At 36.7% G+C, this 63,841-nt stretch overlaps 1 protein-coding gene across 3 annotated transcripts; it reads left to right on the top strand.

The window, feature by feature from the left end:
* The first annotated feature begins 3,735 nt into the window (after nucleotides 1-3,735).
* SLC17A6 (solute carrier family 17 member 6) lies at nucleotides 3,736-42,812 on the top strand. 3 transcript variants are annotated; one of them, XM_012735529.3, is made up of 12 exons: nucleotides 3,736-4,203; nucleotides 6,942-7,194; nucleotides 8,719-8,837; nucleotides 23,511-23,625; nucleotides 24,724-24,811; nucleotides 26,369-26,455; nucleotides 29,659-29,801; nucleotides 34,316-34,465; nucleotides 39,116-39,248; nucleotides 40,050-40,160; nucleotides 40,601-40,728; nucleotides 41,470-42,812. In XM_012735529.3, the coding sequence occupies exons 1-12, from the start codon at nucleotides 4,118-4,120 to the stop codon at nucleotides 41,803-41,805; spliced, it is 1,749 nt and encodes a 582-aa protein (XP_012590983.1). In that variant the 5' UTR covers nucleotides 3,736-4,117; the 3' UTR covers nucleotides 41,806-42,812. The 3 variants fall into 3 exon arrangements, with proteins under 3 accessions (XP_012590983.1, XP_075857390.1, XP_075857391.1); XM_076001275.1 differs by having other exon boundaries at nucleotides 26,369-26,459; nucleotides 29,663-29,801; XM_076001276.1 differs by lacking the exon at nucleotides 34,316-34,465 and having other exon boundaries at nucleotides 26,369-26,459; nucleotides 29,663-29,801.
* The last annotated feature ends 21,029 nt before the right edge of the window (nucleotides 42,813-63,841 follow it).

Here is a 63,841-nt window from a genome sequence, read left to right as displayed (position 1 = left end):
TCCTATGTGATTATCATACCATTTCTAAATCTTAATACAGTGAGGTTTCCTTCCAGTAGTAACTTTTTGGTTAACTGAGGGATTCTCAGACTACCAACTTATTTCTAAACATATTTAGTAGTTGGTCAGGTCAGGAAATTGCAAATATGTTGCTCACAAAAGTGACATCATATTTTATACATATATTTAATTTAACAAATACCCAAAAGGAAGGGAAAAAAAGAAACAAAACAGCAGGTGTAATTACATAATTAAGGACAATTGTTTCTAAAATGTTACCATATCCTTCCACCAGGGGGCAACGTTTGCAAGACATTTAAATGATTTCTTCACAGAAATATAAATAAATACAAGCCTATTATTACATTACTGTTGGGTAATATCTTATGTACCCCTCAAAAAAGACTATGAATACAGTTATTTAAACAATTTCATATAAAACTAAATATCTACTCAGAGTAAAACAGTGAGTTTACTCTTTAAGTCCATAAAATGAAATTTTCAGAAAAGAGCATATTTCTATGTTAGTGGCTTTTTTTCAGTTTATTATTAGCCATTTAGCTAAAATATAGTGAGAAGATCTCCAGGTCGGAGAAACAAAAAAAAAAGATGCTTATGTCATGAATAAAATAATGAAATGTCTAGAATTTTACAAGTAGAAAGAATGATAGAAATCACCCATGATAAGCCTTCAATTGTGCCAATAAGGAAACTGAAGTTTGTTAGTGTTAAATGATTGATTCAAAATTGCAGGGATGATAATCATCAGAATCAGGACCCAAACTCTGGTCAGCTAATCTCACATTCCAGCCTCTAGGCTGCTGATATTCAAAGTGTGATCCTTGGACAAGCAGTTCTGGAAACTTGTTAGAATTGCTGAAATCTTGGGCTCCATTCTAGACCTATTGAATCAGAATCTGTATTTTAACATAATCTTAATCTGTGAGAAACTAACCTTGCTGTTTTCTCATCACAGACTGGATGAATTCAGGACATTCTTAAATCTCATTTTCCTCCTCAATAACATGGAAACAAAACTATTTTAGTTTAAAGAATAATTTTGAGGAATAAATGGGATCATCATGTAAGTGAAAAGCATTCATAAATTGTAATATACTTCATACATTAGTTATATTCAGTGAAAGCTTCTTCTTTTATTGTTCATAGTCCCCTCTAGCTGGGATACTTTCCAAGTACCATTGCTCCTCCCTGCCAAACTCCACTGGGCTGCTATCGTCTTTAAAGGACTAAGTTTCTTTTAAAGTATTAAGACATACAAGGAAACATTGCCTTTCAAAATCTTTTCTATACACTTTCATTTCCAGGCTGGATTATTTAACTTGTTTAAGTTCAGCCATAATTATTTGTAATTGTATTTATATGTCTATCTCCCATGTAGCTTGTGAGATCTTTCAGGGACATTTCTAGACCTAGTGTAATTCTTGGCACTCAATGAACATTTTTAGAATGAATGAATCAATATTAGAAGTTATTCTGATTCAGGCACTCATCCTGTTGACAAGAGAATGGAGGAGAGAGCTGGATGACATTCATTTCCATAAAGGTAAATATAATTATTTTTGTTGAATTTGTGTTGAATTTTGTTGAATTTGCTTTTATGTTGAATTTGTATTGCTTAGTGTTCCCTTATATATGTAAAGTGAAGATTTAGCTATCATATTTACTGGTGATTTAGATCTCTAGGCATTTGTGGTGAAACTTAAGCAGGAGTGCTTAGGAAAACCATTTTTATATCACTACCTTAGCTTCACAGATATGTGTTATAAGTTCAATTTTCATATAACTTTTCAGAATATCAAAATCATGGATATCTCTAAATAAATAAAATTTAATGAATTTACTCATTGAAGTTTGAAAATCATAGATATTTTGAAAAGCAACTAGATGAGTCAAAGTCTTGTATGTATAAAGTAACTTGAATCTTTTGTTTGCAAGGAGGTAGTTTAATGAGTTTTTTATTCCCCTGTTCATACTTGATCTTCTTTGGAAATATATATTATTTTGAGGCATTCCAGAATTTTAGAAAAATCAAATTCACTATTTTATTGAAGATATATGTTTTAATATGTATTTATCAAAATAAGAGAAGGACTCCTCCATTATTCTTTCTTTATTGTAGTTCATAACAGAATATAATTTAACAACTATCAAATTTAATAATGTTAGATAGCTACTTTTGACATTTTTTTCTGCTACTCATTCAGTGAATACATATCTGTTATATCATTTGAACTATTCACAAAATATTCTTACGTGATTCTCTATTTAGATCCACACCTCTGAGATTGGGCACCAGGAACCCTAAGTAAAATATACTTCCCTTGTAGACTAAATGACATTGAATGTTTTGACCTTGAGAATGTGGTTCAAGGCCAACTGTTTTGTAAGAAGTTGCCTGAATTGCATCTAAGAGGTTTGTGATTCATGTGAAATGCATTAATAATTCACATTAATATAGCATGGTTTTCTTGCTTTGCTTAATGAAATAAATTCACAGATGCTATACCTATACATGGAAAACTGAAAGTCTCTCATGCATGCATGTCTCTCAGAATTTCCACTTTAGGAGAAGGTGTTACAAAGTAAAAATAAATATACATAAATATATTTGAATAAAATATATGCAAATTAAAATAAATCTTAAAGAACATCAATTATAATTTGTTGATAAGCACAAGGTATAGTCACAAATTTTATTAGTGTATTGGCATTTCAGTAGTGTGCTGTAAATTAGTTAAGTGAAGAAGCTTACAATTCCAATGAATTTATATTAAACAACTCATCTTTTATTTAATCAAGTGCATTGAGGTTACAGCTATTCTTTTCTTGCATCTCCCTCTCTCTCATCTCTATCTGTCTCTATCTCTATCTCTCTCTCCCTCCCTCCCATCCATCCTTTTCCTATCAGGGGTTAAAACAAACACATGAACAATACAATTATGCATTTTGTGTACATATATTTTATGTTCAAGGGAGCCCAGGTGTCCCGGAATACCACAAACATAAGTGAAATGTGTTGTAATCTTGTTTCCCTGCAATACTGTCATAGCTGGCATTAGCATGCTGGGCAAAATGTAGCAAACTGGAAGTAACTTGTCAATTTTTAATAAAGTCTTCTTCCCTTGCAGAGGTAACTGCACCATTCTCCCTGCAAACTCTGGAGATGATGACATCTTCCCACATGGTTTCCATAGCATCCGTTCCTGAAGAGCCCCAGTATGGTCCTTGGTCAGGGCGATCCGCCCAGCTCCCTTAGAAAGTTGGCAACCTTGCTAGCCAAAAGCAGCTTCCCCTTTTCCTGAAACTTACTCTGTCCGTGGTGCTGAACCATTCTGCCGAGAGACCCGCCCAGACCGGCGCTGTCAGCCCTAGTGAAAAAAAATCTTCCCTGGCGCTGCCCAAATCAGAACTGTGTGTCTGTTATTTACTCACGTCCTCAAAAAGCAGCAAGCCTTCTCCATCTTAATTCGATTCTACCGCAGAGCAGAGTACGCCGGCGTGATGGGAGGAGGTTATGGGCAGGGAGGAAAAACTAATAGCAGCATTGCTCACCTGACACCTGAGATGCTCTCATGAGTTTTGAATGTGTTCTGCTCCTTACAGCAAAGACACCATTTTAAAAAGTACTATTCTTTTGACTTTGCCCTTACACAAGGATTCTGTGATATTCTGTCCCCTTCGTCTAAAAGCCAGCAGATTTGAAAGCAATAAGCCTTCTAAACCGGGAATTTACACTGTTTTTCCGTGGACCGACTTCCAGGACAAGGACTCACTCATCTGCATCCGCCCAAATACCATGGCACTGCGTGCACCCTTTGCCGCCGGATCCTCCCCTTCCAATGAGACTTTCTGATTGTGTCTACCAACTCTCCTATTAGGAAACCCGTGGGTTGCATGCAGCTATTCTGTTGTATTCTCATTCTCACTCTCCCTCCCCTTTCTCACTCGCACTCTTGCTGGAGGCACACCAATACCATTCTGCTCTGAAGAAAAAGCCCACAACTACCTTGAGCGATTAAGACAATATGCGCAACCCTTGCCTTTCATAGCGATCACTATTTAAATCTGGCAAGAGCGGACAACACTCTTTGCAAGAATGGAGTCAGTAAAACAAAGGATTTTGGCCCCAGGAAAAGAGGGGATAAAGAATTTAGCTGGAAAATCCCTCGGCCAGATCTACAGGTAAGAGAAAGCAAGCCTATGCTTACCTGGGGCTCAGCATGAAAAAATCTGCAGGGCCATTCCCGCAAACCCTGCTTGCTCAGAGAGATTGTAATATGATCGGAAAGTCTTTTTGTTGTCCTTTGCTAAAGTAGGGGCTGCTCTGGAAACCTGTTTACTAATGCAGGAATGTTGCACTAAATGAACCTGTCTGCTGTGTGTGTGTGTGTGTGTGTGTGTGTGTGTGTATGCGTGTAAGATAGATTTTTGTTTTGGTACCTGCAGATAGATTTTCATTCTTTTCTACCCAGGATTTATCCTCTTTACAATTGAGAAATGACCACCAGCACCTGTTCAAAGAATTTCCCTTTCTTTCTTTTTTTTTTTTTCCCTCAAATTCAATCCTTTTGGTGCAGACAAATGAATAAAAAAAATGCAACCCTCTAAAAAAATCAACCAAGAAATTCCAAAGAGTAATAACAACAACAACAAAATTAGATCTCTGTTTCAAAACCATAGTAGAGAATCCTCTAGAGGAATATTTCTTCTGTACTGAATGAAAAGGAATCAAAATATAATCAATAATTGAGAGCTGAAGTTGAAGTAATTCTGCTCTCTGAAACTGAAAATATATATGTGTGTGTGTTTTTAATTATTTGCTCTCTCCTGGAAGTCTATTTCTTGAATGGGAAATATCATAATGCTTGTAAGAACCACCATAATAATAACCAACAAAATTATTTTGAAAGGTCCAGAAATGATTTTTTAAAAATATTTTATCCTCCTGTAGTCACTATGCCAATTATGCTATACATTGTACAACTTTTAATAATTTAAAATGTGTTCCATGAATACATTTTTTCTTAATATAAGGAAAATTAAAAAGAGGACAGACACAAACGGATAAACGATTCCAAGAGAGGACTAATTTTTACGTTTGGGAAATTGGAGTCTTTGTAAATATATAAGAAATGTAAAGAAAAGGACCAATGCGCCTCCTAATTTTTCAAATCTCTTCAGTTCTGGTGGGCTTCCTGTAGGCAAGGTTCTGTACCTATGCCGCAGTAGATACCGCAAGGGCCCTGCAGTCCCGCAGCTACCTTGGGAAGGGCTATTCTTTCTCAGCTCAACTGCCATCAGGTGGGGAGTTCAGATGCAGAGTTCAACTTTGCATATTTGAGCATATGAAACCAATGCAGAATAAATAAATCACATTGGCTGATTTTTTTCTCCCAGTATAAATTGCAATGTTTTCAAAAATTGTGACTGAATTTTAAGAATAAACATTAACCTCACCTTTATGACCTATTCCCCAGTTGAATTATAGAATTTGGCTACTGTCATTCTTTTTCAGTAGCCTTAAATTGCTTGACAGCAACATTCCAAGCTATGCATTTTTTTTTGAAATTGATCTAAAAAATTCGCTTGCTTCACCCGTGTGTGTGAAAACAATTGTGTATGCATATATCATTTAAAAGAGCAAAGATAAAAATAATTATAAAGTGGATTGGAAAAATATCTGCAAATTGTAGAGGAGAGGTTCTATGTTTAAATATCAAAAGTGTTAATCCCAAAGGGCTACAGAGATGTTACCTTGCACATTCTTTTTTGTCAATAGAAATTTCGCGGATATGTGGTGGACTATAACAATACTACCACCTTTTAATAAAACCATTCCATAATTCCACTCCGCGTCCCCCTCCTCCGCTCCCCTTTCTCCCAGGGACCAAAGCCCGAAAAGAATTGAACCAGACGGTTGAAATCTTGTGAAATACTATGAAAAAAAAATTAAGTGAGATCTTCCACGTTGGGGTGGAACGTCTTACGAAAGTTTATTGGGGGCGCGTTTGTATATCTGGGGGTCGGATTTTACGTCTTTGGAAATGGGCCGTGACATTTTCCAGTGTTTGTAACCGAGATAGTAATGATGGAAGATTGTGAATAATTAATTATTCATGTTCTGGCAGTAGGAAGCTTAGGTGTCGGCCATATGCTGCGGAGGTCTTTGTCTGCAACTCGAGTAAAATGCAAAAAAAAAAAAAAAAAAAGTGAAATGTGTAAGAGGGGAGTAGGCATTGAATTGGCACCCTAGGGCTCAAGGAAAGGGAAGTAGAGTGCTTGACACTCAGAGCGTTCTCAGCCCTTCTCCGCGTGGGCACCGGCCTGGAGAGGCCTTAGTCCTTGGGTAGGGGGGCTGGGCTCGGCCGAGGGGCGGGATTCTGGCGTCCTTAACGCCGAAAGCTTCAACTTGGTTGAAAGAAGGTAGCTCGGGCGCAGGGCTGTGGCTGGGCCCGCCCGCCCGCAGTGGAGCAGCCCTAGAAGGCGGGGTGGCAGGATTACACCTGCAGTCGCGGGTGTAAGGCACTGCGGGGGTGGGAAGGTGTTTACACAGGTGCCGGGAAGGCTCGGGTTACCCCATCCCTAACAAACTGCAGAGCCCGCAACAAAGTTAGGCCCAAGCAGCCTGTGTTTGTGAATCAAGGCGCTGAGGGGTGGATCTCGAGAGCACGGGGACTTACTGTTTTAGGCCTAAAGGTATTGAAGGGATGCCACCGCGGGGAGAGGGAAGGGCAGGATGCTGGAAAGCACAGAGGTTTTCTAGCTTGGTGTCGCCCACCCCCCTAACCCCTGAGGGAGGGGTGAGGTCAGTGGCCTCCCCTTAGCTCTGACAAGTCCAGGTACAGGAGAGTGGGCCTGCATCGGGGGTGCCGAGCCCTCCTCGTCCTTGACTCTCCCCCCACCCCTGCTCTGCCGCGCAGGGTGCTGGAGAAGAAGCAGGAGACCGGGGAGACCATCGAGCTGACGGAAGATGGGAAGCCCCTGCAGGTGCCTGAGAAGAAGGCGCCGCTGTGCGACTGCACGTGCTTCGGCCTGCCGCGCCGCTACATCATCGCGGTCATGAGCGGCCTGGGCTTCTGCATCTCCTTCGGCATCCGCTGCAACCTGGGCGTGGCCATCGTGGACATGGTCAACAACAGCACCATCCACCGCGGGGGCAAGGTCATCAAGGAGGTGGGCAACGGCTGGGCCGCCCTGGCTCCCGCTTGCCGGCCGGGTGGCCTCGCAAAGCCACAGCACCGGTTTGAGCCCCGATTTCCCCCCCACTGAAAGAGGAAGGCCTGGATCCCCCAAAGCCCCTGTCTAGTTCTGCTGTTCTATAATGGACGGCAGTAATAGTATCGTATCGGCTCTCTTTTCGCTCTGCTGCCTGGGCCTTCCCTTCTTCATCTGCAAAGAGGAAAATAGCCTCCTCCCTAGGTTTTTGTGAAGAGTGACTTTAATACAATAAGCTGGCGACTAATAATGCCCTCTAAATGAGAATCGAAATATTTTTCTTTTACTCGAAGGAATAGAGTAGCTTTTTAGGTATTGCTTTCCCCTGACTTCTTCCAATTCCCGCCAAAACAGTCCTAATAATAAAATGAAACAAAACCGAACACAGAAATCAAATCCGCAGTGCTCCCCTCAGCAGGTTTGGCGGAGGGGAGTCTGGATGTCCACCTCACAAGCTCAGAAAGGAGCCGCAGTCGCAGGAGAGTCTCGGGTCACCAGGAGACGGGAGGGTCACGTCAAGGTCACAGAAACCCGTGGGCCCGGACTTCCTGTTTTAGGGACCTGATGGGCCATAAACCAAACTACGCAGGGGTTAGGGGAGCAATTAGGGAATGCTCTGTGGGTGGCCAGCGGTGAGCGCCGCTGGCCCCTGGGGAGTCCGGGGGACCCTGCAAAATGCGTTTGGTTTCAAAATGTCATTCCATTCGAAGGGAGTAAAAGAGTCTCCAGCTCTCCGAGCGGCGATAAATTCTCTCACTATTCCGATGCAGGTATTTGACCGGTTTACTTTGAGATTCATTCACCTTGTGGAGTCACCCAGCATGGCCTGGGCGGAGTTAGACCTTGACCTTCAGACGTCCCGGTGGCCCGTACTAATTACAACCCCGGAGCAACTCGTCCCTCTCCACTAACTCCCCCAATGTCGCCGGGAGACTCCAAACCTTCCAGGCCCACCCCCATCCCATTTTCGGGGAACAGCTTTTCTCCCAGGCGCTCCGAGCCCTGCACTGGGAACTTTCATTCCGAGCTCTCCACCTTCCTTTCCCAGAATTTTCCTAAGTTAGGTCTCCAGGGCTGGATTCCATTCTCTAAGTCACTCCACTACTGCGTCCACTAAATGGACCCCGGCCAGGAGCCTCCATCTGCTCAACCCATTTCGTCACGGGGAGTCCAATTTTCCAAGACTGGGGCCCTGAGCATTCCTCGTTCATTGGGGTGATCCGACCTGCCCGCCAGTAGTCGGGAGCAAAGCCTGGGCGCCCAGCCTCGCTATTAATCACAATAAATGTTGTTAACGAGCACGGGTTTTTCAATAAGAAGAGGCAATTTTGTTAGGAAACGAAAATTAAACCACCCCAACCACCCGCGAAATGCCCGAAGCGCCCCTGCGAGTAGAGGCCCTTTGACCTGACCACTGAAAGTGAATCTTCAGCACTGACTCGACTCTCTCTCTCTCCACTTTTCTTTTTCCGACTTGCATAGAAAGCCAAATTCAACTGGGACCCGGAAACCGTGGGCATGATCCACGGTTCCTTCTTTTGGGGCTACATCATCACCCAGATTCCGGGCGGCTACATCGCGTCTAGGCTGGCAGCCAACAGGTAACGCGCCAGGCGGGCGGGGGTCGGAGGCGCGGTGTTTGCACTCTCCGACCCGGCAGCCGAAGCTGGGGCAGGGTCGACAGCCCCGCGGGGCCTGAGAAATCCCTCCTGGGCGAGGTCTGCTCCCTGGCCACACTTTCTCCGGGAGGCTGGGACTGCTGGTGCCTCCTTCCAGAATAAAGGAGCCCCCCCCCCAAATTAAGCTCTCTGGAACGGGCGCACGCGGCCTCCCCGTCTGTGCTTTGGTTGAACTAGCTTTTGGCGAAAGGGTCCAAGTGTCTTACGGCAGGATAGAAGCTGAAACCAGGCCAGGAGCAGGCCGAACAGGGACAGAGCGGCCCGGTGCACAGAAGGGTGGGGGTGGGGAGGGGGCGTCACATGCTGTGCTCTCTCCCGCGTGTCCCTTGGGTGCCCCGATTCCCAGGGTGCTGACCTCACAGCAGGGCACGTCGAACGCGGGGACCCCAGAGCCCGCCCAGATGGTGCTCTGGGTCTGAAGGATTTGTTTCTATGGAGGCAGGAGGGATTTCAGGCGCTGGGGTGCGATTCCACCTGTTAATGAGCTCCGCTGCGTAGGGGAGGGAGTGGGGGGAAGAGCTCAGCTGCATCCAGATGCCTCTCACCCAGCAGCGGTGGCCGCAGCCCAGGTCCTAGCGCCAGCTTTCTGGAGCGCCCCCAGCGCCACCTGCAGAGGCCCCCTCCCAAGCATGAGCTTTAAGGACTGGTGGGGTGGGGGTGTCAAGGAGCAAAGCTTGGCCACAGGAGTGCCTTGAGCAAACAATGTTTGCTTCATTGTGTATCTTGATAAACAAAATTAAATGTTTTTCAAGTCTGAAACATAGAACACATGCACCTGCCCTTCCAGGTCTTGCAGTTTAGAGACCCCAAATGAAGACTTTGGGTTTTTCTTCAGTCCTTGAACCTATGACTTCACCCCTCTCCGTCCCTCCAAAAGTCACATTTTAGAGGAAGAAGACTGGAACTGGACACCTCCTTAGTCATGGTCCTGTCTCCCTTTGTAACCTGGGCCATCCTCGCCTTTCACTGAAATCAGGCAGACCTCATCCCTGGGATGAGGGTGCAACTTACCACCCTTTTCACTAAAACTGTCTTCCAGCCAAAAGCTTCTCCAAGTCCCCAGGACCTAGGGAGGAATTCTTGGAAATTAATTTTAGGCTTAATGATCCTAGGGTGAGGATTCTTGGACAGTTCTTCAAAATGTCAAGAAGCGAGTGCAATAGATTAGGAATAATGCCTTTTGGGTATGGTCTTTACAAGTCAACAGGGATGGCTGGCACTCAAACCAAGTATGAGACAAATATTCTTTTTTTTAAAAAAATCAATTTAAGATGAAATCACTAACTATATAAAGAACCCAATTTTATGGATGTGATAAGTCAAAGAAAAATTGATATAAGGCAGACAAATTTAAAGTAAATAATCTGTTAAATATTACTGATTATGAACAGGTTACATTTTTGGTTTTCAAATCCCTGATATACAGTGTCTTCAACCTTTGTTTTCCTAAAAATTATTTTCTAAAGCAAAATAAAGTTTCCAGAAAGATAGTTCAAAAGGACATATATGAAATATTTTTATTCCAGGAGAAAAAAAAATCCAACAATTCACCAAATAACAATAATGATACAGGAAACTCAATATGATATCATATGGAAATATGATAGTGGTGTCTTTAAGGATTTTTTCAGAGTCAAAATATTCAGCTTGCCAAATATTAAAATGCTAACATTTTCCTGCCAGTAAAAAAACACCAGGGATTCTCCTTTTTGTAACGCTGGGAGATCAGCAATCAGTTTTCCTGATTTTTTTAAAAAATGCAGGCTCATTGCTGCCATTGTGTCATGTTCAGTAGTAAAATGACTGATACTCAAATTATAATTTAGCAGATTTTCTTCAAAGGAAAAATTCTGAATTTTAGAATTTTTTTGGATTTAACTTTATCTTACCTTTAAATGAATATTCAAGGGAGAGAGATTTAATATTTTCATATATAATATTTTTTGTTCTATGAGACTCAGAAAATTAAGTTAAAATTTATTGTAAAATATTATGAACATATAGAAAATTATAGAGACTAACTTATCGCATCTGAAGATTTTGACGTATTTGCTTCATTTTTTAAATAAAACATTGCAAATACACTTGAAGCCCTGTGTGAAAGAGATTTTAAACATAAATTTGCTTTTCTACTTATAAAGGTATTTTATGTTAATTAAGATAAAAATATAAGAAAGGATCATAAAACTCATAAATAATATAATCAACCATATAAACCTATTAACATGTCAGTGAATGTCCAACTATTCATACAAATGCTGCATAAAATTTTATCTAAGAAGGCTCTTTGTAAATACAAAACCTGAGAGACTTTTAGAATATTTGAAAGATGTGTATTTCCTATTGTGATCTTTTTTTCAGAAACAATAAAAACAACATAGCAAGAGCAGTCTTCCACCTACAAGCATTGTATGACCATTCAAATAAGCTTCTCCATATAGATCATTTAATAGCAGAATGAGATTTCCCTTGGGAGGGACACTGGGGACAGATTCCTTTCCCTATGGATGTAAAAGAATGTCACTTTGGAAAGTATTTTCCATCCACTGTTGTGGGCAGGACTAGAGAAGAGGAACTGAGATGTGTGAAGACAGCACATCAAAACAGAAGGGCTCATGGTTACACCTCCTGGCAGATTTCTCAATGAAAAACATTCTCTATTTCATTGATTAAGCAAGGCAACCCACTTTGGGTCAGGATACAGACTGTTGGCCCTTTTACTGGTCAAATTCTAAGTATTATTACTTTCCTGAGAAGAGGAGGGAGAATCAGAAGGGGAGTAAACTAAGTCCCAAAGGAGGGCTCTTGCAACATTTTTTTCCCTTTGTCTTTCCTTAAAGAGTTATTGCACATCATGGGAGGAAGAATTTAATCACCTCCATGGAGAGCCTTAGGGTGAGATATCAAAGGAAGATTCCTGACAAAGTCTGTCCTGTTTTAAGATGAGAACATATTTAATATAGTGATAAAATGATGTTGGAGGCAAGTTAATTTGTCTTTAAATAATATAGGACATGGAATTTATAGTAATCCAGATATTTACAAATGTAAAATTCCTAAAGATTGTTTTTACCTTGCATTAAACACCAGGGAAAGTGTTTAGTGGGGGAAAACAGACTTTTTGCAAAGAGCATAACCATAGAAGGTCAAATACACCAAAGGGAGTTTGGTCAAAATTGTGATGCTTTTAATGTACAACACTGTGCCACAAATACTATTCTTGCCTTTATTAGGTGGCAATATTATTAAAACCCTATTTAATATTTTTATACCCTGCTCCTTTCCTCCTAATTTCTCAACCCTGCTTTAATTTTTTTTTTACATAACACCACCTTTTTTAAAAAAAATTATATATTTAACATATTCTTTGCTCTAATAAAATCTAAGCTGCATGAGTGCAGGTAGTTTTGTCCATGTTTTTATCACTGATATTTTGGTAGCATCTCAGAGAGTGCTTGGCCCATGGTAGATATTTGTTGAATACATAAAATGAACATCACAACAAGGTGTTTTGAGCTTTAAAAAAAAAGCAATAAGATTTATATCTAAAGGCAAACCATATAGGTTCAGACTCCTGAATGTGTTATTCAACAACTGAATGACATAAAATATTATCTAGCCCCTTTGAGCCTCAGTTTATATTTCTGTAAAAGAGGATTAATCAAAGTACCTACCTCATATGGCTCATGACAGCTAAATAAGAGAATAGAAACTAAGTAATTATTGCTGTTGTCATTTACTATTAAGAAAACAATAAATTCAGAAAAAAATGGAAGAAAAAACCCCCCTGTTCTCATTCAGCTTATTTGTGTTGAAATTTGCCTAATTTGCCTTAAGTGTTTGTAATGCAAATGGGTTATTTCCATTGCAATAAAAAAAATCTCTTTTTCATGGATTATATTTCTGCTTTTTAAATCATTTTTTCAAACACATTGTTCACAATTGAAATTATTGTTCACTGAAAATTTCATAAATTTCATTTGAAGGCTTTAAAGTGCTGTCCTAAAATAATATTTTTGGCCAGGAGTATAGAAAGTGCTAGTAATTCAGTGCATGCAATCTTTGGATTCTAGCTAGGCTTAGAGAAATCCATTTACACTTGAGGTTAGACTTCTCTGCTGAAAGTTACAGTTTATTTCCCCCTACCAACCACTACTCCTTATTTAAAGAGAGTTCAATTCTTACTGTGACATTTTGTCAGATATTTCTTGGGTTTCTAACTTGACTTTTGCTAAAGAACAAAAATAGTTCTTTATTGAATAAGACACTGAGGATAGTATGTAGCTATAGCATATAGCTATATATATGCTACATATAACCCCTATAACGGTAAGAACCCATATTGGAGATGAACAGGGCTCATCAACTCCAGAGCTCTCATTTTGGAGTAGTGGGGGCAGTGTTTTATCCAAGGTTACAAAGGAGTTGTGGTTAGAACTCAGGTATCTGCTAAAGCATGACCATATGCTACCTTTACATTGAAATTTAACAACTCTGCCTGATGCTATGTGCTTCACTGCAAAGTTCGCTTTCAGGAGTAGACTGAACCACCTGCTCTCTGAATGAATGATTACAAACTGTCATGCCCCAAATCCAAGGAAGAAATCCACGAATTAGGGAGAGAAGACTTTAGTAGTCCCAAGGGATCCTTGTAGTTATTTATTCATTTTTTGGCAAGAAAAACATACTGTATTTTTGTGTGTGTATTGGTTCTCAAAATATTTGTCCACAATATGAGTGATTTTGTTCTTTTCTCTGAGAAAGGCAAACTCCACACTTGATAATGACTTAGACAAATAGTATTATATTCTACAGAAGAAAACATGGTATTTAGAACTTTTTCTGCCCACTTAGCCCCTTCAACAGTTTGGCCACTTAGAAGATTGCAGAGATTTGAGCATGACTAGTGTGTGGGGGAGAGTAGTCTAGACCTTTTATCTGCAAAAAACAAGGGATTTGTTTGTTATGGGGATTTTGACTGACACAATTTATACACCTGATATAAAAGAGAGAATAATTTATACTTAAAAATGTACAAATCCAAAAGCACTTTAAAATTGTTTACTAATGTTCACTTGCATTTATAAAAATGAAATTTAATATCCTTTAGGTAAATATTCTGGCTTATCTGTGAAAAATCTCTTGTTAGAATGATTTTCAGAAAGAGAAGAAGACAGACATTTTAACCATAACATCTTCATGTTTTGAGCCCAGAAAGGAGCAATTTTACTGGTGCTAGTCTACCTTTTTTCTTCACAGAAATAAAACAATAAAGTTGTGCTTTATTTATTTATTGGGACAAGCATTGAAAAATAAATTCCTAAGCCTGATCATTAAACACACGCACAAATACACTGTCTCTCCATTTATAAATACTTTTTCCTTTCTTACTTACCTATCCATTGCAACATCCATTGCAAGGAGCGGTTCTTTAAGCCTTCCGGTGAGAAATACTTGCAAATTTCTTTTGTGTGAGAAAATAATTCAGGCTATGAACAGAAACCCTGCTACAAGGGACCACCATCCTACTCTAGCAGAAATGTTTTATAGGCACCCAGTCTTTTAGGGTTAGAGGTGACTTTATCCCACTCATCTAGCTGCTGATCCAACATCTAGTCGCCTCCCTATTGTGGGCCCAATAGGTTAGGTATCTGGGGTCTTGCCAAAGGGCCTTTCTTTTTTCTGACAAAGGAAAATGCCTTTTACCACAAGATGAATAGATGGATTGAGGGGGGAGGGGTCTCCAAGGGTTTGCACGTGCTTTGCTGACATGAGCTGCTTCTCTCTTTTCATTCTCCAATCCCCTCACCCCTTACTAGCTCTAGCTTCTCCTGCTGCTGCAGCATTTTGCTACCGCAGTGCAGAGGCAGCTTCTGGAGGGGAGGGACATGATTTTTAAGGGAGGAAGGAGTCAGGTGGGCAGCTGGTAGAGCGATTCTCCCGCTGCCATATGCCACCGTTGGGGCTGTCTAATTTCTCTGTCGTGAGTGATGAAGTCATTTTTACAACTTAATGATGTACCAAGGGACCCAGAGGGCTGGCTTGTGCCTGTGTTTTCCTTTTTTAATATGGGAGTAGGGGCATCAGATGTGACAAAGGGAGGTGCCCAGGCCCTGATTTGATTAGATTAAATAGATTAAACAGCCTGAATCAGTCTACTCCTGCAGACCCTCCAGGAGAGAATTAGTCCCACACCTGGAGTGAACAACACTAGTCCCCTGTTAAGTGACAAGTCACTGCCCAAATGGAAATGAATTGATTGATTTAGGGAAAATGAATATCATCTGCAGAAGTGACAAGTGACCAGTGTTCCTATCACTTCTTCCGGGCAAATCGCTTTGGGGCGGGCTTGATACTCAAGTGTGTTTGTGGCTATGGGTCATAGAAAAGAATATGACTGAGAATGTCAAAGCTAACGCTTTATGGGCCGTATTGCATGTTAATCATAAGGCAGTTTGTGATGCAGGTTTTCAGCAGCTGCATTTGCTTTTCCAAACATTTCTATATTATGATTACTATTATATCTCTAGATTTTGCCAACATTTTTAGTGATATAAAGCCTCCCATCATTTAAAAAAAGACCAGTGTTCTGAGAAAGAGGAAGCAAAGTGTGTGTGTGTGTGTGTGTGTGTGTGCCCGTGCGTGTCTGTGTGAGAGAGAAAGTAGAGGAAAAAACAAATAGAAAGGCTTTAACTTGAAAATAATCAAAGTAAATTTATTTTCGTATGTTATTTGCTGAAGAGGAAAACAACAATTTTAAGTGGATTTCAAAAAGTTTATCATTTTGAAAATCAGTTTTAATAAGTAAATGGTCCTATTTCATTTCATAGAGATTATAATGCTGTTCTTTGAAAAACTAAGAGTGTCTATTAGTTTCTAATTATTTTCTTAAGGAATAGTTAAGATTTTACACATTAGTTTGTACATATTTTTCCTTTCTGCTGCCCCCCCAGCCCAATTACTGATGCCCTATCTCTAACATATAGTCACACCAGAGGTGGGTTTTTAAGCTAGTACTTTAACTGCCAGTTAGTTATGAGGAAAAGAACTTGAAATAAAATGAAATATCAGTCTGGTTGAGTTTCAACTTACCACTTGGAATTTCAAGTTCAGGTATACATATTTTGTTCCCAACTATGTGGTTTGATCAATTTGTTCAGTGAAAACATTTTAGTTTAGCTCATTGCTGAAAAAATCGTGTAATTTGCTAAAATTTTTCATTAATAGTTTAATATATATTAATGATGTGAATCTACTGTCTGATATTATAGAGAATCTACTTTTACAGTTGAAAAAATCAAGAGATCCAAAAAATGGACAAGTATTCATTTGGAAAAATGTATTTATTTTTAGAAAATGATTTTTAATGTAAAGCCTAGTATTTCCTTATTTTCCTGTTTATTATTAACTCTTATGTGGAAGTGGTGATCCGATCTTAAGTGAATTTATTTATTGAAATGGATTATAAAGCAAACACCAAAACAAACAATAAAAATTATAATATAAATCAGAAATCAAAGATTAACTTTACAAATATGTAATTGGTTAATCACATTGGATAGAATCTTAAATTTATCTTCTATAATCACAAATTCATTAAAACATTCTCAGATAAACTACATTATTATTTGATATTTTATCAAATTTAATAATTAATCTATGGAGAGGCATTGAAAATGTACCTGAAAAATCCAAAATGAAATATCAAAACACAACATTGTGAAAAGAAACCTAAAAACAGTACAGATGTTTTCTTTAGGTCTACTGAAGTCAAGCATTAACATGATCACTAAATTTACGTGATGAAGTAGGGAACAGATTTCTTCTTTCCCACAGGTAAAGAAAAGTAGAGGAATCTAGCTTTTAGGTTAAAGTGGGGAAAAATAGAAAGCCAGCTCAACTAAGTCAAAGCACAGCAGAGAAACTCTATCCCTGTAAGTTGGAGGGGAGTGAGTGAATATCAGAAGATCTTTTCAATCAATCAACGTGGGGCAGATCACTCAGCAATAAAATTTCTACCTTTCTATAAATAGTAGAGAGATGTGTATTGAGGATGGGAAGAGAGAAAAAATGAATTATAAATCATCTTCATAATTATTTTAGTTCTCTACTTCAGGAGGCAGATGAAATGGGAATTGAATAGAATAATAAATATATAACTAAACTTTTGATGTGCATCATCTTTTTCCTCATCATAACTCTATAAGGCAGACATTCTGATACTGCTTTTACTCATGAGAGAACTGAATACAGAAAAGCAGAGTTATTTTCCCAAATACCACTAGATGGTAAGAGGCAGAACTGGGTTATGAACCACAGGATGTCTGATTTTAAGTTATATTCTTTACTAAAAACATTTTTTCTATGAAATATCTTTACAGTGTATTTTATTTAAAAAAATCTTACAGTCACTTAAAAAAATCACTATGTTATATAATGCTAGACTAAGTCCATAGGAAAGAGCATGGCTGTGGAATAATTTTAAGAATTTATTTATTGATTTATTTTGGTTGCTAGACAAGTCATTTGATCAGAGGATAAACTTAAAAAACCTGTAATGATAGATACTATCTTCAGGGCAGTAGTGCTGTGAAACCTAATTATATAATTCAAAGTTAATGCTAGTGCTAGGGATAGTAAAACACATATGGATATTAAATATTTCCTGGCATATAATCTATTTCCCTCTGTTGAAATATCAAAAATATATTCAATGCTTTTGTTTTTGCTTTCTGGTATCAGGGCAAACAAAAATGATGACTGTCAAGCAAGCATAATGCAATATTTATAACTACATTAAATATTAATAAATGGTGAGGTTCTTTAAGAGGACATTATGTCACTTCTGAGGCATTACCACCTAATTTAATTTTGAAAGCAGTGCTTCAGAGACAATGATTTCAGAGGCTGATGAGTACCCAGTGATGAACAGGCAGCATGATGGCTGTTGATTTCAGGAGATTCCAGTGTTGTTTGGAAGACTTAAGGATGAGGCCAGACTGGGCCATGTACTTGAACTCAGCAACTACCTCAAGTGAGAATTTATCCACAGGAGTACTCTACATTCTAGCCCATAGCTGCCACCCTACAGTTATGTGAAAGAAACTCAGCTTCCTAGAATTGAAAGAATACCCATAATAGCAGTTTGTCCCCAGTAAAAGCTTGAAACCAACTGTTGTTAATAAATGGTCAATTGATTGCAAAAGAATTTGGGATAAAGGAAGTTCAAAGAAGAAAGTCTGTTATCGCCTATGTATACTTCAGGAAGGGAAGTTTTAATTGCCCTCTATTTACAATCTTTACACAAAAGTAATTGGATACTCATTCATAAGAATATGCCATCTGCCGATCATTCCGCTAGCACCTTGGGGTTGGAAAAAGTGAAGACCTGTACCCTATTCTCTAAGAGACACAAATAATGGCAGGGGTGGAAGAACATATGATCTCATGGATTAAATCTTATAAAAGTGATCTACAGTGCTTAAGGAAAGTCTGAGAGGGATTACTTGAAAAAGATTGTGGGTGTGTGTGTGTGTGTGTGTGTGTGTGTGTGTGAGAGAGAGAGAGAGAGAGAGAGAGAGAGAGAGAGAGAGAGAGACAGACAGACAGACAGATAGACAGAGAAAGAGAGAGAGAAAGGGGTGGGTAAGGATTGAGGGATAAGGGTAGAGGATACTCAGAGAGCTATATTGATTTAGAGAAGGCTGTGAATTTCTTATGTTGATTATTTGTTTCCCATTGGATATTTTATTGAGGCACAGACTAAAAGGTTGATGCATTTCAATAAATTCTGTATGACTTCAGAATGAGAGATAGAATTCCCCTTACATGTCATGAATTTTAAGCTGTTTGAATTTCAGTCTGGCATTGAACAACCCTGCATCCATGGTCACAGAATTAGCATTATTTAATCGGGGCAAAATCATTCTGGAAGAAAGGATTAGTGATAATCATTCCCTGGATGATTTCTTAAGGTTTTTTAAATTTCTTAATGTTTAAGAAATTTCTATATAATGATAGCTAATATTTATAAACCATTTATTATGAACCAGACACTGTCCTCCTTCATAATAGATTCATTTAAATTCATGATACTCCTTTGAAATATGGAAACTTATCTCCATTATACAGATGGAGAAAGTGAGACTTAGAATTTAAGGAATGAGAACTTGGCCAAAGTCATACCTCGTAAGAAATTAGAACTGGAATTTGAATTCTCACAGTATAACCACAAAACTTGTATTTTTTTTTCTTTTTCTTTTTTTATTTCAGCATATTATGGAGGTACAAATGTTTAGGTTATGTGTGTTGCCTTTCCCCCACTTCTCCCCCTGGAGTCAGAGCTTCAAGCATGTCCATCACCCAGAGGGTGCGCATGGCGCTCACCATCTATGCATATACCCGTCTCCTCCTCCCCCTTCCCATCTGCCCAATGCCCGATAAATGTTATTCCTGTATGTCCACTTAGGTGTTGATCAGTTAATACCAATTTTCTGGTGAGTACATGTGGTGGTTATTTTTCCATTCTTGGGGTACTTCACTTAGTAGAATGGGTTCTAGCTCTATCCAGAATAATACAAAAGGGGCTATATCCCCATTGTTTCTTGTGGCTGAGTAATACTCCATGGTATACATATACCACATTTTATTAATCTATTCTTGGATTGATGGGCACTTGGGTTGTTTCTACATCTTTGCAATTGTGAATTGTGCTGCTATAAACATTCGAGTGCAGATGTCTTTTTTATAGAGTGTCTTTTGTTCTTTTGGGAAGATGTCCAGTAATGGGATTGCTGGATCAAATGGTAGATCTACTTGTATCACTTTAAGGTATCTCCATATTGTTTTCCACAGAGGTTGCACTAGTTTGCAGTCCCACCATCAGTGTAGGAGTGTTCCTATCTCTCCACATCCATGCCAGCATTTATTGTTTGGGGACTTTTGATAAAGGCCATTCTTACTAGAGATAAGTGATGTCTCGTTGAGGTTTTGATTTGCATTACCAGTCACATAATTTTTAAGTGACAAAGCTAGAGCCCTGCAAAACTTTCTGTACCATGTTATATCAGCCTCTTTCCCCTTCCACTATCATCAGTGACGTTAGTTCCTGCTCCCCTGAAAGCCATCGTCTTGCCTGTAATTATATGGATATTAATCACTTTCTGCCTTCTCGGCCTCAGAGATCCCTCTCCTCTCAATTCCAGTAAGCTTCATATTTACTTCACTTTAGGGGCATAAGGTGGTGTAAATATTTTAGATTCCATGGATCACTTTTGTAATGCTTGAGTCCCAGCTACAGGTGGGCCTATCACCCAAACAGTGTTCATTGTACCCATTAGGTAGGTTTTGCTCCTCTCTTTTCCTCTCCCCACCCCTGGTTGTTTTCCACTGAGTTTTACTTCCTTCTGTGCACTTGTGTGCTCATAGGTTAGCTCCAGTTTAATAGTGAGAACATGTGGTGCTTTCTTTTTATTCTTGAGCTACTTCACTTTTCAATACTGCCCTAGTTTATGGTCCATAATATAACCTCTTCCATTTTTGAACTTTTGCTGATCCATACTTTATTTTTGGAATTTTTTCCCTTCTTTTTCTTATATTCATCTTCCAAGATCCAGCTAGAAAGTTTCCCTATGAACAGTTTACATGCTGGACAACCCAACTGTAATGAGTTTTTCCCCATTTTGTTTTCTATTTGTACTTCTGTTACAGCCTTTGGCATATGTTTTCTTGGCTACATGTCTCTCTTTCCCTTTCCTACCACACTGAGGACCATCCTTGTCTTTTCCTGAGTGCATAGTGGCATCAGAAAAGAGCAAAGATTTTCATCTCAGAGAGCCCTGGATTCAAATCTTAGCTCTACTACTTGCTTTTTTCTTGGCCAATGTTTTTGCTTTGGTTTCCTTACTTGTAAAATGAGAGAAAAGCTTAACTCAGAGAGTTACTGTAAAGATTAAGTAAGTTAATATAGGTATAGAAAGTATGGTAATTTCTCTGTAAATCTTAGCCCCCTTCTCCTCAGCATACTGCTCTAAATGGATTCCCACAGAGGTTTGAAATGTGAATGCATGGATGAATGTTGAATGGGGAGGCTGCCTCAGCTTTTGCTGTGTGTCAAGTAAAATTGTAAAGGCTTCCCAAGTAGGGTAAGAATTTTGATAATTAGAATTTTAATTACTTGGATATTAATTTGGATAACAATTGTATAAAACTAAATAAGCAGATAAAGTCATGTAGTTTGATGAATTTTATTTTTAACTAGTTAGAATAAAGTCAATGTATTTTCAGATCCTATGGCCACTAATATAAAAAGGTTGGTTAAAGGAATTAAGGAACTTAAAAGCATTTAAACATTATGAGATGATGTAATCAGAAACACTATTCAGGGCAAGAATGGAAAGTAAACATTGAAGTTGATATATTGGTATTTTATTTCAGGAATAAAAGTCTGATTGCAAGTGGCTTCATGAAGATCATTATTTAAATTTACAGTTATAGTCCTGAAAATACATTACTAATTACATAGTATGTGCAAAATCAGATGTAAATCCAGGTGGCAAAACCCACTGGATTTTAAATAAGACAAAACCAGGTATGAAACAAATATCTTCTACTTAGGACTGGTTAGCAACTTGAGTGAATGATTTCACTTCTCTTAGGCTTAGTTTCTTCATCTACAATATGGGCATATTAATAATGCCCATGTCTTTGGGTTGTTAGGTTGTGTGCAGGTTACAGCATGTGAAGAGTTAGAATGATACCTAGCAAGTCGAATAAGCACTTATTAAATTTAGTTCTGACTATAGTGTACACTTTACAAATGGTTTGCAATTGATTTGGCTCTATTGGAGGTGATTTTGTCTCACAGGGAACATTTGGCAATTGCTGGAGACATTTCTGGTTGTCATACTTGGGGAGAGGGGGCTGCTACTGTCATCTAGTGAGTAATGGTCAGAGATGCTGGTAAACCTCATATACGATACACAGAACAGCACCTCACAACAAAGAGTTATCTAGCCCCAAATGTCAATAGTGCAGAAGTTGGGAACCCCTAAGCTAAAGAATGGATAAAATTCATTTCTCACCAGCTTATCTATAGACAGCAGTATTTAAAAACCTTTCAAAGAAGGAGAGACAAAGTGATGATAGAAAGTTATATTCATAGAAAATAAAATTCATACATCATACTTCTGAAATATTTATAGGAAAAGAAGACACACATATTAGGTAAACCTAGATAAAATATATTTTCCTTAAGCATGCAAAATTATTTTCAACTTAAAACGAAAGATATCTATTTTGAGCAAACAGCACAGAGGAAGAATGGAACAGAATATTTACCGGATGAGCGACTATTTACCTCAGTGAAGAGATGCCAATGAGGGAAAGCGGATATAGGCTGCATATGTTTTTATATAAAAATATTTGATCAGTACATAATTGATAGAAAAAGAGATGTTCTACTTCAGCCCTTCTGAAAGTCATTTCTCAAATTTCAGTAGCATATTAATAATGATCAATACCTCTTTCAGAAATCCAGGTCTTTAACAGTTACATTTAAATATGTCCCCTGGAAAAATCAGAGCTCCTATGAGGTGACCAGCCTTGACTGAAATCCGATCTCAATGTTTGACTTGATAAAACTTGCCCCAAACACACAGATTAGCTTACTAGAGACAGTATGTCACAAAACATCTTTGCAAGAGAACTGTTCTAAAGGTATCCAATTAAGGGGGCATTTTTTCTTTCTCAGTATAAACATTATAGAAGCTTTTTTAAAAAATGATGGAATAAAATGGAAATTTTACTTGCAGATGGGTAAAGACTTTAGCACCACATTTTGGCAATTCTTTCTTGAATTGTTGTGCATATGCATGCTACTAGAGGTGTGCCTCAAATAGAATATGCCCACCTATCCACTAAAAAAAATGGTAAAAGAAATAAAGAAAACCTCTGAGACATATATTAAATATAGTTTTTCATATTATAAAACTATGTGCTGTGGTATGGAATCATGAGATTTGTTTGGGCATTGAAAATATGATTCCATTTATAAAACTTCTGTGTCTGTACAGCTTCTAGGGAAGTTACAAATAGTTATATAATGTGAGGCACAGCTTCATTTGTGTATTCATTAATTTTCAACAACTCTTCAGTGAGTAGCAACTCTGTGTCAGGCACTGTACTGAGTGCTGAGGATAAAACAATGGATGTGAAACAACAGGTTCTTGTCTGTCAGCAGCTTACCTTGTAGACTGAAATATAGACTAAAAACATGTACAGGGACTTATTAAATATTTACACTTTGTAATTAGATCAATGAAGAAAATAAATATAAATATAACTTGATTTATTGGATCCTTCTTTCATTTCTTGCATATCAAATAATGTATAATTTATGTATAGTCCAAGTCTATGTTTACAATGGCTAGCCAATCAAGTCCAGAACATATTTTATTCTTTTAGAGAAAACAATCTACCTTAAAATTGTTTGCAGTTGTTGATTATCTTCACTGTTTAACTTGACCTGAGAAATTTAAATCTGTGTATATAAAATGTTGAATCATTTAAACAGTGTTCTCATCTTTTCTATTTCAGGGTTTTTGGAGCTGCCATACTTCTTACCTCTACTCTAAATATGTTAATTCCATCAGCAGCCAGAGTGCATTATGGATGTGTCATCTTTGTTAGAATATTACAGGGACTTGTTGAGGTATGGAACTACAGGATGATAATCATTTTAAGGTTGACATGGAATTGAGAAACATTAGCTTATCTTTGCTTTGTCTACAAAAGAATGTATTTTTAATAGGTTGTCTCTACATGTTGTTAAAATAAAAAAATGAAACATTGGAAAAGTTAGGCAATCAGATAATTTGCGTATAAACAAAACTAAACTATAATTGTGGCTGCTGACCTCCTCCTCTGTAGAATTGAGGAAGATTAAAGAAATGTTTTAGTGAGTATTTGACTTAAAAAAAAAACAGGCACTTTTGTTAATGTGTTGTTATGAGAATTTTTGAGTCTGTCCTTTGCTAGTGATAACCCTGAATTAATATCCTTAGGGAGTTTTCTTTACTAAGTCCCTGTCAGTCTTGAATCAAGATATGAATTTTCACCAAAATATTTCACCGAATATATTTTTTGGGCATCCAAATTCTAATGATCAGCTCTTGCTCCATGAGCGTGCAGACTTTGAAAGAAAACCATTTAAAAACTGTAGTTTGGGCTATTGCCTCTTCTCTTTCTGTGAAGTGTAATGGGAATAGATAAATAATATAAAATATGAATGCACTAAAATTTCCCTCTTCACAAATAAAAAATGATATAATCGAAATAATAGAAAAAGGTTAATTATTTTAAGGATCTCAAATTCTAGACACTACTTTCAGAAAGTGTTGAGTTTCAAGGATCTAAGCCTCACCTTCCCCTCTGTAGATTCCTTATATTTTGGGATCATTGAATTTAATGCCTCACAAAAAGATACTCCTAATTTCTCAAACTGTTCAGAATTACAGATGAATTGGTTAATATATCATTTCTTTTCTTTGCCTTAATTAGAAGAAATTTGAGGTGGAGAGAAGACCTACAGGGTGGGGAGGATTTGAACACATTATTAAAAAGACTCCATGTCTTATGTGGTTTAAAAGCTTTTAAAATGGAATGCTAGGGAATCAGTGAGGTCGGTGAGTAGGAGCTTTCCCTAATACCTTGTGACTGTCCTGAAGAAAACAGCATCAGAGAAGGGAATATGTGTATTTCCCAGTGACCGTGGATCCTAAATGGTGATATATATCTTCCCCCATCACAGGGAGTCACCTACCCAGCATGTCATGGGATATGGAGCAAATGGGCCCCTCCTCTAGAGAGGAGTAGATTAGCAACCACCTCCTTTTGTGGTGAGTACTGTGTGCAGATGTAGTTATGGTGGGTTAAAGTTTAGGAAAAACTTGGATAAGAATTGAAAGTTTGGTAAATTCACTTGTAAAGCCATCTGGGTTTGTGTGTGTGTGTGTGAGTGTGTGTGTGTGTGTGTGTGTGTGTTTGTGTGTGTGTGTGTGTGTGTGTGTGTGTGTGTGTGTGTGTGTACGGTAAGTTTTTTGACCATCATTTCAATTTCTTTAGTTCTTAGTGTTCTCCTTAAATCCTCTATTTCTTCTTGTGCTTTGTATTTTTCTAGGAACTGATCCACTTCACCTAGACTTTCAAATATATTCATGGGTGGTTTGTTTGATATAAAAAATACAAATTTTAAACACTTTTACAAATGTAAAAATACAAAGAAGTGAAGACTATGAATTCATGTTTATAAACATTAATTTTACTTTGAATCCTATCTGGTGTTAAACCTAACAGTTTATCAGAATTTGTGTTTGATACAACTTTATGTTAGAATTTTAGTGGACAAAATTGATAAAACCCTTAAAGAAAATAACTACTGTAATTAAAATTAATATCATTTTCATCTATTCTCCTAAGTACTATGGTTATAATTTTCTATTCACTACAACTTTTATTTTTTGGAACAAAAAATGACCTTACTGGTATTTTATGTAACAGAATTGATAAACATATATTAAATCTTGAATCCCAATTTTTAAGGCTTAGGACTCTATCTACTAGTCTGAAACTACTTTTATTTAATTGCTAATTTTTATAATCTCTTAAAACAGTCAATGTGATTTAAGGTCATTTTTTTCTCTGCAGAGTGCTCATGTTTTTTGTCTTTGTATCAAAGCAGCAAGGCAAGAAAGTGGTTCCCTTTCCAAATATAAAAGAGAATGTCCACTCATTTTAAAATTCAGGAATTAGAACCACTGTAAATAATCTTAGCAATAGGAAATTAAAGCTGCTGTAATTTCCCTTTACATTTAAACAATAACATTAGATTAACAGTGTTATTGCCTACAGAATTTATAGATTTAAGCATTTGGGCTTAAATCATGGGGCATAAATATTGCCATTTCTGTCTATCTTTCTAAGGCATTGTTTTCATAATCTCCTTTGATAACTTTTAAAATGAAGTCAGAAAACACTACACAAAACTGAAATGATGTGACTCTTCTACAAGATACATTCAAGATACATTCTTGAGGTGTCAAGAATAGATTTCAGGTGTCTGGTTAGTGTTGGCACACTCGGCTCCTGGCCCAGCACATAGATGTGCAGGACACACACTAACCAGTATGGCTCTTTTATTATTTTTAAATGTCTGTTGTGTCTTGGTAGGGGGTAGGTGGTATCCACTTGTATAGCCCTGTATTCCAGTGTTAAGTGTGTAGGTATGTACATGTATATGTGTGTGTGTGTGTGTTTGGTGTTGGGTATATGTAGGGGTGTGAGTGCACATTCACGTGCAAGTGTGTGTTTACATGAACCAACCGAAGAGTGTGAGATGAAGTCAAGAATTTCTATTGATTTCACTTACCTTCCTGCCATCCTCCCTTCTACTTTAGGTTCCTATGCCGGAGCTGTGATTGCAATGCCTTTAGCTGGCATTCTTGTACAGTACACTGGCTGGTCTTCAGTATTTTATGTCTATGGTATGTTACATTTCTATACTATAGGGTTAAATAAAATGCACATGGGCAAAAAGAAAAGTGATTACAGATAATAAGATAGGTCACCAAATACATTTCTGTGTTTATACACTTATTTACACTTATTTTCTCCCTCAAGAGTCATTTCCTCATTCTAAGAAGATCAAGAAAACTATTTTATCTCTGTTATTTTTGCTACATTGCTATTTCTTGTTTTTAAAAGCAACCAATTTGCTGATGGAAACTTTATAATGTATAAAATATATGTTCTTGATTATGAAGAAAAAATATTAAATTAGCTATAGATTTAAATCTGATGAGGAATATTCACTTGTGTATATATACCACATTTTCTTTATCCAATCAGCTATTGATGGACACTTAGGTTAATTCTATATCTTTGCTGTTATGAATAGTGCTGCAATAAACATACGAGTGCAGTTATCTTTTTGATATAATCATTTCTTTTTCTTGCTGGATCAATGGTAGTTCCATTTTTAATTGTTTGAAAAATCTCCATACTGTTTTCAATAGAGGTTGTAATATTAATAATGTACACTTACAGCCTATATCCCCAAAACCCTGACTTCACCATTACACAATCTATGCATGTAAAAAAATTATTCTTGTACCACATGAATTTATACAGATAAAAGCTGATGAGGAGGAAAGAGCTAGACAATCACCCACCTCTCTTTGCTATTGTTTTCCTGATTATTTCCTTGACTCTGCTTTCCACAACTGAATAGGGGTGGCAAGCTGGAAGGCAGTGTTAGTGCTAAAGCAACAATTCAATTTTGTGATGAAATATCAGTAGTCAACTACTTCAGCAGCACATCTTAGTCCTCATTCCCCCAGAATTAAAGCCCCACATTGAAATAAAATATGGAACCCTAACTCTAAACACCCTTTATGTTCACTTTCTAACAAGAAGCTGAAAGATTACCACTTCAAAGTATCCCTAAGGTCTTTCTCTCTAAGAAGTACTTTTTAATAAAGAGGAAACAAGAAATATAAGACAGCTGGATTCCAACTGATATTGTCACTGATTAATACCATCTTTGGACATAGGCAAGAGAATCTGAAAGATTAATGAAGTCATGCAGTAGAATAGTATCTAGCTGCTTCCAAATTTATTCTGACTTATTCACATTTTGAACTGTTCTTATCGGAACAAATTCTTATGCTTACCGAATGTTATTAAATGCTACTTTATAGTAGGGGCTGTTTTCATGGTTCATAAGCCATGGATAAGTTTTGGATCCATGAATCTTAAATTGTAAGCCTTATATGTATTTGTGAATATTTATTCCCTAGAGAGATTTTTAAAATAAGATTTTATTTTATATTAGATTTTATTAAATCTTTATAAATCTTTATAATCATATATAATCTATATAATAAATATAAATCTTTATTAAATCTTTATAATCTAATATATTATCTTTATATTAGATTTTCAATGAAGTCCACAATTCAACAAAGTTTGAAAACACTTGTTTATAGAGTGTATAGCATGAGTTGGTATGGCTATTCACTAAATACTCTGATTTGTGCTTTGGTCCATTACTTAATTGAAGATATGATGTAACTTTAAAGTAAGAATATAAATATAAATAAGGCATTCATAAAAACCAATCTCTTTATTTCAAGTTAAATTTCATTTGATATTTATAATTGAATGAGACAAAGTCAAAGCTAAATCATTAGATAATCTGAAAATATCATATCATAGTACTTGCTTGAGTGTTGTGTGTAACAATAATTGGGTCTGAGGCCACCCATTCAATATTCATATTTTAAATATTAATGAGAGACCCATATAGTGGAGTAAGTTTTAAAAAGATAATGCATACAATGCAATTAGCAGAGTGTCTGACACTTTAGGGGAATTCAGTTAGTGGTAATGATGATTACTAAAAAATTATAATAGCTGTCATTTATTGGGTGCTTATTTTGTGCCACCCACTGTACTGGTTGATTTATACATTATCCCCTTCAACTCTTCTTTTCCACTATCCCATAAAAGTGAATTATTATTCCATTTTATAGTGGAGGTTAAGAGAGATTCAGTTACTGATTGGATCATACAGCACAGCCAGGACTTGAATCTGGGAGAGTCATATTCTGTAACCGCTACATGATACCAAGTTTTCAAACACTTTCTGATCCCAAATCATGTTTGCTGATATGTTCAGTAATTAAAAGGAATATGGCGCATCAGAAGCTATGTATGGTATTAAAGAAAACTTCTTAGAGATTGAATAGGTAAAAAAAAAAATGTATTATAGAGATTAGGAGCATTTAGATTCTTATCCAAGGGATAAAGAGAACAGTGTGAAGGAAAATGAAATAGCCAACTGCTGGGAAACCAGAATACATCACTTGAAATTCTTTCTATTATTAATGCTTACAGATTTATATTGCACAATAAGGACATGTTTTAATGGTGAGAGTGCTAAATAAAGAAGGGAATGGAAAAGGACTTGCAAACCATTTATGGCCTTGAAATTTATAACTTTTATCTGCCCAAAGAATGATCAGTAGGAAGTAGTATATGCTAAAAATAATATGATATATAGTCACATAAAGTGTTAAATGTTACCACATTCATTGCAGAGGCTCATTGTTTATGTAATATAACCAATCAGGCTAAAATAAGCTTCTAGATTTTATTTAATAGTCTGTTTACAAGGTCTGGAAGTGCTAGCAGGAAGGTGAAATGAGCAATTCTTTTATCTGGAAATGCAAACCAGTTTCATATATTCAAGATAGGCAAGTAAGAAAAGATTCACCCCTAGAAAAATTCCTTGGGGACACAAATTTTGTCTTGTTCATTATATGTCTCTCCATTAGCAAAGTACCTGGAATAGGAACTGCTCAATAAATGCTTGTTGGATGTATGAAGACTTTTCAAACTATACCATTCACTAATTATTTATTGTTCCTTGTTTATCAGTGCTATTTAATAGAGACAAAAAATAAAACCACAGGACTAGACTTCAGGAAATTTGAGGTCTAGTGGGAAAAGACAAGAAGAGATGGCTGAAGTCAGTAGGATAAATATAAGTTTGAATTTCCCATCCTATAGGATGGGAATGAGTTTGTTATGAGAATATTATAGTTTTATTGCAGCACATCACTGTTAAATGGAAATATCTGTGATGGCTTTCTTTGACTTTCTCCTTTCGAACTGTTGCTTGCAGGAAGCTTTGGGATGGTCTGGTACATGTTTTGGCTTTTGGTGTCTTACGAGAGCCCTGCAAAGCATCCTACTATTACAGATGAAGAACGTAGGTACATAGAAGAAAGCATTGGAGAGAGTGCAAATCTTTTAGGTGCAATGGAAGTAAGAACTTTATTATGGTGTATATTCCTGTTCTTATTACCCATCTCATCCCCTCTTGACCAAGTAAACTGTTGTACAAGTCTTTATTCAACAAAATAATTTGATATCAATCATAATTTTTTTTGGTCTATTCATATTCCCTCACAGGAATAACTGCCACTTGCTCCATCTGTATTTCTTTTCTTTTTCTTTTTTTAAGCATTTTTAAATGTGCTCTGGATTTTAGCTATAACTGTAAACTTAAGCAAATTTTAAAAACAGTTCAATAGGGTCTAAAATTTAAATAAATTCAATCAATATTTGTTCATTTTAAATTATAGGAAATTCCCAATCAGTCATGAATGTTTTTATTTGTATTTTTTATTTATTGGATATAGTAGTCTCTTCTTATGTGCAGGGAATACTTTCCAAAACCCTCAGTGGATGCTTGGAACTGCAGATAATACCAAGTCCTATATATATATATATATATACTGCTGCTTTTTCTTATACATACATGCCTATGATAAAGTTTAATTTATAAATTAGACTGTAGATCAATAATGTCTAATAAAAAATAGAACAATTTTAACAATCTACTGTAACAAAAGTTATGTGAATACAGGTGTACACTCTTGCTCTCTCTCACAAAATATCTTATTGTACTGTACTATGGGATACTGAAACTTCAGCAAGTAAAACCTCAGATAAGGAGAGACTGCTGTATTCTATATGTAGGATATACACATACATATTTATGTTATATATGGTTTAGAAAATACTGAAGAATTAGAACACTAATAATAGAGAGCTGACATTAAATATTCTTAACATAATTTAATCCTTTCATTGATAAACCGTCATTATCTTTCGGTATTATTATAAATATCAAATATTAGAAAGATAACATTTTTTTTTTTTTTTTTTTTTTTTTGCGACAGAGTCTCACTTTGTTGTCCAGGCTAGAGTGAGTGCCGTGGCGTCAGCCTAGCTCACAGCAACCTCAAACTCCTGGGCTTGAGTGATCCTCCTGCCTCAGCCTCCCGAGTAGCTGGGACTACAGGCATGCGCCACCATGCCCGGCTAATTTTTTATATATATATCAGTTGGCCAATTAATTTCTTTCTATTTATAGTAGAGACAGGGTCTCGCTCTTGCTCAGGCTGGTTTTGAACTCCTGACCTTGAGCAATCCGCCCGCCTCGGCCTCCCAAGAGCTAGGATTACAGGCGTGAGCCACAGCGCCCGGCCAGAAAGATAACATTTTGAAGCCTATTTTGGATGCCTCAATTTCTTAGATGAGACTTGCCTACGGAGAGAGAAAATGTAATCTATTTCACTAATGCAAATGTTTTATTCCATGTGAAAATATATCATACATAGTAATTAATATGTAGCCATCTGATATTATAAAATAAAACACAGATTAGTAAAAGTATATTTAGACAGGTTCAGTAATTTCACAACCTGATCAGTAACTCAATTTCCTGTGGCAAGAATTAGAAGGTATCAGCCCCTGGTTGAGGAACCGATACCCCTTACACATTATGCATCTGCTGTTTTTTTTAAAAAAGCTCCCTCCCTCCCCATTCTAGGTGTGTTTGATTCCAGCTCTGATTCTGTACTTCATTTATTTGAGAATGCTTGTTTTTGACATTTCATCCTAGGTAAAAATGTGTGTCACCCCTTGTGGCTGAGCTATCTTGTCTTTAATGAATAAGAAAAATCCCATATTGGATATCATTCAGAAATTAAACTTCAGTAATTAAAAAAATCCTTACATTGTAGTTGTTCCATGAATTAGAAGATTGTCATTGGAACTTTTCCCTTCTTATTTCCTTCTGTAAACGGACTGGTAATTTGTTATAGTGACTACTCAAGAAATGAGGCGATATGGGGGTGGGTAGGGAATTGGCAGTGTGCTCTGGTGCCCATCCAGCTGCAGTTACTGTGAGTGGAAGCTAAATACAGACTGGTCTATGGTGAGTTGTGGATTTAGCTTCAGTTTCTAGCCCAAAAGTAATCTGATTAGCCTATAGCCTCATTAGTCTATTATGTTTCTTTCATTTGCCAGTTCTTGAGAGGTCGTGTGTCTAGATCAGACATAAATTTAAAAAACAATCAGATATTTAGCCTAAGTAAAAGCCAATTACTGTAAATGACCACCAGAAGAACAGCAGGTAGGTTGGTAAAACAACATAGATTATCTCCAACTCTCCATTTCCTATACCTTATTAATTTTCTAAATACAATATTTGACTTCTTACTGATGTTTCATATGCTCCTGTAGCTTCAAAGTGAATTTAAAAATGAGATCTAATGGGAATGAAACTTGTATGTTATTTATTTTGAAGCTTTTATTGTGAACAAATTCAATATGCAGTAAAGCAGAAATAATAGTAACAGGAATATTGTATCCCAACCACATAGATGCAACAATTGCTGACATCTTGCCATATTTTTCACTTTTGTTTTGTTGAACCGTTTAAAAATAAATAAAACATCAAAATGCTTTACCCATAAATACCACACGTGTATCTCTAGAAAAATCATACTATTCTCCTTCACAATCCCAGTATTACTATCACACCTAGCATAATTAAAAATAATTCCTTACATCTAACATCTAGAACATATTCAAATTTCTAATACTCTCCATATTCTAATACCTAGTCTATATTCATATGTATTCGATAGCCATTTGTTTTGAGTCTGGATCCTATTAAGAATCACTCATGGCAATTGACTGTAATGTCTTTTAAACCTCTCTGTTTTCTTTAAAAAATAAGGAAAAAAGAAAAATAATTCTTAGAAATTAGGATCTATGCTTTTGGAATTAATATTCTCCAAACATGAAATCTTGTATATTCCTAAAGGTGGAACAATTTAATCAGTATCAGAGGTTATCTTTAAATATAACATATATGCTGAAAAAGATGAACAAATCATAAACGGCTTGTTAATTTTTTAATAAATTAAACATACCTGTGAAGCACAGCCAGTTCAATAAATAAAATGTTATCAGACTACCATAATCCTCCCTTCAGCCCCCAACAATTTTTATGATTTAAAATTAAATACTTTTACATTTGATGAAGTGCTATGCCACCTAAAGAATAAAGTTCTTAGGGGAGATGATCCTGGCATGAATGAAAGAACACTTTCCCAGCAGGGGAAAATTTTTTTACTTCTAATAATATTCTGAAGTAATTTCTTGTACAAATGTAATTCTATAATGCAGACGTTCCTGTCTGGACATTTTTATTATCTGTGAAATAAGCATATTCATCTGGTACTATTTTCCTAGAACATATTTAATTTTTTTAAAAAACTAAACTTTTTGATCTTATTTATGATGCTGTTTAGAAACTTTTATCCAAACCACAGTATTCATTACATATTATTAGGACAGGTTTTTGTTTTTGACCTTTCTCTATTTTGTGTTAACGTATATTAATGATTATCACAATGTAGCTTCCTACTATATTGCATTTAAACTGCTCTTTAAAAGACTTAATTACAGCTACAATTGTTACTAGCAATTATGTGGCTTTACATCCAAAAATAATTATTACATCTGTATAAAAGATGTTTGCCTACTTTAGTAATGTAATCAGTTCAAGGATCCCAAGCTAGCATTAAGTGAAATTACATTAGGGTATTGCTTCTTCACCAAACAGTACATTCAGTATTCAGAAAAAAGTAATTGAGAAAGTATTTGGGAATATGAGAGATATTTTAAAGTCTAAAAATATTAGTTTTGGGGGGAGAATATGTACTTGCTGTTAGGCATATATAGGAACTGTAAGTACACTAGATTTAATTTTTTAAAGAGTTTCATAAACAAAGCCAGTCATACTTAGGTTGTTAATTTTGAATGTCTGAATATCCATAAATAACTAGTTATGATTTGCCCAGGGTAGTCTGGGGGGCCAGGTGCTTTTACCAAGATGTTTGCCATGAGAATTTCATGGAATCTTATACTCCAGTGTCACAGAATTTATATTGATAGCTACTAGCTGTCAAGAGAATTTATAGATTGGTAGTAGAATAATTGACTTTAAGTAGGGAACACTATTAATTTTTCATATTTTTCTCTTCCCAAGTACATTGAATTTTCACTGTTTTAAATAAAATATTTTGGATAGCACAAGGCCACTGATGTGGCAGTGAGTTTTAGCTGAGGCATGATCTATCCCTACTAAAAAAGGTGAAAAAAAGAAAAAAAGAAAAGAAAACTTAGAAACTGGATCTATGCTTTTGGAATTAAGTTCCTATGAACATGGAATCTTGTATATTCTTAAAGATGGGACAATTTAATTAGTAACAGAGGTTGATATCTTGTTTTTTGTCTTCCAATGATTATTCATGTAACTAAGATTAACTGGGTAGTTGTAATTAATGATTCACTACCTCATTTCTACCTTCTACTCATGCCCCATCACATACATCCTAGAAATGCAAAGCATCTATTATTCTCATTTAAGTTAGAAAATGTTTAAAATGGTCAGAATAACTCTCTTTTTGGGATTTCAGAAATTCAAGACTCCATGGAGGAAATTTTTTACATCTATGCCAGTTTATGCAATAATTGTTGCAAACTTCTGCAGAAGCTGGACTTTTTATTTATTGCTTATTAGTCAGCCAGCATATTTTGAAGAAGTCTTTGGATTTGAAATCAGCAAGGTATGTAAAAATTATCTTTATTTGAAAAGTGGATGATTTTTGTATTTAAGTGAATTTTAAATTTCTTTGTCAAGACTATCTTCCCAATTTCATGTGTTATTCGTCTATTCATTCCGCAAATATCTTCTAGGAAATAGAGGATAAGTAAGGTGTTTGAGTGTCTACTGTATTCTCTTACCTGCTAGAAACTGCTCTCTGGTGCTGGGAATATAGGCAAAAAAGACCTAGTTTCTGACTTCATGGAACTTACATCCCAATTGGGGTGAGAAGCAGTATAGCATTTTTCCTGTAAATAAACAACTTCCTTCAAGTCTCAGGTCAGAGACAATATAATAGTGAACAAAAAAAATTCTGTTCAAATGGAATTGTACTTAGATAATTACCAATCTAACTTTTTTAATGCTTTCATAAAATTGTTCAGCTAAAAGATACAAAGATAGCAAAAAAATCTGAAAACATTCTTATATTTTGTTCATCCAATTTATTAATTTAGCAAGAATTTATTGACTATAATATGCAGAGATTTGTGTTATATTAAAAAATAAAGACATTGTTTCTGTCCTCAAAGTGTTCACAGTTTGGTGGTATAGACAAAAAATAAGCTACCAATTACAGAACAGCGTGCTAAGTACTACAGACATTTGTTTGTAGCTATGGAAATATAATCATTTTGAGATTTTCTATAACATAAATATGCTACCTTATGTTTATATAGAGATTTGAAATTTAGAAGCTCCTCTCATATTCAACCTTGTTTGACTGGCTTGTTGGATAACTATCATCATTTATATTGAAATGATGGGAAAACAGAAACTAGGGAAAGTATTTAAATTGCCTAAAGCCATGATAGTAATAAATGACAGAGTCAAGTTTAGGTCCAGATCCTTTGGTTTCTGTTTCAATTCCCTTTACTATGCCATTCAAATTCAGGTAAATCATATATCCATTCAAGCACTGAGTGAGTATTTGCTGAATGCCATCTCTGTGCCAAGCCTTTTGCTGAGTCCTGAATACATTGTCTGTGCTGGCAATGGTCTTGCCATCTCTCTCCATGTCATTACCTAAGTCCAGCTGGGTTTGCTATTCATATTACATCTCTACTTGAAAGACTATCTGAGTTCTGGGACTGAAGAAAACCTGAGTTTAGGAGTAGCTATTCTAAGAGCTCTTTTGTAATCCCTGTTTCTAAGGAAACTGTTTCCTCCATCCCTGAGAAGAATGGCTGCTTTAGACAGGGCTCTTCTCACTGGAGCTAATCAAACATTCCAGGGTAGCCTTTGGGAGCTCTGAGAGGTGTTATACATCTCAACAAAGGCTGCTGGAGGTGTGAGTCCATTTTCATAATCTAGGGCAAATAGGACACTGAGAAGCTATTAATAAAGTCAGGTCTCGTGGAGGAGAGTGAGAGAACCAACTGATGCTAATGAAACTGTGTGGTCGTTCTGGCTCTGGAGCTCCAATTAATTGAGAATGCTTGAGTAAAAGCAATAGTGTTTTGGAAAAACTAAATATTAGGTTGATTTATTTGATTCATTATTATTTTTAACTAAAATTATAGATAAATGCTACACACAGAGATTAATCTTCAGATTTTAATTAGATTGGCAAAAAAAAAAAAATTCTGCCTTACCTAAAAAAATTGTACAGGAAGTGATGGAGGACATAGAGCATGGACTTTGGGTCCGGGCTGACATGGCTTAGAATCCAAGCTCTACAATGAAGTATTGGTGCATAACTTTGGGCTGGGTATTGAATAATTGTCAGCCTCAAATTTCTTATCTATAAATAATGGTATTAATATTATCTTTCAGAAATGCAACAAAAATTTAAGTCAAATAAATGAAATATTTACATGGGAGGTCATTCTCCCCAACCTTAGTTCAATTGGGTATCCTATAGATAAAACCACACATGTAATGGCTTAATCTTCATTCCAGGAATACTGACTCAATTAACACAGAGTGTGTATATATACATACACACACACACATATATATATACTTATATATAATTATATTTTTATATAATAGATAACTATTAATATATGAGTATGTAAACTCACTAAATTATATACTTATATAATATTTTATGTTATCTATAACACATATTAGAACTAATATATATGATTTAACTACATAAGTTAACTATATTAGTTAACTGATCTATATCATAATTTATATTAGCATAGGATTATATGTATATTTGTACATATCATATTAGCCTATGTTCATTTGTAAAAATTTTCAGACCCTTGAGGATGACATATCAGAGGAAGGCCAATGCTAGGATTAACTAGGGCTTTGAAAGATCAGATTATAGAAACAAACCAAATGAGAAGAGACATTTGTTGCTTTCGAGCTTCATATTTGGGGAAGGAGGAGAATAGTATTGGGTGGCTGTTCTTCACTAATGTGCAGCCTGCCAGTTTCTGAACAGAATATGGATCAGATAGAGAGAGATGAAATCCAGATTGTGACTCAGAGAAGCAAAGAGGAGGATGGAGCAAAAATCTAATTACTTGGAGTTTCTATGAAGAATCCATCAGTTATAAGCTCAAAACATTTAATCTACACTTGCAAAACCTGAAAAATAATGAGCAAACTTCTGATGATACTCTAAGATGGTTTTGATCATTCTGATCATGTGGGAAGTGATTATTCACAGTAAGTCACCAAAAGATGAGAAGACAGTTGAATATTCTTGAAGTTTTGAACTTTCTGTGGCCCAGTTGAGGTCACATACAGAATATATCTACATATTGCCTAAGGAAGACATTCAATACGCTCAAATGTTAAGTCTGTGTGGTAAAATATTCCAAAACTTCTCTCTAATTAACCTCTAGAATTGTTAGCCTCTTGCATTTTCCAAGGTGCTTTGCATACCCTTTGCTGAGAGTGAATAAATAACTTTGTTCATTTCTTACTATTATCATAGCTTTGTTCTTTGCTTATCCAAAGCAATCAAAACATTTATTTGAATTGATGATAAATAGCAGAGGATGTTCAATTTACAAACTTTTCAGATGTACCAAATACTGGGTTAAAATACAGGCCAATTATGTGGACTTAGGAAATGCAATTATTCCTAAGCTCTCAGCCTGCCTTTATGAACATCAAACACATGGCATGTAATTCTATTCAAGTCCTAACATGGTGTGTTCCAGAATGTTTTGCTCAAAGGTTTCTTTCTACACACTGATGGCTTTAAATATATCTACTGCTGTTAAGAAAAAGAGCCATTGTTCTTTTTCCAAGAGGCTATTCTCAAAAGCAATGTTTGTCCTAATGTTAGTTTATGTGATATCTTTATTTAGCTCATATTTGTTGAGCCGCTGCTACATGCCAAGTTTTGTATTAAATGAAGTACATCTGCATATGTTGTCTGATTTTATTTGATTTTTCATTCTCATATGATGGTGATTCTAAGCACAAAGGTTAAGACCTTAGTTTTTGGACTCAGGTAGAACTGGCTCAAAACTTGGCTCTGGCAATTACTTAACACTTCTGAGTCTTAGTTTCTTCATTTAATACCAATATTAAAAACTTCCATCTGTGCTATAAGAGGTAATTAAATAGCCTGAACATTTAAGGTATCTTAGAATCATTCACTATCTCAATTAATTATTACAGGAAACCACGTCCTTGATCGAGATACCATACTATATACCACTATAGAATAAAACAAATTCCTATCTCAAAACTTCAATAATCTAATTGGAAAGACACACTTAAAAATAAATAATAAACACTTAGCCAGTACTTATCATATGCCATGACCTGTCCTTCAAAGTACACTTAGCAAGAAACTTCTTTATTTGTTTACATTTAAAATTTGCTAAGTCCCTGTATGTGGTAATAATAATCTAAATGCCTTTTATTCATACTTCCCACCCCTACAATGCCTAGAGAACAATGCTTTGTATATAATGAATGGTTAAAAATGTTTGTTGAATTGATGCTGGCTAAGTTTTAGATTGGGCTATTTAGTATCAAGTTAGTTCAGAAACTATATGCCACTGTATGACAATATGACAAAGTATTGATATTTGACATAGAAAATTTTTAAAATTGAAAAATTGGTGTGCATTATCTGGATGTTTCCTCTATGGAAGTTAAATCTGTGTTATAGGACTCATAAGATATATATATATATATATATATATATATATTTAAAATCCAAATATGTAATTTTTAGCATTATGAATTAAAAAATGAATTTTAAAATATAGCCTCTTCAAGGTATAATAAATGTATTTTTCCTCTCTCTTTTTGCTCTCCCTCTCTTGTTAATGATATATTTGTTCAAACACATTCAAGAATATAAAATGGATACACAAATATAAATCACTGTGTGGTAAGATTTAGAATAGTTGATTCATAACCTCAAAATTTACTGAGTCATAACAGAAAAAAAAAGTATCCCTTTATTGTAGAAGTTAAAAAGTGATCAAAGTAAATTTACTTAGCTTTTCTCATTTATTCTGTGGAAGTTATTACTTATTCTAGGAATGAGTAAGTGGTCATTTAGAGGCAGTATTTTTCTTTCATTTGTTCACAAAGAGTTGATAATGGATTCATAAAACCAAGGCCATTAAATTGTCCACATTATTTATGGTCACGTATATTTCTCCCCCATATTGTTTTTCATCAGGTTGGCATGCTGTCTGCTGTGCCACACTTAGTGATGACAATTATTGTGCCTATTGGAGGGCAAATTGCAGATTTTCTAAGAAGCAAGCAAATTCTTTCAACCACTACTGTGAGAAAGATCATGAACTGTGGCGGTAAGTATGCAAGTGTTAGTAGGGACCTGTTTTTCAGTTCACTAAGTCCTAATCTACATGAGTGAATAACTTTTTCTACACACATCAAATTACTTAGTTGCAGTTAAATTTGTGCCTTTGTTGTTCATTTAAAATCACTTTCCTATCTTCAAACTTTATAATTCCTAGTTTTTGTTTGTTTGTTTGTTTTTTGAGACAGAGTCTCACTTTATTGCCCAGGCTAGAGTGCTGTAGTGTCAGCCTAGCTCACAGCAACTTCAAACTCTTGGACTCAAGCAATCCTCCTGCCTCAGCCTCCCAAGTAGCTGGGACTATAGGCATGCACCACTATGCCCGCCTAATATTTTCTATATATTTTTAGCTGGCCAATTAATATCTTTCTATTTTTAGTAGAGATGGGATTTCACTCTTGCTCATGCTGGTTTCGAACTCCTGACCTTGGGTAGCCATCCTCCCGCCTCGGCCTCCCAGAGAGCTAAGATTACAGGCGTGAGCCACCTCGCCCAGCCTGTAGTTCCTAGTTTTAAATATTGTCATAATAATGTCATTTGTATTATATTTATTTAACTGACTTAACCCTTCTCACCATTGAAATTTTGGGTTGTTTTGGATGTTTTTATTAAAAAACAAGAAAGGCTTCAGTAAACCTCTGTCATAAATTATTACTATTATTATTATTTTTAAAAATAGACCCCCTGAAGTGGAATTTCTAGACCAATAAGTATTAACTTTTTAGCAATTTTGGCTCATTGGTAAAATTTACACACATTTTTAAGTATTTCCATGTATTTGCTTCTGAAGGTTTTGGCATGGAAGCCACACTGCTTCTGGTCGTTGGCTATTCTCATACTAGAGGGGTAGCTATCTCGTTCTTGGTACTTGCAGTGGGATTCAGTGGATTTGCTATATCTGGTAAGATAATTTTATTTCTTTGTACTTATGACATCTTTGTATTTGTGACATTCTGATTTTGGCTGGTGATCATACACACACACAACACACATATGCATATATGTGCATATGTTTTAGATGTTAACAGTCAAAATAGAAAACATTTAGAAAACATCATTTGGATTGGTTACTACTTACTACCCTACCCTACTTACCATTTTGTTGTTGTTGTTAAGAAAACATTTCCTCCTCTCTGTGGAGTGAGCATCTTATATTAAGTATTGGATAAGAAATCATACCCCATTCTATTCTCATTATATCCCTGAGCTAAATTATCAATAAGTAGTTAAGCACATGTTATGTATCCAGTACTTTTTTAAAGTTGTGATGTGATATTCTATAGGTGCTTACGTCTAAGAGGTTTATAATTTCCTGAATCAAAACTAATGTGTGTATTTCAGGTTTCAATGTTAACCACTTGGATATTGCTCCGAGATATGCCAGTATCTTAATGGGCATTTCGAATGGTGTTGGCACATTATCAGGAATGGTTTGCCCTATCATTGTTGGTGCAATGACAAAGAATAAGGTAAGATGAAGCAAAACAGATATTTAGTTGTGGAAGATTCTTAAGAATCTTTTTGGAGAAGAGTCAACATATTCTTGGCATTTTCTTTCTGGTCTAGTCACCACACCTCTGAGTAGGGAAGATAGTTAAGATAATTGAAGCTCAGAAGAAAATATCTCTTTAGGAACTAACAAAGTCCAGTTCCACAATTAATAAGAAATATATTTCTCAACACCTTTTCCTATTTCTCATATCCCTGTGTAACAACAATAAAAAAACCCTTTTCCTTCTTGTTTATTAAAATAGGCAAACAGAAGTCTTCTGAGCTTTATTTGTAAACCTTAATTCACAGATTCCTCTGCGGTTATCCCTGGAAGAATATTATTAAATAAGCTGTATTTTCTTATATGTGTTTGTAGAGCTTCAAAATTATGGTTTACCAGAGGAAATAAAAAGAGTGGAATTAAAAGATGAGTAAATCAATAGAAATGAAAAGAGAGTATGAATATTTTCAAAATCAGCAGGCACATAGGTATATTTGGAATTTTAGTTCAAAACTTTTATATTAGAAAATTAAATAATGGAAATAACACTATTATAGAAAGTTTTTTTTTAGCAGAGTGTTTGGTTTACTTAATCAGTATGTGGATATCCCTGAAGGTAGTGTTTTATAAAAACTCAGTGGTGGAGCATTCAGGGAAGAGGCTAGGGTTTTCCATCATGGGGATTTTATTCTCACAGTGTCACTTTTTGTCACTACAGTCACGAGAAGAGTGGCAGTACGTCTTCCTGATTGCTGCCCTAGTCCACTATGGCGGAGTTATATTTTATGCAATATTTGCCTCAGGAGAGAAGCAACCTTGGGCAGACCCTGAGGAAACAAGTGAAGAAAAATGTGGATTTATCCACGAAGATGAACTTGATGAAGAAACAGGGGACATTACTCAAAATTATATAAATTATGGTACCACCAAGTCTTATGGTGCCACAACACAGGCCAATGGAGGTTGGCCCGATGGTTGGGAAAAGAAAGAGGAATTTGTACAAGAAGAGGTACAAGACTCATATAGCTATAGGGACCAAGATGATTATTCATAACAAAACTAATTGCTGGATTTCTTTTTAGTGTTTGTGATTAAATTCATTGTGATTGCACAAAAATTTTAAAAAATGTGGTATAAACATGTAAACATACCAATCAGGCAAGTCTTGCTGTAAAAATGAGATCAAAACAAACCCATGAATTTACCATCGAGTGCAATCTGTAGAAGTTGTGAAGTTCCATCATTTCCATTCAGGTAATCCATTCTTGCCTTTGTGACTGGTCAAAATTGTAGAAACAAGTAGTTATTCATTGGATTCATTTGAGCTAAAACTCATCACCATTTAATAAAGCACAACTAGAACAGTTGGCACATCTCATCCTCCAAAGGTTAGGAAGCCAAAGCTACTTGATCATGCAACATGCACTTAAATATTTGTTCCAATGTATTGCAAGATATCACACAGAAGTCCTGTTTAAATAAAATAAGTGAAACACATCAAGTTGGCTGCATCATGTATTGGCAACATTTATTAACTGTAAATCATGTAGCTGGGATATCTTTCTGTTGATGAAGTATATTGTATATTAGCAGCTAGCAAGTTGTACTGAATAATTATTAGAATTACATAATGTGGGATATTTTGTTGGTCCTCAAAAGGAATATCTTGCAGTGTTTTATATGAAATGCTTGGGCACAAACACTTATTGTGAAAGAGAACTTATAAATTGAGGGGTATGCTTCATGTTCCTCCATTCATTTACCTAACAGTATAAACACTTCACATTTCAATAATATCCAACTTTTCATGTAGCATATCACATAACTTTTTTGCAAAAAATATAAAAAGAAATAGACTTCAATGTATTTTTTATTACAACTTTGTACTGGTTGTAACTTGCATTAGGAAAAAAAAGATATATACACCATAAAGAATCTAATACAAAATTTACTACGGTGATGTAGCCCTTAAAATGCAATATTAACATCAAAAGAAATAGAAAATGGTTTAGATATCTTTCTTCCTTAATAATTAAATATTATATGAAACTTGTGCCACAGAACTATATATAATATGAAAAGATAAACTTAATAGAGATATTGTAAGTAGAAAATTTTATTATTTAAAGTCCTATTTAAGAGATATTTGTCTTAAAAATATAGGACAATAAATTATATTAAAATTATATCTATATCTATATATATCTGTATATCTTATACATATCCATACACAGGAACATAATAAACAATCTTCACACAAAACCAAAAGTAGCATACACCTAATGTTGGGTTAGGGAACTGAAATTTCTACTTTCATAGAGTCATAGAATTTTAGATGGGGAAGAGGCATTTTGCTTGTTATTTCTTAATATAATTCAACAGGAATTGCAACATTTGTGTACCAAGCAATAAGTGCAATGCATAAAATTTCCTGTCTATATATTACCTTCATTTTGCTTGTGGTAGCTGTTTGGGTGGTTGCAATGATGTTTTCTTTTAAAATAGTTCACATCAGACCTCTTTATAATGTTCTAAAATTATAATAATGCATTTCCCAATTCAACTCAGAATATTATTGGTGTATTTTTAATTGTCTATTCTGGATATTTGATCTGTTCATTGTATTGTGCTAGTGACTGGAGGCCCTGCTACTGCAAATATAAAACATAAAGTTTGTTTAAAAATGCAAACCATTCTTGACCTTAAGAAAATAAAAAATACCCTCCTTTGCTTTGTGTCTCAAAGTGATACAATGTGATCATAGCTTTTGTTGTGTTGAATGAAAAGATGTGGACTGTCATTTTGTTGCAGCAAAAAAAGTATTAATAAAATGCTCTATTTATCCTTTTGTAAAAAGAATACATTAATTTGGATATATTTTATTTCGTTTTTAGCTTTAATATGAATTTATCTTGTGGATACTCCAACGAAGCCAAATCTAGGCTCAGAGAGCCTTTTTAGCCACTTGAGATTTAAAGGCAAACATGGCATTCTTTAGATTTTGTGGAATGTGGTTCCTTAGAGAGTTTTAAATCAAGAAATAGATCTGAATGAAGGTCCATCTTTCAATGACGGCGGTCACAATTGCTGTTAAGTTTGAAGAAAAATGTAGGCAAAAACTCAAACCTTGTCACATAAGTGTTACCACATAATTTTCATTGCATACATACCCTGTGCTAGGTAACTATCCTGCTCTGTTTTTGCATATTATCTTATGTAATTACACAATGACCCTTTACAGTAGGGTATTCTTTTTATTCTCAGTTTACAAAGAAACAGAAGTTCAGAAAGTTTGAGTAACTTTCCCAAGGTAAAATAGAGTAATATTATTACATTATAATGTTTCAGACAAACCAATTATCAGTGAGCAAGGTAGCCAATAGAATGTGTTTGTCACCAGAAAGACAATCATTTAGCTCAGATTTCCCACTTTATAAATGTATAGAAAGGGGAGACAATAAAGATATATGTGTATATATATGTATAGGATATATACATATATATGTATATATATGTATATGATTTATATATGGAATCTGCATCTATAGAATCTATAGAATCTAAGACTCATGGAACTTTATTGCTCAAATGATTTATGAGATGACTTAGTTGACAACGCTTAGTTAACAAAAGAGGACATTGAAGGTTGATAAAAGGAACCTACTTGATCAAGGGAACACAACACAGAGATTGTTATGGACTTGGAAAGAAATTATGCAGACTAGCTATGCATTTATCTTTCTTTTCCTGTTAAACCAGGTTTTTATTTAAGAAATTAATCAAATGAGTCTTTATTGCTTCAACTGCTACCCACATTCACCACTCACATAACCTATGAGTGTGTGTGGGAGTGGGAGGTGAGGAGATATGTTTTCTCTTCCTATAATCCTCTGCATAAAGAAACAGTGGCCAGAGATCCAGCCTAATTCTTAAGGAGGCTCATATGCCATCTCTGCATAACTTGATATGCAGGAATGAAAATATCTTGAATTTAATACTATTTAGTTTCCTCAATTCCAAAACACAAAGTTTACATTTCCTGTAAGAAATGTCCTTAGTTGGGTGCAGTGGCATATGCCTGTAGTCCAGCTACTTGGGAGGCTGAGGCTGGAGGATCATCGGAACTCAGGATATCAAGGGTGCAGTGTGTTATGATCCTGCCTGTGAATAGAGTGCCACTCCAGCCTGTGCAAGATAGTGAGACTCTTGTCTCTAAAAATAAAAAAGAGAGAGAGAGAAAATTGTTCTAATGATGTCTCCAAATATGGCTACTGGCCACATTCATTTCCCCTTATTTCAATCATACAAAATCGTCATCCATCTCCTTCTCCTCTTTGCCCTCCGTTTTCCCTCTCTTTCCTCCTCATCGTTATATGTATCTAGCATTTTGCAATTTGCAAAATGCTCTCATGCATTAACTTATTTTGTCCTCATATCTTCCTTGTAAAAATAAAAGACCATGTATCATTATTAGTTTTTCTATTTTCCAGGTAAGGAGACCAGGTCTAAGAGAGTGTAGTTAACTTCCTAAAGATTCCCCAGGCAAGGATGGAACTAGAATACAGACTATTTGGCCACAGCAAGAGAATATTTTCTTTTTACTTTTAAGTCACCTTATTACCTTTCTGATTGTAAATGCAGTACTTGGCAAGTTGGAGTGCTTCGTTACATAAAGAACAATATTAAAAACAATGAAAATAACGGTAACCAATAATCCTGCTACCCAGAGATAAGCACTGTTAACATTTCCAGAATCTTTTATATGAAAAACACAAAAACTTACATATATTTTATAATTTAAAAATATGAAATTATACTTGAATAACTGTTGCCACCTACTTTTTCCATTTAATAGTATAGCATGTATATATTTCTATTTGATTAATAGGGTTCTATAGTATAATATTTTATAACATAACATGAACTATGTTCTATATATTTATCTCATACCTTCTTTATGAGCATCTTAGTTATTTCCAATATTTGGCTAATATAATCATTTGTGTTACAAATATCACTGTGTGTTCATCTTTTCATTCTTTCCTCTTCATGCTTATGTGAAACATTTTGGGAAATGCAAGTGCAATGTCACATGTACACACCTTCAACCTCTATAATTATGGTGGATAATCAAGTTGTTATCTGTGGTTTATTGTTCCTGTGTTTGTCTACAAAAAATTATACTAGCAACTGGCTTTTCTGAGGTTCATTTACTAATTCATTTATTCACTCAATAAATATTTACGAAGCACCCACGCTATACAAGGTACTGAAGATACAGTAGTAAGATAGTCCCACTTCCTGAGGTATTTACATGACTCCCAGCAAGGCCACACAGATGTGATACAGAGAGGAAGCTCCTGGACACAGGGCCCTCCCTAACAACACTCAGAAAGGACTTTTTAATTGCCAAATCTCCCAAAGGTGAGATACTTTCAAGGTGCACTCCCCCTGTCAAGTTTTTTGTTTGTTTGTTTGTTTTTTTAGTTTCAGACGAGGAAGATTTTCTCTCTCTCAGCGATCCTTAAGCTTTGGGGAGTCCAAGTCATTGGGGTAAATCAGCATCTACTGTCTCTAGCACCTGAATATCTGCAGAAGGGGAGATGGTCTGAACTTTGAATTGCATTTTCCAGTTTTCCTTCAAATTTCTTTCTGTTGCATTCCTCCTCTGGGCTTCTCATGACCCATACATTTTCATTTTTCATTATTCTTCATCTACCCTCAGTTTTGTTGTTGTTGTTGTTTTTGTATTTCTTCTTTTTCTTAATTAAAAAAAATTCACTTCTGGATAAAGTAGCCCTTCTGAGATACCCTCAGTTTTAACCACAAATAGAGACTACAAAGATTTAATTCTTTTTGTGGCTATGTAGTTAGCAGGGTTTTTAATATTTTTTTCTCTCTCTATCCTCATCCAAGACCTCAAACCTCAATTTTCATTCAGCTGCAGTCTAAAACACTTTATTTGTGAAGGCTGGTCTAACACTAGTCAGTCCCTTAGAAGTATAAGCTTCCCCAAGTTTTCCCCTGAATGCCACCAAGCACCTAAAAACTGCATCATCTGGACATATCTATCACCCTGTCTTCTTCTCTTATTTAGCAACATTGACTGAATGAAACCCTTGGCTTTCATCAAGAGCAAATAAAATGAAGAAATCTCTTACTTTTCTTAAACCACATTTGAGAACATGTTTCATTACTTTGCCCGATATGCATTAGGTAAAGATCCTTGACTTTCTAAGAGTTTGAGGACACTTTTCTGATGCATAAGTGCACTGTCAACAATTAGATATGAAAGGCATGGAGCCCATCATGCTTCCTTCTTTGTTTTCTCTAGGGAGCTTAAAGATACACTTTTTGGCTCAATTGCTTTTTTTGGTATCCCTTCCTCATTTACATTTGGTTTCTGTCCTTTACTGTTTGTTTGTTTGTTTAGGTGTTGTTGTCTTTTGATTTAATATTAAAGAAGGACGTGAATGAGGGATTCAGAAAGAATAATAATGATAATAGTAATCATTTGTATAGGCATCTCAGTTTATATATATAACTTTATGTGAGAACATGAAGTCAGAATGTGAACCCAAGCAGTCTGACTGCAGATCTTATACTCTTTATCACAACAGTACACTGCCTGTGAGTAGCTGTGTGACTCTGGGAAGTTACTTAATTTCTCTGAGCCTTGATTTTTTTCATCTATAATATGGCATTGTACTATATAACTTGTAGCTGGTTTGGTGATTAAATCAAATTATATATAAAATGTTTAACACAGTGCCCTTCATGTTAATGCAGTGTAATAAATATTTAATGTGTGTAAACACATAAGTGTTTAACAAATGTTATTTCCCTATATCCTTTCTCTATGATACTAAGTAAATATAAGGTATTGATTTTTCAATTATGACTTCAATGTCAGATTCATCATAATGAGCCATTTTGGAGACTATTTGAGGTATTTTTATTTTTAACACTACTATTCAGATTAGTTACCTACATTATTTGTTTCTATTTGCATTTTATAAATTGTATGTGACAAAAATGTGCAGAATTATAGGCACTATAAAATACTCTTTATGTAAAATATAGCAATATATTTATAAAAATATAAGACACTGCATACTGTATAGTAGAAGGATAAAGACACAGATTGGAGGGATACCACAAAAGTATTCAGACTTTTTGCATCTGGAGAGGAAGGAATAAAATGTGCTTGGTAAAGCATAAAAGAAATTTCAAACTTGGCATTTTTTAATTTAAAGGAAGATCTAAAGCAAACGTAAAACATCAATGCTTGTTTATTCTAGGAATTCACATATGAATTTTTATTATCTTTTTCATGCTACTTTTCTGTATTTTGAAATGCAAAAATAAGCAAGCTAGATATAATATTTTTTCCAGAGAACACAAGCTTTTATTGCTCTCCAGTCTTTTTTTTTTTTTTTAATCTCTGAGCTGCCAATGAAGATATTGTCATGATCTTCAAGGACATTTGACAGTTTTCTGAAGCTATTGAATTTAATGCAACAGCTTTGGGAGAATTCTTTATTTTATAAAGTCAAGGTGCAAGAGGAATTATGCACATTTATGAACAGGTTTATGAATCTAAATGAAGTTCTTCTGCACAAAGCCAACAAAAGTGTGAATGAGAATAAATGTCACAGATGAAAGTTATCTTTCCCACAGATCTCATCGGAGTGTATTGGATTGCTTCTCAAAGATTTGAAGAAAAACAGTAGTATGAGGGGGCATGTCTATCTCCATGAATGGAGTGTGGAAATTAGTGTGTCCCCATTAATCTAAAGTCACATTAATTCTCTCAATTCCACTTGCAATGGGATAGCAGAAAAAGCAGAACTGTTTGGGTTTGAGCACTGAATCTGCCACTTCCCTTTTTATATAATCCAAAGCAAGTCATATCAGTTCTCTGGGCTTCAGCTTCCTCATTTTGAAAGTAAAAGAATTGGTTAGCCTCAACGGTTTGTAAAAATGTTTACAAAATGGTTTGCAAAATCATCTCAGCTCTGAAATTTTCTGACTTTATGCTCTCTGACAAATTGCTGAGTTCTTCTAGTCAACTTGAAGAAGTATTATTATATAATTGTTCTCAGAATTTCATTAAACATGGAACTAAATGTTTACTTTCTGCCTACATTTCTATTGACTTTTCTGTTTTAAATTAGCCAGCTATTTTGACAACTAACAGGACAGACATTATGGGAGAGGCTCTTTTGACTATGGTGGGCTTGTTTGTATGATATTCCTTTCTCCTTGACTCTTCTGGACACATTTGATATATTTTTACAGAATTTTGCATTTTAGAATTTCATAAAACCCTTTACTAACTAAACACCCTCTAGTGAGTTATAGAATACTTGTACAAAAAATCATGGATCTAAGTTCACACTTCACACTCAACTATTACTAGTTTAATATAATATAGAGTACTAGCCCCCTGGATAAAATAGAAATCCATGGTCAACTCTTTTATTTTATAGAGGGGATGCTGAAGCCAAAACGGTGAAGTGACTGGTTAATGTCTATATGTAGTACACAGCTAGTTAGTGGCAAAGGGGTAACTCAAACTTTCATCATGGGATTCACAACAGTGCTTTTGAGATCACTAAAAACCACTTTTTCATTCAGCATTTTAGTCAGTTTGTCAAACAACAAATATTTATTGAGAATGTATTTTATGACAGGTACTAGGAATTTAGTAGGGAAAAGACTAAATGGACACTGCCTTCATAGAATTCTTTTTTTTTTTTATTGCCCATGCCCTCCTCCCTCCCTCCCCCTTCAAGTAAGGGTGAGTGACAGTAAAGAAATGAACAGAAAGATCAATTACAATTGTGGTAAATGCTATAAAAGAGAAGTATAGGTGCTTTAAGAAGTTCAAACAGGGCACTTGGTCAGGAGCAGTGGCTCACACCTGTAATCCCAGCACTTTGGGAGGCCGAGGTGGGAGGATCACTTGAGGCCAGGAGCTCCAGACCAGCCTGGGTAACATAGTGAGACCCTGTCTCACAAAAAAGTAAGAAAAATTAATTGGGTGTGGTGGTGCAGGCTTGTAGTCCCAGCTATTTGGCGGGCTGAGGTGGGAGAATCCCTTGAGCCCAGGAGCACAAGGCTGCAGTGAACTGTGATTGCCACCATAATTCAGCTTAGGCGACAGAGGGAGATCCTGTCTCAAAAAACAAAAACAAATACAACATGTTTTCGTATGTTCTCAGCACATCATAAGGAACCATAATTTATCAAGAGAAAAGAAAGAAAGAAAATGAAAAATCACAAAAAAACTGATGGGGATATGATCAGAAGCTTAAGTTGAATCTATCATTAAGACAAGCCTATTGTTCCCTAGGCTGAGTACATTGATATTTTTGAGGAAAGAGACTAGGCTGGGGTACCTCTAGAATAAATATATCCCTGGGTATGAAGGAGAAACAAAGACAATACTGATAAACTTTCTTTTCTCCTTGTGTATAGCCTTCATGTTTGAGACTCGGTTTTGAAAGAGAAGAAGGAAAAAGAGTAAAGTATTTTTATAATAAATATTGTGTGTGGTTATTTCTGTTCAGACTTGTGGAAGTCAGGGACAAGTGGATCATTCCACCTTGGCATCATTATGCAAGATGCAGAAAGCATGAATCATGCCTTTGTCAATATATTTTGGTTATTTACATTCTGCCCTGGGGTTTGAGTTGTAAGTGGGTAGATAAGGAAGGAAGGAATAGACCAAATTTTGTCTTGACATCTGAAAAGATATCCCCAGAGCACACTGTCTTCCCCCTTCATGTCTTCCTTGCCACTGTTGCACAGAACCTGCTTCCATTCTTCAAGACAGGTTTGATCATTTTAGGTCCCACTTAAAATCCCTTCAATTACAAAACAAAATCTGAACAACATAGTCTGGCATCTAAAGCACTGCACAACTCATTTAATAATCCTATCCAGGCCGGGCACGGTGGCTCATGCCTATAATCCTAGCACTGTGGGAGGCCAAGGCAGGAGGATTGCTTGAGGTTAGGAGTTCGAGACCAGCCTGAGCAAGAGCAAGGCCCTGTCTCTACTAAAAACAGAGAAATCAGCCGGGGTTGGTGGCATGCACCTGTAATCCCAGCTACTTGGGAGGCTGATGCAGGAGGATGGCTTGAGCCCAGGAGGGATCTATTCTGAAAACTATAGAAAGGGCTGAGTGATCCAAAATACTGCCCCACTAGGGGTTGCCAAATGCAATGAAATGAACATTGGGCTTGACTTCACATCATAACCTCTAGCCACTTAATTGGCTAGGAGCAAAGGAGCAAACCTTAACCACTAGGAGCAAACCACTTAATTTCTCTGAGCTCCAGTACCCCCATCTGCAAAATTGGTATAGCGATACATTACTCACTGAATTGTGATAAAAATTAAATGAAAGTATTTGATTTGCAAGCTTTATAAATCTTTTTCAGGTCCCAAAGAAATGCAGGAATTTCAAATTCCTCCATTTGGTTGAAGGTTGTAGGTCTCTCAGATTCCTAGAAAAAGAAAAATATTTAACAGAATGTAAACATATTAGAGCAATTGTAACTATAAATATTTTGTGATAAATTATAAGTTTTCAAAATGCCTCCAGACATCCCCCCTCATTTGATCCTCACCCCAGGGCTTTGACAGAATGGAGAAGGGTTATTCATTATTCCCATTTTTTTCCATATGAAAAAAAAAAACAAGATTCATGAAGATTCTTTAATTAGTCCAGTTTGGGGCTAGAACCCAGGACTAATGCTAATTCAGGCACAACGCAATACTCATTCTTGGATGGGATAGACCAAGTGAAATGAATTCCAAGAGAAGCAGTAATCGGAAAGATCTGCTCTCTAGGAAAGGTAGATTTAATAGGAATACCCTTCGTGGGGAAAGGAGCAGACACATGACTGCATGGAAACCTGGGGTGGGGGTGGGGGAGAAAGGGAGCACTGAGGGAAAAGGGATGGGTCTGTAAGGCTGGTATGGCATACTTTTTTCTGCTCACTGACAGCAAGTTATGACTCTTATTTCTGCTTAGCTCTTATTTATTATTGCCTTATTATTATTTGTGCTTAAATTTTTGCTCCCCAGAAAACTTACTGAAAGTAGGAATTATATCTTATGTCTTTCATATTTTCTCACAGTTCCCAGAACTATATATCCTACTTACTAAATACACAGTTGAGTGGAGGGGAATAGCACCCAATCCAAAAGTTGCAAACTCAAACACCTGCATTAGTTTCCTAGGGCTGTCTTAACAAAGTACCACAAGCTAGGTATCTTAGAGCGACAGAAGTTTATTCTCTTATGGTTTGGGAGACGAGAAATCTGAAATCAAGGCGCCAACAGGGCAATTCCCCTCCTGAAGGTGCTAAGGAGGGAACTGCTCCAGGCCTCTCTCTTAGCTTCTGGTAGTTTCTTGGCTTATGGCAGCATAACTCCAGTCTTGACGTGATATTCTCCCTGTGTATGTGCCTGTGTCTTCATATGGGTTTCTTTTTACAAAGATACCAGTAATATTGGATTAGGGTATCACCTGACTCCACTCTGACCTCATCGTAACTAGTAACATCTGCGATGACCCTATTTCCACATAAGGTCACATTCTGAGGAGTGGAGGTAAGGATTTCAACACACGGATTTTGAGGGACACAATTCAATATCTAACAACCCACCTCTTGTCTTAAGAGAATCCATCAGGCTCTCCGTTTTTAAGATCTTGTTTAGTTAGCGAGCACAAACAGCTATGTTTAATAATATTTCCATCTCTTCCCTCTACTATGGTTAATGAGATTTTTGACCAACACTGTTAGACTTGGCTTAACATGGGTATTGGTTTCCCAGGATTGTCTCTCTAAGATGTGCAGGAATGTGATCATCTGATTCCACTATTAACACCATCTGGAATGTGGAATGTGAAATGCTGGCCAGCAATGAAAAAGTGAACAGGAATTTCAGATGGTGAAGAAGATATCATAGAGACGCTGCACTGCCATTCTGCTGACAAGAAGTCTGTCTGACAAGACACATTGTCGTTCCCTCAAGACCAGGTGGCAGAAGTCCTATAGCAGAGGGCAAGAAACCAAATCAGTACTGGAGACAAGGGTATAAAACAAGTGTACTTGGCTGTGTGACCGGTATTCCAAATCACTCAAGAGTCTGATTTCTTCCACTTGGCAGTTTGTGTCTCTATGATTAACATCATTCAGAAAATTCAGTAAAACTATTCAATATGATAGCAATATCACTCACTGCAGGAGGTACAGCTATTATTTGGGGACAATGTATTTATTGAAGAATCAACAACTGTATATACCTCATTGTGAGATTGGCAGAGTGTATGAAACTGAAAAGTTGCCTGAAAATGAAAACCAGAATCCCCCTAGGTCATTCTGCTTCTAGGTTCTAATGAGGTCACTTAACAGTTACAGATCAAGTCCACTCCTGTCTCAATGTCCAGCTTTCCCTCTGCAGAGCTTCCCTTGGGCTTTCATATTTATCTGAGTCCCTGCCTGGGTCTCTGCTGTGTTAGGTGCAGGAGACCCTATCTACTCACAGGCCACTGTCTGTGTTACCACTGAGAGTTCCGGCAGGGACTATTTCTGCTACTGCCATGCTGGCCTGAAGGGGTGTTGCTCTCCCAAAGCCATGGCCTCTACATGTGACCCACGATGGGCCAATGAATTACAAAGAGGCAGTTGAATTTTGAAAAGGACATCCGTCCTCTGGTTGAGGCTGTCTCGTGCCAGGGTACATTGCTTAGTATACAGAGTTCTGGTTGGGTTTCATCCCCCAATGGCTCTCTTACCCTGGCCTCTTTGTGTAAGGTACAACTTGCACAAAGTTACGGGGTGGTTCTACTATCTTGTGTTTACCACTCTAATTTTTCCTTTAGTTATTCACAGCACAGCTCAAGACAAGATAAAGTTTTATACAAAGGTTTCTCAAAGAAAGAACACAAAATTATAGATGAACATTTCAATACAGAGATTTTCAACTAGTTACAACGGAGATTACAAATTCAAAGACCTACAGGGATCAAGCATATTATGCAAAAGAAAAAGAATGGCTAGTAGTGATGTGGAAGCAGGGAAAACTCATGCCCAAGTGAAAAAGGGCAGCAGTCCCAGCAGATCGTGCCGTGTGGGAATGATAACACTTATTTTTAAGAGAGGCCAAAAATTCAGGTATTTATATGACATTTCATGTTTTTAATGTTTGCAAACAAAATGGAAACAACGTAAGCTGAAGAAAATGTCTGCAGGTCAATTCGGACCCAAGGCTCGCATTCAGAAATCTCTGGAGAATATGACTTGGGTCTTTCTCAGGCATCTCTTATACCATACCTTGGGCTGATTTCCTGGCAAGGTCTGGGCCTAATGCCTTGCCTTTTTCTTAATCTAAGTCCCTGAAGTAGAGATCACCTTTCTCCTTTTACCTACAGCTTTATTCAAAAACATCTGCCCATGTCAGAGGCCAGGCTCCAGAGAATGAAATCCAAAAGAAAGTATTTCCCTCCTCATCAAAGCTTAAAGCCTGAACTCCATCCATTCAACAAATACTGACTGCATGACCACAAGACATGCACTGTTCCAAACATATATATGTATGTCATGTCTAGGAGATTGATTTTTTAAAAAGAAAATAAATAAAAACAATAATTTCAGAATGGTATGTAATAAAGCAACAAATATAAGAGGATAATGGGATTAAGAGGATGGTGGGTAGGGTAAGTGTTTACCTTAGATGAGGTTGTCAAGAAAGCCTTTCTGAGAAGGAATTTTAAGTTGTGTTTCGTAGGAGCAGAGCCCAAGATGGGATTCTTGCGAGTGATTTATGGAAGCCAGGCTCTCGGGAGAAGGAGAATGAGGGGAAAAGAGGGCAGGAGAAGAAGCTAAGCAGGGATGTGGTCTTGGCTGTGGTTGAGGGTGCATTTAGTAACTTTCAAAAGTCCTGAGTGAGTGAAGGGGATCTTTAGGCTATTGCTATACTTTGATAAATGGAGTCAGCTGGACAATATTAACTCTGTCATGAATTCTAGGCATGTTATTTATTGAACAAACAGAATTTTGGGAGCTGATGTGGCTGGGTCAAAATGTCTGAGAGGAAAGTCAAGCTAGGAGATACAGAGAAACAAAGAAATGCTAGAAAAGGTAGCCAAAAAAGGTAAGACAAGGAAAAGACTCTGACGCTAAGACTGCTGCTTACCAGCCTCAGTGGTCTTTATTGAAATCCTCTCACCCTGGTAAGATGCAATTTGCTCCAGTCAAGACGTTGTCTGGTGGGAGGCAGATAGGACTTGTGGGGAGGATTCAGACTGTTTTTAGACAGGGTCTTTCTCTGGACTCTAAGAGAAAGCCTTCTTTGGGGAGACGGGGCTTTGGACCTGCCCTTTTCACTCCTATGAGTGTGGACATTTACAGGAATTAGATTACTCTCCTCCTTACATTCATCAACCCTGACTGTCCCCAACTGATCCAAATGTCTTCCTGCTGGGTCTGCTATTTCATTCTGCAACAAATCTCCACTACTTTCCTGTGCCAATTCTCCTCTCTTCCACTTATAATTTATCCCAGTGTGACCTTTGATAAGCTTAAGAACCACAGTGAAATATGCTCTTTAAATACAAGAGAAGAGTGTATATTTAAAAGAAAGGTTTGATTAAGATGGACAATTTAAAGTTCAGCCATTTTCCAAACCTACTTGATGTGAATAACGTTGGATGTAAAATCACGATTAAGAGAAATTTCACAGTTAATTCTTTGGCTCATGATATGGTTTGGATGTTTGGCTCATCTAAATCTCATGTTGAAATTTGATCCCCAGTAGTGTTTTTTTTTTTAATTTCAGCATATTATGGGGGTACAAATGTTGAGGTTACATATATTGCCCATGCCTCACCCAAGTCAGAGCTTCTAGTGTGTCCATCCCCCAGACAGTGCGCATCACACCCATTAGGTGTGTATATACCCATCCTTTCCTCCCCTCCCATCTGCCTGAAACCTGATGAATGTTATTACTATATGTGCACATAAGTGTTAATCAGTTAAAACCAATTTGATGCCGAGTACATGTGGTGCTTGTTTTTCCATTCTTGGGATACTTCCTGAGTTCCCACTCTACCCACGGCTATTCAGCCACAAAAAACAATGATGATATAGCATCTCTTATATTATCCTGACCCCCATTGTTGAACGTGGGATCTGGTGGGAGGAGTTTGGGTCATGGTGGCAGACCCTTCTTGAATGGGTTGGTGCCGTCCCTGGGATAATGAGTGGGTTCTTGCAATATTAATTTATGTGAAAACTGTTTAAAAGAGCCTGACGCCTCCTCTTCCCTCTCTTGTTCCCACTCTCACCTTGTAACATGCCTGCTCCCACTTCACCTTCCTCACTGAAGGAAGCTCCCTGAAGCCCTCACCAGAAGCAGATGCTGGTGCCATGCTTCTTGTACAGCCTGCAGAACTGTGAGCCAAACAAACCTCTTTTCTTTATACATTACCCAGCCTCAGGTATTTTCTTTATAGCCACACAAATGGACTAATAAAGCTCACAAGGTGCTTTGGTTCTTCTTTGCAAAGACAACTGGAATGAAAAAGAGAAATCCAGGTGCCATTAAAACAGAGAATTATTCCTAAGTATTCCCATTGACTTCTCATTAGGATGAGCTGGTGATAGATATTTGAATTTATGTGTTAAACATGCATCCAATACTTTCTAATGACCATGAGACAACCTAGAATTTAAGTGCACAATTTCTCATGTTACTATCTCAGCCACTTAAAAGCTGTGTAGCTTGAGCAGAGAACCTCTCTGGTGCCTCAGAAATTTCATACACAAAGCTGGATTAATAAAATCACCTACCTCATTGAGAGTGTGACGATTAAATGTGAGAGCACTTGTAAAGGATTTAGGGCAGGGAATGGCATACAGTAGGTACTTAATAAATGAAGGTTATTGCTATAAAGCAGTGCTATGTCTTCAAGATTCAATGACAAATGGCATAATTCTTGGCTTTGAGGGTCTTTGATAGGCCAGCAAAAAGGTAATTCAAAAATATAAACGAGAATATTGAAATAAATTGTTTAAGTTGGAATTTCAAGTTTTATCAGTCAATAAAATTTGAATGAATGAAATGTCTGATAACAGATTTTGACAACAAATCGAGAGAGAAAAACTATTTTAGGTACAAATGGGAGAGTGGTTAAGTCTGAGCTGAAATCTTGTCAAAATAACAATGTGGCTGAAGGCCAGCCCTGAGTCTGTGTATGACAGCTATTTTCTTCACTTTCTTATCTTTTTCTTTCCCTGTTATTCTGTTAAGTTTTAGGTCTGCAGACACTATCAGCAATAATGCAATTCAATAATACTTCTATTCTTCAAATTTGTGGGAAAGTAAATAGAAATAAAAATTCTATAAATCATATATTCTACACAGGGTGATGTAGTGAAATAAATAAAATACATGTTTAAGCACCTGAACGTTTTTAATATTCAGAACAGTGTTTCTGGAAATTAGAAAAAAGAAGCAAGAAGGCGAGCATACAGCAGATGAGGGCCGGAAGGAGGGGTACCTGAGACACCGGGAGACTCCACGGGAGGAGGCTTCAGAGCAGAACTGGAAGCTGAGACCGCCAGAGCAGCCCGGAGACCAGCGGGAAGGGTAGGTGGATAAAACACCTTTCCCCTCCCCTGCATTTGGGACTGCTGGTGGGCTCCCCAGTGGGTGGAGAGACCTGAGGACACCAGCCCAGAGACAGCCGCTGCCAGCTAGCGGTGAGCCTGTAGCGGACACGGCACCAGACTCCCAAATCCCTGTGCACCTCCGTGTGCACAGACCCCAGCCGCGCGGCAGGCACCATATTGCTTCCTTCTCCCCTTCGCCGACCCTACCTGCGGCTGCCCAGAGAGACAATACAGCCACCAGCCGGAGGCACCTCCAGGGAACGGGATCTTCGCTTTTGGGACCCTACAGCTGACTAAGGGGAACTCAGACTGTGAGCTCCCTACCCGCCAGCCCTCCCAGTTGCTGCTGGCATGGTGTCCCCATGAGAACGGTGCTGACTCAGAGGCTGAGAGACACAGACACAGCTTGGGCTCCCTGTGGGTGAATTGGGACCAGAACTCCTCTCCCTGGTGGGGATACAGTTTGAACTCTGGGACCCAGAGGTTGGAACTGCAGACCAGATCCCGTGCACCGAGGTCTAGTATTGCCCAGGGCACAGAAGAGATATTTGTGAACAGCCTGTGGAGGTGTGTGTGCTCCAGGGGCAGATCAGCATCCTAGAGGGCAACCCTCCCACCAAAGGGAGGCCATGCGCCCAGCCCAGGCAGCGTTTCTGCGCAGAGAACCTCCCCCCAGGCATCTCAATCCGGGGAGGCCTGCTGACGTGTGGTCTGGACTGCTGGCAGAGGCCCAGGAGTAGCTGCAGAGTTGGAGAGGGTGGAAAGAAGCGAGGCCTGCTCCAAACTGCGGGTCTCAGACAGCCCCACCCCCACAAGCAGACTTACTGGCTGAGCAGGACCATTCCAGCCCTGCCCTGACAGCTTTTCCTGGAGGCAGAGAACAGAACTTTGACCCCTGCTAATTGCATTGGTGGTGCCTGAGGGCAGGCTTACCCAACCCAGCTCCGCCCAGAACAAGAGCTGATAACAGGACACAAAAACAACTGCATAGCCTGTTCCTCCAAGCAAGCACCACCTACTGACAGGGATGGCATCCTGCACAGCCTTATCACGGCACCCACTGACTCATTATACAGGGAGTGGTCGAATCTCACCCAAAGACACCACCTAACGGCTCAGAAACTAACTAAGGTGTGTGAATATCCAAACAAAAACCTAAAGGAAAGAAACAACAACTGATCGACATGGGAAGAAATCAGCGAAGGAACTCAGGAAATATGAAGAACCAAATGGAAAACACACCCCCAAAGAGGAGCACCAGCCCCCTAGAAACGGACACCAACCCAAATCAGGCAACCAAAATGACAGAAGAGGAATTCCGTATGTGGATCATAAGAACACTCACCAAGCTGCAACAACAACTCACTAACCAACACAAAGAAACCACAAAAAGCCTCCAGGATCTGGAAAAAGAAATGGACACAATGAAGAAAAGTTTAACCGAACTCCTGGAAATGAAGAATCAATTCAGGGAACTACAAAATACAGTGGAAAGTCTCAAGAACAGGGTAGATCAAACAGAAGAAAGAATCTCAGAGCTTGAAGATAACACCCTCCAACTAAAAAAAACCATCACAGAGATAGAGCAGAGAAACAAGAGAAAAGAGCAAAGCCTACAAGAGATGTGGGATTATGTGAAGAAACCTAATGTGAGGGTCATAGGATTACCAGAAGGGGAAGAAGACAACACCCAAGGGTTGGACAAGCTATTTGAAGATATAATAGAGGAAAATTTCCCAGGCCTTGCTCAAAATCTCAATATACAAGTTCAAGAAGCTCAGAGGACCCCTGGGAGATTCAATGCAAACAGGAAGACGTCACGACATGCAGTCATCAGACTGACCAAAATATCAACTAAAGAGGCCCTTCTAAGAGCTGTAAGACGAAAGAAGCAAGTGACATACAAGGGAAAGCCAATTCGAATAACACCAGACTTCTCTAATGAGACTTTACAAGCAAGGAGAGACTGGGGCCCCATTCTCACTCTTCTGAAACAAAACAATGCCCAGCCTAGAATCTTCTTCCCTGCAAAACTAAGCTTTATATATGAAGGAGAAATAAAGGCATTCTCAGACAAGCAAAGTCTCAGAGAATTCACCAAGACAAGACCAGCCCTACAAGAAGTACTAAAAACAGTGCTACGCACGGAACACCATAATAAAAACTCACGAATATAAAAACAACCAAAACCCAAAGATTAAAGGCCAGATAATACAATGGCTCAAGAGAGAAATCAAAGCAACAACATCCAACCCAACAGAATGAACAGTAATCTACCTTACCTATCAGTTCTCTCAATAAATGTGAATGGCTTAAACTCTGCACTCAAGAGACATAGGCTGGCTGAATGGATAAGAAAATACAGGCCAAGTCTATGCTGTCTTCAGGAAACACATCTAACCTGCAAGGATGCATATAGACTAAAAGTAAAAGGGTGGAGATCAGTATTCCAGGCAAGTGGAAGCCAAAAGAAGGCTGGTGTGGCAGTTCTAATTTCAGACGATTTAGTTTTTAAACCAACAAAAGTAGTGAAAGACAAAGAGGGTCATTATATAATGTGAAGGGCACACTTCAACAAGAAGTGATAACAATTTTAAATATATATGCACCCAACTTAGATGCACCCAGTTTCATAAAGCAAATATTACTGGATCTAAGCAAAAAGATTAATAGCAACTCCATAACACCGGAGATTTCAACACCCTACTGACGGCACAAGACAGATCCTCCAAACAGAAAATTAATAAAGAAATAATGGACTTAAACAAAACCCTGGAACAACTGGGTCTGACTGACATCTACAGGACATTCTACACAAAATCCACTGAATATACGTTCTTCTCATCAGCTCACAGGACATTCTCTAAGATTGACCATATCCTAGAGATTTACACAAAGTAAATCTCAAGAAATTAAAAAAAATAGAAATCATACCACGTACCTTCTCAGATCTCAGTGGAATAAAAGTAGAAATCAACCCTAACAGAAACTCACATTTCTACACAAAAACGTGGAAATTAAACAACCTCCTACTAAATAATTACTTTATAAATAAAGAAATCAAGATGGAAATAAAAAAATTCTATACTCCTACACTGCTGCAAATTAGTTCAACCTCTGTGGAAAGCAATATGGAGATACCTTAAAGCGATACAAGTGAATCTACCATTTGATCCAGCAATCCCATTGCTGGGCATCTACCCAAAAGACCCAATGACACTCTACAAAAAAGACACCTGCACTCGAATGTTTATAGCAGCACAATTCATAATTGCAAGGCTGTGGAAACAGCCCAAGTGCCCATCAATCCAAGAATGGATTAATAAAATGTGGTATATGTATACCATGGAGTACTATTCAGCTCTAAGAAACAATGGTGATATAGCACATCTCATATTTTCCTGGTTAGAGCTTGAACCCATACTATTAAGTGAAGTTTCCCAAGAATGGAAAAACAAGCACCACATATACTCACCAGCAAATTAGTATTAACTGAACAGCAACTAAGTAGTCACATAGATACTGCAGTAATAGGGTATCGGGCAGGGGGGAGGGGGGCGGGTATATACATATATAATGAATGACATGTGCACCATCTGGGGGATGGTCATGCTGGAGACTCAGACTTGTGGGGGGAGGGGGGGAAAGAGCATTTATTGAAACCTTAAAATCTGTACCCCCATAATATGCCGAAAAAAAAAAAAAAAGAATAGATGCAAACAACAACAAAAAAGAACAGTGTTTCTGACTAACACAACGATGTTCAGTTTGGATTCCAGGATTTAATCTCTTAAGATGTCATGGCTGACCACAGAAAAGTTTACCATTTGACTTTGTTATAAATTGAAAGTATTTCTTGACAGTTGAATAATCAGTTTTAAATTTTAAGCTTATCCCACACAATGTGAAAAGTCAAGGTAACATTTGCTTATATTAAGCAAATATATGTGTATTTATTTAAAATATATGTTTACATGCGTATGTGACAGAGCCAGATTCTCATCAGGAAACAACATACTCAGACAGGGTAAATGAAAACTGTGTAAAGTTGGGTTTATTTACTAAATGTGGGCTAGGCTAAGGGAAAGCACCAAGAATGAAGCACTTCTGATTTAGTAACCTCAGGAATCGAGGGAGTTATTACCACCCCTAGATGCAATGGAGCAAGGGGAAGCAGAGCTTAAGTGAACTAGCGATGGCTACTATAGCTGTAGCTGTAGCTGTAGCTGTAGGCTCAGAAAGAAGGGTCACATGACTGCAGTTGCAGCTATGGCTTTGGTAGAGGGACATAGCTAATTTATTGTAACCTGTAGAGCGAGATTAAGGAGGTATAATACCTTGTTTATTCCCTTGCCACCCTCTATCCACTGCTCTATCTTCCTCTGGACAAACCCAACTAACTGGAAGCCAAAGGACAGAATGATGTAGTCCATAGAAGCCATATCTTTTTGTTCAATTGTACTTAGAAAAATAATTGGTTTATTCAATTAATTTTTCCCTCTTGAATTATATCTTTTGAGATATTAATATTGCCAGTTCCATTTTCTCTTTGTTACTATTTACTTGTATCATTTTTTCATTATTTATTTCCAAGCTTTTTTAAATTTTGTTTTATTGCCTTTCGTAGATATATGCTTGCTTTTTATGAGCCTTTGAATTTAATTGGGAAAATACGACTCATTCAAAATTATTATTATTGGTTCTTTTGTTACAACTATTACTGTTTTATTTTCTACACATCATGCTTTCATATTCTTTCTTTTCACTTTGTTTCTTTTTATTCCTTGCCTTTGTTATAATTAATTAAGTTTGGAAGAAATGTTCCTTCATATATCTTATTTCTATTTTTAATGGATATTGCTAACATCTAGCAACAATATATAAATTTTATCACTCTATCACTATTTGGAATTAATCAATCCCCAAATAAGAATAGCATATTTAAAGGACTTTGAGCTAAACAGAAATTTGCAAATGTTGTGAGCTGAAAGAAGGTCACAGATCAAGGAAAGATTGATAATGAAATGAAAATAGTCAAGTAAAGAAGTACAATAGCAACAAAATAAGTAGTTTGCCTTGAGTTTAGCTCTTATGTCAACTTTATAACAATTCTACTTAGCAAACAACTCTGAGATCTCAGTGGCATACAACAGTAAACACTTATTTCTGGCTCTCAGTCTGTGAATGAACTGAGACAGCTGTGCCTCATGGTAAGGACCAGCTGGGCAGATCTGCTCCACACATCTCTCATCCTTGTCCTGGGACCCACAAGCTGATGGTAATGGCAGAAATGCAAGAAGGAAAGTCTTAATGCCTGTATACATTCTAAACCCTATCACATCTATTAACATCTCATTAGACAAAGCAATTCACATAGCTGAGACCAAAGATAAGAAGGGATAGTGCACATTTGTAGGAGAAACTCCAAAATATCCTGACAAAGAGCATGGACACAGGGAAGGGTTGAAGACTCATGGCCAATAATTCAGCCTACCACACTTTATAATTTTCATAAGCCTTATGTATGCAGATCAAAACAGATGATGTATCCTACACCAAAACAAAGACCTACACAGAATTTCTGGAGCTACCATGGGCTAAGTGACAAATCAGATAAAGTCTTGTAGGCCAAGTTAAAATGTTGGATTTTATCTTAAGTTCAATAGGAACCATTGAAGGATTTTAAGCAAAGGTTAAGTGACCAATTTATGTCATAAAATGACCACCTTGGCTGCTAGAATGGAGGAGGGGCAGAAGTAGGCCAGTTTCAGTATTAAAGTGGCATTATGGATGGAGAATAGTGGGTATTACATAAATATACTTTATATATATGTTATTTTGTGAACTATACTGGGCATACAGAAAAGAGAACTAAGTTGAAGTGTACAGCACAATGACTTTACAAATGTGGAGTACATTTAAGTAATGTATTTACTGGCCAAATAGAGACAGAGAACATTTTAAGCACCATAGGACACCTTGTCATGCTCCCTACCATTAAGTAATCCTGCAAAGTTAATGACTATTTGATAGTTATCACCATAGGTTAGTTTTTCCTATTTTTGAGCTTATAAATGAAACCGTACAACCTTGTCTTTTATAGAACTTATATGCTCACTGTTATATATGTGATATTCATCTACATTTTTAGTGTACAATTAGTTCATCCTTTTTCACTGTATAAGTATTCCATTGTGTCAATAATACTAAGTTTTACTTGTCCATTCTATAGTGAATATTTTTGCCCATTTAATCAATTTTATTGATTTGAAGAGCTCTTTACATGTTATGGATACCATCTTTTGTCAAGTATATGTATTACAAATATCTTTACCTTATTTATGCTTCTAATTTAATTCCTTAAATTTGTCTTTTGAATAAAAGAAACTAAGGAAG

Source organism: Microcebus murinus, chromosome 4 (genome assembly GCF_040939455.1).
Source record: "Microcebus murinus isolate Inina chromosome 4, M.murinus_Inina_mat1.0, whole genome shotgun sequence".
In the NCBI taxonomy this organism is placed as follows: domain Eukaryota; kingdom Metazoa; phylum Chordata; class Mammalia; order Primates; family Cheirogaleidae; genus Microcebus; species Microcebus murinus.
The sequence above is the reverse complement of the archived record's forward strand: the minus strand, read 5'-3'. Positions and strand labels throughout refer to the sequence as shown.

Bases quoted from the DNA above. Each gene is read 5' to 3' on its own strand.
- SLC17A6 (XM_012735529.3), top strand. From the start codon at position 4,118: ATGGAGTCAGTAAAACAAAGGATTTTGGCCCCAGGAAAAGAGGGGATA. The intron at 23,626-24,723 runs GTATGGAACTAC...CCCCCATCACAG, and splicing joins TATTACAGGGACTTGTTGAG to GGAGTCACCTACCCAGCATG. The intron at 40,729-41,469 runs GTAAGATGAAGC...TTGTCACTACAG, and splicing joins GTGCAATGACAAAGAATAAG to TCACGAGAAGAGTGGCAGTA.